This window comes from Heloderma suspectum, chromosome 8 (assembly GCF_057233095.1).
Source record: "Heloderma suspectum isolate Gila_16-S chromosome 8, 16-S_ref, whole genome shotgun sequence".
NCBI lineage: Eukaryota > Metazoa > Chordata > Lepidosauria > Squamata > Helodermatidae > Heloderma > Heloderma suspectum.
Genome location: NC_139465.1, coordinates 573,431 through 628,600, shown reverse-complemented (window position 1 = coordinate 628,600; position 55,170 = coordinate 573,431). Strand labels below are relative to the sequence as shown.

Here is a 55,170-nt window from a genome sequence, read left to right as displayed (position 1 = left end):
CGGCCAGAGGTAGGAGAGGCGGGAGGAGGGGGCGGGGGCGGGGGCGGGGCGGCGGGGGCGCTGTGGGAGCCCCGCCCCCGGGCGCGAGCCAAGGGGATCCAGCTGCGGGGCTTCGCTTCGTGGTCGCCCGCCGCAGCCCCAGCCCGCCTCTCCCTCTCTCCTCCGCCCGCGGGCCGAGCCAGGGGGTCGCCGCCTCGAGTGCCAGCTGCACTGGGGCTGGAAAGGGAACCCGGCCGGGGCGGCCCGGCTGAGGGCGCGCCGGGGCCGGCCTACGTACGTCGAGAGCGCCGGGCCGGGCCGGGCCGGGCCGGGCGCTCGGTCGCAGCCGGGCCGGGCCTGGCGTCCCGCAGCGGCTCCAGAGGCGGCGCTTCCTCCCGGTCGCCGGGGCTGCGGCCGGCCTGCCCCGGGGCAGCCGCGGAAGGGCCGCCCAGGCGCAGCAGCCGAGGCTGGGCTGGGCTGGCCGGGCGAACGCCGAGCCCGCGGGGGCGGCCCCGGCCCGTCAGCAGCACCGCAGAGGGCGCTCGCAAGTGCCCCCTCCCTTTCCCTGGCTGCGTGGCGCCACCGCGGGGCGTTGGGCCTCGGTCCGGAGCGCCCCGGGCTTCTGCCGCCCCGGCTGGACCAGGGAGGCGCCTCGCAGAGCCGGCCCCCCGAAGCGGCCCTCCTGGCGGGTCGTCCCCAGGGAGCAGCGCCCTCCCCCAAGCCCTCTGCCCAAGGTGAGGAGCTGGGGACGAGCTCGAGGCAGCCCCTGGAGAAGGAGAAGCCCAAGCCCCTGCCTGGGGTCAGAATTGGGCCGGCTCGGGCCTGTTCCCCAGCCCCAGGCGGCCCTCCAGTGGGCCTGGGGGCGACTGTGCCACGGACCTGAACTGGCTGGGTGGGCTTGGAGAAGTCGGCCTGCCTCGCCCTCCCTGGAGGGTGGCGCAGCTGTGGCGGCTGCCGACGGCCCCGGGGCCTCTTCCTCTTGCTCCCTAGCCTGCTGCCAGCTGGTCCAGGCCCTTCTCTGCATGCTGATCGTCATCTGCAGCTCGGTCTCCTACAACTCTGTGGGCGGCTACACAGGTCTCTTCAGCCTGGGGAGCATTTACTACTACCAGTACGGAGGTGCCTACAGCGGCTTTGCCGGGGCGGACGGGGAGAAGGCCCAGCGCCTGGACGCCCAGTTCCAGCGGCTGAAGCTGCCGTCGGCTCGGGCTGCCATGGCGGCGGGGGGCGCGCTGCTGGCCTTCGCATGCCTGCAGCTTGCAGCCGGGCTCCTGCGACTTCCCTGGCGCTGCCCCGCCTGGCTGATCGCTGAGGCCGCTCTGGGCACGGCCAGCGCCCTTGGCCTCATGCCGGCCCTGTACTTCTACTACCGCCACCTCCACGCTGCCTACGCATCCTCCTTGTGCAAGGAGCGGGAAAGCCTCTACCACAGTAAGGGCTACAGTGGCTTTGGCTGCAGCATGCACGGGGCCGAGATGGCTGTGGGGCTCTTCGCTGCGGCGGCCATCGTGGCCTTCTTTCTCGCGGTTTTCCTGGCTGCCCGGGGCTTCAGGACTGTCCGGAATTGCCAGGCCAAGCCAGCAGAGACATGCAACATCTAGCTTGGCTCCTCTGCTATCCAGGAGCCTTGCTGTTACCAGAGTTGGGACCCAGGTAGCCTGTGCTGCTCCTGGGGGCATGTTGCACAGCATATGGAGTTATCCAAGAAGTGCCTTCAAACCACATGCCAGGGAGGAGGCCGCTCTCCAAACAAGAAGGCATTGACAAGGCCCACCTCACCCCACAACTCTGCTCCTGTTTCTCCCCACCCTCACACATCACTGAGTGGACTTCTCCCCCCCACCCCCCTTAGCATTTCGTGTTCACCTCCTAAATAAATGCAGTAAGTCCTTCTGGCCCCAGTTGCAGCCAAACTCTGCCCCTTTATTTCAGCAAAGGAGTCCTGACAGGTCTCAAAGCTGATCATTGCTGTGGAGCCCAGGGGCGATCTCTGTTCTCTCTGGGGCAAATTGCTGGGCAGCCATCTGGCCCCATCACAGAAGAGCTTCAGGCAAAAGTCCCCACCCCACCCTCCTCTCAGTTTCTAAACTGCCAGAGAAAGCAGCCTCACCCCCTCTTCACCTCACTGAGCATTCTTGGAAGTGGGTCTGCATGTTTGCCTTCAAGGGGCTTCTGCAGGCTGTTTTAAGTGATGACTGTAGAAGCAGTGTTGTTGTACAATAAAATCTCCACCTGAGTCATCGGTTTGCCAGTGTGCAGAAGTCATGATATTAAGATGCCCCTGGAGAGCCAGCCTTACTGCATGAGAACAGCTGTGCTGCATCCTCTACCCTGCTACCTATACCCAAGGCACACCTGGAGAGTCACTGGGGAGGGGGGAGATAATCCTTGGAGAGGAAGCCAGCCACGTTCTAGCCGCCTTTCCAGTTACACACCTAGTATGTGTGTGAATGCCTCCGCATGCAGCATTACCAACATCCCAGCTGCCAGCCACATAGCACCAAACTTCCCTCAGCACAATTTCCCCCTTCGGTGCATTGGCGATGTGCCGCCTGGTTCAGCCAGTGCTGAACAAGAGTGATTTTAAAAGATTCCAGACTCCACGATGCAAAATGTCCATATTAACTACTAGCCTGCTATCAAAGTCTTTGTGAACGGCCCCAAGAGCATAGGCTGTTGGGCAGTATAGAAATGGAATGAATGAATGAAAGGAAAATGGAGTCCCCTGCCTTGGAGACATCTGTAGAGGAAGCAAAGCACAAGGATTTCCCTGGGACAGAGGTGACAGCTTGCTGGATGAGGCAACTGTGACTGCAGGGAGGAACACCCACAGGAACTGGGCCTCCAGGCGCTGGGCCTTCTCCCCCATCCACCCCTTATCAACAAGAGATTAATATGGGGGGGGGGGAGTCCAGCAAGAATTTACAGGCCTTGCATTAGCAAAGACCCCTGAATGGTTGAAAAAAACCTCAGCTGCATACTTTAAACAAACCCGAAGCGTAGAAAGGGAGAACAAGAGTCCGCTTAAAGCAGGAAGAGGGGTAAGCTAGCTTCAGTTTCGGCTCAGGCCTTAGGCCTTAAAGAGCAGTTCATTAAATAGAGCAAGTTTAAGAGTTCAGCATATCATTTAAGTTTCAAAAATCAGAGAAGAAGGATTCAGATCTTGCAAGCCACAGCCTTCTCAAACCACTTACCCTTTATCTGCTGTCCCCTCCAATGACCCATTGAATCTCCCCTCAATAGGTCTCCCATTCATTATTGTTAATAGTCCTCCTTCCTAAATAGGAATCACTGTTTCCTGGGGGGGCAAGTAACCTATATTCCCAGACACTGAAAGCCAGTGCTGATCAGGAGTTCACACACTTCCTCCCTTGCTTTTCAAGCAGTTGGTACTAGCTATGTAAGGAGGAACGCTTGGGAGGGAGCCAGCTCTCTGAGCTTGAGGAGCCCCAGTGTTGAAACGTCTCAGCCCCAGTGACAAAGCATCAGAAAACAAGCTAGTTAAGCAACTGTGCGAGTTTAGCAACAGGGTGAGGAAGCCAGGGCAGTTTTATTTATTTATATATGTCCCACCTTTCCCCCCAATTCCTGGGATTCATGGCGGCTTTACAACATTAAAAACTTGTATAGTTAAAACATAATAAATAGAAATATACAAAAGTTTAAAATATAATTGAATCATCAATAATATTAAAATTGTATAAAATATCACAATTTTAAAAGACAGCAACAACATAAACAATAGTACCTCTCCATCATATTCTCACAGGTCCAGACTATCCCCAAAGGCCTGCTGGAACAAAAAAGTTTTTACATGCCTGCGAAAGCATATCAAGGAGGGTCCCACTCTCACCTCTCTAGAAAGGGTTCCAGAGCCTTGGGGCAGCCACTGAGAAGGCCCTCTCCCGCATTCCCACCAGACGTGCCTGTGATGGTGGCGGGACCGCAAGAAAGGCCTCCCGTGAAGATCTCAGGGCACAAGCAGGCTCATAGGGGAGAATACGGTCTTTCAGATAACCTGGACCCGAGTCGTATATTGCTTTATAGGACACGACCAGCACTTTGAATTGTGCCCGGAAACAGACTGGGAGCCAGTGAAGCTGTTTTAGCAGGGGAGTGGTATGCTCCCTGTAGCCAGCCCCAGTCAACAGTCTGGCAGCAGCTCTTTGAACCAGCTGAAGTTTCCGAGCACTCTTCAGAGGCAGCCCCGTGTAGAGCGCATTACAGTAATCCCAATGGGATGTAACTAAGGCATGTCTCACTGTGGCCAAGTCAGACATCTCAAGGAACGGGCGCAGCTGGCGCACTAGCTTTAACTGTGCAAATGCACTCCTGGGCACCGCTGAAACCTGGGCATCCAGGCTCCGGGCTGAATCCAGAAGTGCACCCAAGCTGCAAACCTGTGTCTTCAGGGGGAGTGTAACCCCATCCAGCACAAGCTGAATCCCTATTCCCTGATCTACCTTTCGACTGACCAGGAGCACCTCTGTCTTGTCTGGGTTAAGCTTCAGTTTGCTTGCCCTCATCCAGTCCATTACTGCCGACAGACACCGGTTTAGCACCACAACAGCTTCCTTGGAATTAGGTGGAAAGGAAAAGTAGAGTTGGGTGTCATCAGCATACTGGTGACACTGAACCCCAGAACTCCAGACAACCTCCCCCAGTGGTTTCATGTATATGTTAAGTAGCATGGGGGACAAAACAGAAGCCTGAGTTACTCCACAAGCTAATGGCCAGGGAGCTGAACAGAAGTCCCCCTAGCACCACCTTCTGGGTCCACCCCTCCAAGAAGAAATGGAGCCACTGTAAAACTGCCTCCAAGTCCCATCCCAGTGAGGCAGCCCAGAAGGATACCATGGTCAATGGTACCGAAAGCCACTGAGAGGTCCAGCAGAACCAACAAGGACACACTCCCCCTGTCTAGTTCCTGGCGTAGGTCATCCACCAAGGCAACCAAAACTGTTTCTGTCCCATAACCGGGTCTGAAGACTGATTGCAATGGATCTAGATAATCTGTCTCATCCAGGAATCCCTGGAGTTGGGAGGCCACCATGCGCTCCAATATCTTGCCCAGAAATGGAATACTGGAGACTGGCTGATAATTATACAATATGGTGGGGTTCAGGGAGGGCTTTTTTTAAACAAAGGTCTCACCACCGCCTCCTTCAGGAGACTCCTTGCTGTGTGGGACCGAGACCCAAGTATGTCGCGAAGACCCGTGGACTCGCCAGGTATGTTGTCGCCCGGGAGGACGGATTAGAGATGTGACTGAAAGGTTGCCTGCACTCATAAAGCCCACTGACAGGTATCCTTTTCTTCTCATCCATGTGGGAACAAATGATACCGCCAAGTGGAGCTACGAAGAAATCACATCAGACTTTGAAGGAAACTCAAGAACTTTGGGGTCCAGACAGTTTTCTCATCCATCCTTCCAGTAGTTAGAAGTGGGATAGAAAGGGAAACAAAAATACTCTGGGTGAAAGACTGGCTACGAAGGTGGTGCCGATGAGAGAGATTTGGATTCTGGGATCATGGGCTATACTTCCTGGAAGATGGACTGCTGGCAAGGGACGGGTTGCACCTCACAAAGGCTGGGAAGAATGTGTTTGGCCACAGCATGAAGAACTTCATCAGGAGGGCTTTTGTATGGCTGTGAGAGCTGGACTATAAGAAAGGCTGAGCGCTGAATAATTGATGCTTTCGAACTGTGGTGCTGGAGAAGACTCTTACGAGTCCCCTGGACTACAAGGAGGTCAAATAAGTCAGTCCTAAAGGCCGCGGTGGCTTAGTGGTTAAGACGCTGAACTGCAGACTGGAAGGTCGGCAGGTCAGCAGTTCGAGACCCGAGTGCTGCGTGATGGAGTGAGCTCCCGTCTTCAGTCCCAGCTCCTGCCAACCTAGCAGTTCGAAAGCAAGAAATTGCAAGTAGATAAATAGGTACCGCCTCGGCGGGAAAGGTAACAGCGTTCCGTGCACCTCGGTGTTCAGTCATGCCGGCCACATGACCACGGAAGCGTCTTCGGACAGCGCTGGCTCTTCGGCTTAGAAACGGGGATGAGCACCGCACCCTAGAGTCGGACACGACTGGTTGGGGACACCTTTACCTTTACCTTTAAAGGAAATCAACCCTGACTGCTCATTGGAAGGACAGATACTGAAGCTGAAGCTCCAATATTTTGGCCACCTAATGCGAAGAGAAAACTCCCTGGAAAAGACCCTGATGCTGGGAAAGTCTGAAGGCAAAAGGAGAAGGGGACGGCAGAGGATGAGATGGCTAGATAGCATCACCGATGCAATGAATATGAACTTGAGCACACTTCAGGATAGAGCGGAGGACAGGAAGGCCTGGCGTGCTATGGTCCATGGGGTCACGAAGAGTCGGACACGACTTAATGACTGAACAACAACAACGGGGAAGGGAGACGTAAAGTTGGGGGTAAAAATGGATGAAAGCCCATGCACCGCAACAGAGAGAACAGCTCTAATAGCGCCCAATAATAGTCTTCACAAATATGTAGGAAGAAAGCCGGACTATAAAGCACATGGTCTTCGATGTCTATATACTAATGCCCAGAGTATGGGAAACAAACAGAACGAATTTGAACTCTTAATACAGGAGGGAAATTACGACTTGATAGGTGTACCTGAAACTTGGTGGGATGACTCTCATGACTGGAATTCAGCAATTGAAGGATATAACTTGTTCAAAAAGAACAGGAGGAACAGAAAGGGAGGTGGGGTTGCACTGTATGTGAAAAATACATATCTCTGCACAGAAATACAGGAGGATGATCTTGGTAGCCCCATCCAGAGCATCTGGGTTAAAATAAATGCAGCAAAGAATAAAAGCCCCTGCCAAAGGAAGTGAGGCGGGTGGCTACTAGGAGGAGGGCTTTTTCTGCTGTGGCACCCCGGCTCTGGAATGAGCTCCCTAGTGAGGTTCGCCTGGCGCGTACATTGTACTCCTTTCGGCGCCAGGTGAAGACCGTTTTATTTTCCCAGGCATTTTAGCTTTCTAAATTTTTATCTTTGCTATTTTAAATATGTATTTTAAACTCCTGCACTGCTGCTAGATTTTATTGTGGTTGTATTGTTATATTGTGGTTTTAATGTTCTATATATTTTAAATTGTTTTATTGTGTGTTTGGTTTTAATTTTTGTGAACCGCCCAGAGAGCTTCAGCTATTGGGCAGTATAGAAATGAAATAAATAAAAAAATAAAAAAAGGAACCTGGTGGTCGGAGTCTACTACCAGCCACCCAGTCAAGGAGAAGACGAGGATGAAACTTTTGAAAAGCAAATAGCCAATGTTTCAAGGAAGCATGATGTAGTAGTAATGGGGGACTTCAATTTCCCTGGTATTTGTTGGGAGACAAATTCTACAAAATGTAGCCCCTCCAGGAAATTCCTGATTTGTGTGGTGGATAACTTCCTCCTACAGAAAGTAGAGGAAGGAACTAGAGGATTGGCTATCCTTGACTTGCTCCTGACCAACAGAGATGACTTAGTGGGTCAAGTAGCAGTTATGGGAACTCTGGGGGAAAGTGACCATGTTATACTTGAGCTCTTGGTTCTAAAGGAAGCAAAAGCTGAGTGTAGCCAAACGCGTACCCTGGATTGTAGGAAACCTGATTTTAATACTCAGAACAATGATAAGAAAGGTCCCATGGCAAGCGACTCCAACGAGAAAAGGAGTCCAAGATGGGTGGGAGTTTTTAAAAAAGGAAATTCTCAAGGCAGAATTACAAACAATTCCAACAAGAAAAAAATGTGGAAGACAACAGAAGAAGCCAATGTGGCTTCACAAAAAGCTTAGAGATGACCTGAAAACAAAAAAGGACACATATAGGAAGTGAAAGGAAGGACAACCAACAAAGGAAGAGTACAGGCAGGTAGCACAGAATTGCAGGGATGGCGTCAGGAAGGCTAAAGCTGAGAACGAGCTGAGGTTAGCGAAGGATGCTAAAAGCAACAAAAAGGCTTTCTTCAGATATGTGCATAGTAAAAGACAGAGGAAAGAAATGGTTTTTCAACTATTAAATAAGGATGGCAAAATGATAACAGATGACAAAGAAAAGGCAGAAGTGCTCAATTCCTACTTTGGTTCAGTCTTCTCCCAAAAGAGGGTCTATGACCCCCCGGCAAATGCGAAGTACAGGCTGAAGGGGCAGGATTGCAGCTTGAGATTGATAGGCATATGGTCAAGGAACACCTAATGACTTTGAATGAGTTCAAATCTCGAGGGCCAGATGAACTGCACCCTAGAGCAATAAAGGAACTGGCAGAAGAACTCTCAGAGCCACTGTCTATTCTTTTCTATTCATAGAAAATTCAAATTCATTTGAATTCTATTCTAGTCTATGAATTCTATTCATAGAAAATTCAAATTCAAGAATAGAATAGAATTCTATTCTATTCTAGTCTAGTCTATTCTAGTCTATTCACTGTCTATTCTGTCTATTCAATGACCTAGGGAGGTGGTGGGCTCTCCCACACTGGAGGCCTTCAAGACAAGGCTGGACAGACATCTGTCAGGGATGCTCTGACTTGTATTCCTGCATTGAGCAGGGGGTTGGCCTTGTAGGCCCCTTCCAACCCTACTATTCTATGATCCTATATGATTCTCTTTGAGAAATCATGGAGGACGGGTGAAGTGCCAGATGACTGGAGGAGGGCTAATGTTGTCCCTGTCTTCAAAAAGGGTAAAAAGGAGGAACCTGGGAACTACAGACCAGTCAGTCTGACATCAATCCCTGGGAAAATTCTGGAGCAGATGATAAAGCAATCCATCTGTAAGCACCTTGAAAACAATGCCGTGATTACTTGAAGCCAACATGGATTTGTCAAGAACAAATCCTGCCAGACAAATCTGATCTCCTGTTTTGATCAGGTCACCTCCCTTGTGGACTGTGGGAATGCTGTGGACATAATATACCTCGACTTCAGCAAAGCTTTTGACAAAGTGCCCCATGATCTCCCGATGAGCAAACTAGCTCAAAGTGGGCTACATGGAACAACGATCAGGTGGATCTACAGTTTGTTTGTTTGTTTATTTATTTATTGCATTTATACCCCGCCTTTTTTCCTCTTGCAAGGAACCCAAGGCGGCTTACATTATCCTCCTCCTCTCCATTTTATCCTCACAACAACAACCCTGTGAGGTGGGTTGGGCTGAGAGTCTGTGACTGGCCCGAAGTCACCCAGTGAGCTTCCATGGCCGAGTGGGGACTAGAACCCGGATCTCCTGGCTCCCAGTCCAACACTCTTGCCACTACACCACACTGGCACCCAGTTAGCATACGACAATGGAACCAATTCCCTAGGGAGGCGGTGGGCTCTCCCACACTGCAGGCATTCAAGACGAGGCTGGACAGCCATCTGTCAGGGATGCTCTGACTTGGATTCCTGCATTGAGCAGGGGGTTGGACTCGATGGCCTTGTAGGCCCCTTCCAACCCTACTATTCTATGATTCTATAACTTAGCCAGGCTATCTCTGTCCAGATAAGGGCATAGATGGTATACCAGCCTAAGCTGATAAGAAGTGCTCGGTGCCACCTTGGTGAGTTCACCTAGGATCATAGAATCACAGAATAGCAGTGTTGGAAGGGGCCTACAAGACCATCGAGTCCAACCCCCTGCTCAGTGCAGGAATCTAAGTCAAAGCATCCCTGACAGATGGCTGTTCAGCCTCGTCTTGAATGCCTCCAGTGTGGGAGAGCCCACCACCTCCCTAGGTAATTGGTTCCATTGTCGTATTGCTCTAACAGTCAGGACGTTTTTCCTAACATTCAGCCAGAATCTGGCGTCCTGTAACTTGAGCCCATTATTCCATGTCCTGCACTCTGGGATGATGGAGAAAAGATCCTGGCCTTCCTCTCTGTGACAACCTCTCAAATCCTTGAATAGTGCTATCATATCTCCCCTCAGTCTTCTCTTCTCAAGGCTAAACATGCCTCAGTTCTTTCTATCTCTCTTCATAGGGCTTTGTTTCCAGTCCCCTGATCATCTTTGTTGCCCTCCTCTGAACCCTCTCCAGTTTGTCTGCATCCTTCTTAAAGTGCAGAACTGCCCAGAACTGGACACAGTACTCCAGATGAGGCCTAACCAGTGCTGAGTAGAGGGGAACTAGTACTTCACGTGATTTGGAAGCTATACTTCTATTAATGCAGCCCAAATAGTATTTGCCTTTTTTGCATCCACATCACATTGTTGCCTCATATTCAGCTTGTGATCTACAACAATTCCATGATCCTTGTCGCTTGTAGTGTTGTTGAGCTGAGTATCGCCCATCTTGTAACTGCATTTGGTTTCTTTTTCCTAGGTGCAGGACTTGGCATTTATCCCTGTTAAATGTCATTCTGTTGTTTTCTGCCCAGCGCTCCAGTCTATCAAGATCACTTTGAATTATGTTTCTGTCTTCCAAGGTATTAGCTATCCTGCCCAATTTTGTGTCATCTGCAAATTTGATGATCATCCCCTCTACATTCTCATTCAAGTCCTTTATAAAAATGTTGAGCAGCACAGAGCTTAGGACAGAGCCCCACGGCACTCTGCTTGAGCCTCCCTCTAGGAAGGTGCCTGGCCATTAATGAACAACCATACTCATTGGAGGATGGTGGCTCTGACTTTGGTGGGGGTGTGATTCCATTCTGGGTTTCAGTCAGAACCAGCCAGAACTCTACAGGACCTATCCAAGGTGTTGACCCCTATCCCCAAAATAGGTCCATCACCTTGGATAGCTCCTTTAGAGTTTTGGCTGGTTCTGACTGAAACCCAGAATGGATTCACAACCCCACCGAAATTGGAGCCACCAGCCTTAGCGAGTACTTGTATTTGCAGAGCACCCCGACCTTGGCTATACTTTGCATAAGTCATGAAGTTAGGAGGGACAGGCAACACCACAGAACACAGGATCATGATTCAAAAGGATCTAGACAGGCTGCAGCACTGGGCAGAATCGAACAAGATGAGATTCAACAGAGATCAATGTAAAGTCTTGCATGTAGCTACTAAAAAAAAAAATCAACAATACACGTATAGGGTGGAGAGACTTGGCTTGGCAGCAGGACACATGAAAAGGACCCAGGTGCCTTAGTGGATCATGAGCTGAGGATGAGCCAGCGGCGAGTGCATTCTGCATGAACAGAGGCAGAATGTCCAGATCACAGGAAGTTATAGTTCCACTCTATACTATGCTAGTCAGGCCACATTTGGAGTGCTGTGTCCAGTTCTGGGTGTCACATTTTAACAAGGACATTGACAAGTTGGAGTGTGTGCAGAGGAGGGCAACCAGGATGGAGCGGGGTCTGGAACCAAGTCCTACAAGGAATGATTGAAAGAGCTGCATGTTTAGCCTGGAAAATAAAGATTAAGGGTAGACGTGATAGTGGTCTTCAAAAATCTGAAAGGCTGCCATGCAGAAATGGAGCAGACTCCTTCTCTGTTGCCCCCAAGGGGAGAACTAGAACCAGTGGATGGAAATTGCAGAGCAGATTTTGGCTAAACATTAAGAGAAACTTCCTGACAGTGAGAGCTGTTCAGCAGCGGAACAGACTGCCTCAGGAGGTGGTGGGTGTTCCTTCACTGGAGGTATTTAAACAAGGGCTGGACAGTCAGGGATGCTGTAGCTGGACGCTGCAGTGCAGAGCCTGCATTGAGCAGGAGGTTGGACTAGATGATCTCCAAGGACCCTTCCAACTCTGTAATTCAAATCACAAGACACAGAGTTTGGCCCCTAGCCCAAGGAGGTTGGAGAGAAGCTCTAGATCATGGGCTGCCCAAGGCCAGGAGATGAACGATACGAGTCAGGAATCCAGACAGTTCAGAAAAACAGGCTCGTCAGGCAAAGCCAGGGTCAAATGTGTGGAGTGGTTCAGGGCAGGCATCGCTGCAGAAGCAGGGTCTTTGCCCACTGCAGCTGTCTGCCGCACAGAAAATCCATCAGAGAAGGACGCAAGGTCAAAGCTGTGTTGTACCAGCAACCCTCCGCTGCAGGCTGGTATCACCTGCTGCCCAAGACCCCACTCAGGCTCCACTGCAAGCGGTTAGTCCATCATCCCTACTCATGAGGAGCTCTTCACTCCTGAGGAGCCCCTTATCCTGGAGGTTTGTGTGAGGCATCTGCTCTGGGGCTGGGTGTCCACACCCGCGCCTTCTGGTGTTGGTGTTCTCTTGGGCTGGGAGGCAGCTCCATCTCCCCTTCAGACTCTGCCAGTGTGGAGGCATCCGCTGCAGGTGAGTCAGGGACCCCTTCTGTGGGTACTTCCAGATCCTCCTGTGCAGGTGATCCTGGTGCGGCCTCTCCCGGCATGCTTCAGACCCTGCACCATCGCAGTCCCTAGCCAAGGAGGAGCCCACCAGGGCCAGGGCTGGGCCAGGCGTGACACAGTGGGACATATGAGGAGGCTTCCTGGAACTGGGTGTTGGCACATGTCCTTTGAGTTCTTGTGGGAAAAGCTAAAGGGGCTGAGGCATTTGGTGATCTTTTCAAGTGATGCTCCTTTTACAGCAACATGGCTTCTTGGGTCCGATCGTAAGGCTGGCCCTCTTTGTGTGTGAGTGCTGTCAGGGGCAGGCAGGCCTTGCCAAGAGCCTGCTGTGATGTGACATTGAGCCGTCTCCTCCCTCTTCCAGGCAGCCTCATGCCTGAGCAGGCTGCTCTGGGGAACGCATGTCCCAAACAAAGCTTCTCTCTTGGGGGCACAGCTCAGATGTGCTCCCTTGGCTTAGACCCTGCTTGGGGCCAGAGCAACATTTCTCTTGGCACAGCCCTCTGGGGCTGTCTTCGTGCCCAGCAGCCTCTCTGCCACCTAGAGCCCTCTGAGGAGGGAGTAGCCTGTGTCACCCACTGCTGGTTTCAGGGGTGACTGCCTGGTGCCTATTAGGGATGTTTACATGACACAAGGCTCTGGTGCTCAAATGCGGAGGGGCCACAGCAGGCCATCCCCATGTGTTTTTGTTAGCAGCCCTATTGGCTACTGATTTAGAAGGCTCCAGGGGAAATCCCGGGGTGTCAAGTGGTATAGAAGCATAAGAAAGAAAGAAAGAAAGAAAGAAAGAAAGAAAGAAAGAAAGAAAGAAAGAAAGATTTGGCTGAAATTGTGGGGTGTTGGTGGGGTTGCAGATTTTGTGAAAGTCTGTGTGAGTCTATGGGATGCAGTCAGCTGCCTTGAAACATTTCCAGGCTGGTCAAGGAAAAGGGCCTGGTTGTTGGCCCAGCCCAGAATAGCTGGCCGAGGTCTTGGCCTTGTCTCTCTTCCCTGCATGCCTCAGAAGAGGATGGCTCTTTGCAACAAGGTACATTTCCATTCCTCATAACATGCTAAGCTCTCCCAGTCCACCCGGGAACTTGGCAAGAGGTGCTCTGAATCACCGCCAAACCATCCCTCTTAATCCCTCTCATAGGGAGTACTGATTAATCACATGCCTAGGACAAAGACTTGCATCCACCCCCATCATGCCACACCACTTTGGGCTGGGGCAGAAGATGTTGGGAAAGGCGTGTCTCTGTGATTTTCCCAGAGATCGCAAGAGGGAACAAGGAAGCCAAAAGCAACAAAGGGCAAGAGATTTTGTAATTCTCTGAATCTGAAAAAACAAAGAGTGCCTATTTGGAGGATAGTGGGGTCAAAGGCTCCTTGGATGTTGCACAGATACTGAAATGACACTACTGATCCTATGATTCTCTTACTCCTTCTGCTGTTCCAAAAATCCCTTTACAATTTTCTGCCATTCCTGAAACTGTCAGAGGAATTGCTATTGGTAGCATTTGAAAAAGAATGGAGACTTTTGGCAGAATCATCACTTTTGTAGCTGCCATTCTACCTAGAAAGTTTGTGGGAGCAACCCTACAGAACCTAGGCAGCATCTGGGGCTGGGGGGATAGAGTAGTTCAGTTTCCCAGATCTAAGGTTGGAGACAGCTCCCCAACCTCAGAGGGGGGAATCCACGCTCTGCCCCCCTCCCCCTCGCAGCGGCTGCCTCTCCAAGGTCAGGAACACGACCTCAGCGCGTGGGAAAAGGGGGCGCTCTGGTGGGCAAGGAGGGGAGGGGACTGGAGAGGCCAGGTATAGCCTCTTCCCTCCCCCTCCGAAAAGCCCCAGCTAGATGGGCAAAACACCAAAATGCAGAGCGGGAGGATGGGAAGGCAAAGACCGCCTCTGCCACGCTTCCTAGTCTGCATTGCATGATCATAAGCCTCTGAGTTTGGAGGCTGATGATCATCAAGGGCAGAAATAAAAGGATTGCGCCCTTAATTAACTTCTTCCAGGAGAGCAAGTCATGCTTAACCTATTTACCAAGCTATCTGGTTCCCTCAGTGGAGTTACATAGTTTGTTTTTGTAGAATTGCACCCAAGTAGTTGAAGCTGCTTGACTTTAAAATTAGATTACCAGGGGTCCCCAACCTTATCGGACCTGTGGGCACATTTAGGAATTAGAGAAACTGCTGTGGGAACCACCACAAAATGTGTCATCAATGGATTGGCGCATTGGCATCTGTCGCATCTATAGATCTTAGGCTGCATCTTATTCAGCAAAAACATTTGTTTCATTTCTATTGGACACCGGAATATCTCTTTAATAAAGGATTGTCTAATTTGGCTAATTGCTGGCAGTGCAATACAGCTTCTTTTAAACATATGTTTTGGAAATGTCCAGTAGTTGCTTCTTTTGGGGAGGAGGTTATTACACAAATTAGTTTTGAACTGGAACAGTGTTTAATATTCACTGACGTACAGGCTCTTCTAGATTATTTACCCACTTCAGTTTCTGAACACTGCCTCTAGTGGTTTGTGGCCTCTTTTCACAGTCACTATTTTCCCCACAGAAAAATTGTTTGAGTCCTGAGCATCCAAACACTATTGCCAACATGTCTTCTTCCCCATTGACCCTACCCACACACTTTGATCATTGGTGGAGGTCCTGCTCTCTGTTTTCCCTCCAGCTGAGGTGCCATGGCCTGGCTGCACATGGACAAGGGCCTACTTGGTGGTAGCACCAGTGAAGGCTGGTGGCTCTGGTTTTGGTGGGGCTGTGCTTCCATTCTGGGTTTCAGTCAGAACCAGCCAAAATTATACAGGAGCTTTCCAGGGTGCTGAACCCTATCCCCAAACTAGGTTCATCACCTTGGATAGCTCCCGTAGAGTTCTGGCTGGTTCTGACTGAAACCCAGAATGGATTCACAGCCCCACTGAAATCAGAGCCACCAGCCTCCACTGGGTAGTACCCAGGTCTGGAATATCCTGCCCTGAGAGATTCAGCTGCCTTCCAATGACCATAGAAAATGCAGCTGTTACAATGGGCATTTGCTTAGCAACTTTTTAAATTTGGTTTCCTCTATGCTGCATTATTACTGGTATGATTTTCATAGTATCATAGACTACTAGGGTTGGAAGGGGCCTACAAGGCCATCAAGTCCAACCCCCTGCTCAATGCAGGAATCCAGGTCAGAGCATCCCCGACAGATGGCTGTCCAGCCTCATCTTGAACGCCTCCAGTGTGGGAGAGCCCACCACCTCCCTGGGTCATTGGTTCCATTGTCGTATTGCTCTAACAGTCAGGACGTTTTTCCTGATGTTCAGCCGGAATCTGGCTTCCTGTCACTTGAGCCCATTATTCCGTGTCCTGCACGGAACAATATAAACAGCAGAAACATTTTCCTGCTGTTTATATTGTTTATTGGTCTTGATAGTGTTTTAGCATTAGATATTGTTATTATGGTTGTTAGCTGCTTTAGAGTTCCAATTTCGGGGGCAGTGGATAAATCTTTTAAATAATAAATACACAAACAGTTGAGCACAATTCTGTGCGGTAACTGCTGGTGCTGAGGAAGCCTATGCAAAGGCGAGACTTTGTGCAACCATACGGAAGAAGTCCTGGAGCCCCGGCGTCTGCTGTTCTGGTTCTTTGTAGCACCAGCAGTTCCGATGACAGCCCCTGAAGTGCTTGAATGCTGCTCTGTGGTCTGGCAGTGCAGCGCCTTGGTCCAACAACTGTTCCAATGCTGTTGCCGTTGCCGTCACTGTTGCCATGTTTGGAACACGCTTTGCTAGATAAGTGGCCATTCCTAGAAATGTTTGTAGATCAGCCTTGTTCTTTGGACTAGGCATTTCAGCCATAGCCTAAAACATAGTTTTAGTTGCATCAGGTATTATTAACACGCCTTTGGTTAGCAATCGTGTGTCCCGGGTGTTTCATTTCTGATGTGGAAATGTGCAGTTACAGGGTTGCTCCCTCACATCTGCCTAGAGAATTTGCTTCAGCTTCTCATGTTGCGTATTTATTTGTGATATGTATATTTTGCCGTGTCCTCCAAGGAGCCCAAGTGGTGTATATGATCTTCCTCCTCTCCATTTTATCCTCACAACAACATCCCTGTAGGGTAGGTAGGCTGAGAGTTGGTGACTGGCTCAAAGTCACCCAGGGAACTTCATGGCCAGATGGGGATTAGAACCCGGATCTCCCCAGCCCCAGTCCAGCATTCTAACCACTGAACCACATAGGCTTTCTGCTCTGGTCTTTCCCACTGAAGTTTCCCCTGTTTAATCCATGGCACCATCAAGACCCTCCAATGGGGGACCCTCCCTGCAGGAGTGTGTATGGGCGCTTCGATAAGTACCTTTAAGTGGACCTTGAGAGCTATTTTGCTTCATTCAGCAGTGTATTGGCTTTTATGCAAGTTGGAACCTCAGCTGCTGAGGTTCTTATGGGTTCAGTCCCAATTAAAAGCCTGAGCATGTGAGAAGAGCCATGCTGGACCAGAGCCAAGGGGGCCTCTCGTCCAGCACCCTGTTCCCACAGTGGCTGACCAGATGTCCCCATGGGACACAGAGGCAAAAGTGCCCCCACTCCTGGCCTCCAGCAACTGGGACAAAGAGGCCTCCAGCCCGATACTGGAGGTTACATGCATCGCCATCAGGACTAGCCACCACTGACCGCCTCCCCCCACCCAAATTTGTCTAATCCCCTTTTAAGGCCATCCAAGTTGGTGGGGACTGTCGGTACATCTTGCTGTAGGGGAGTGAAGCAGCCCCCCCTTTCCCTCTTGTCCTGAATCTTCCACGGTTCAGTCTCGTTGGACAGCCCCATTGGGTGCTGGGTTAATGAAGAGAAGAGGCAAACCCTTCCTGGGGCCTCCTCCTGCACTCCAGTGCTGTCGGGCAAGGGTCTGTGGCTCTGCCTCGTCTGTGCCGGCCCCTCGCCGGCATGCGGAGCAGCACTTCCGGGGCAGGGCACTCTGCACTGCCTCGGGAAGCGCCGCAGGAGACCTCCTCCGCCTGGCCACTTTGGGAGCAGGGCCCTTTGCCCAGCCAGCTCTCCCTGACGATGTCCGTGCCTCGGCTGGGCGCTCGGGAGTCGGGAAGAGCGCGGGGGCAGGGCCCTCACCCTCTGCCCACGGGGGTCGCTTCTGGCACAGGAGCAAAGAGCCTCAGGCCCAGGCTGAACCTGGCCTTCCCTCAGCCCCAGGCCAGCCCCCCAGGTCTCCCCAGCAGGCCATGCCCCCTTCCCCAGGCCACGCCCCATTTCCCCAACTGTTTGGAGGTGTTCCGGGCTTTTGTGCAGATTTTGCCCATTCTAAAAGGCTGAAATCCCCTCCCCCCTAGGCAGAGTGACTGGCAGGAAGAGCGGGACGCTAAAATGGGCGGGTACTTTGGCCCCGCTCCTTTCGCCTTCGGCCCCACCTACCACTGGGATGCGGCCCCCGAGTGCTACTCTGGAGCGGAGTTTGGCCTCCGGCCGAGAGCGGCGCTGCACTCTGGCGCCAACATCCTGGCAGCTGCCTCCCCCACGCCCTGAATCCACCGGTGTCCCCTCCCCCGCAGCTTTCCTCCCCCTCTGAGGTGCCCCCTGGAGCCGCTGCTCCCTTACTAGGAAGCCGCCATCCCCCCGCCCCACCTTCACCAGCTCCCAGCCCCGGCACTGCTGCCCTCTCGCGCACAGCTTCCCCTCCTTCTTCCGCATGCCACACTTGCGGAGGCCACCACGGCGGGCCAGCCGCCTTCTTGCTGAAGCCGGCCAGGTCCAGGCCTGATTGCTCCACCCCCTCGGTGAAGTCTGTTCCATGCAGCCCCCTTTCTACTGGCTTGATTGCTTAAGGCTGTGGCATCACCGCCTGGTCTGGCCGGCTGGCCTCCGCCCTCCCTGCTAAACCTTCCTTCTGTGCTGTGCGGTGGCGACTTCGGCATTCACCTCCATCACATCCCTGCTCCAGCGCCCGCCCTTGCTCCTTCCCTCCTCTGGCCTGGGATGCTGGATGTGAGAAGAGCTGGACTGACACCCCCGCTGCCGCCCACACTCTCTGCCAGGGCCACCCTCCTGGCACCTTGGACTTGCTTGGGAGTGGATTTCTCCAGGGTGGAATCCCCCCCCCCCAATAGCCATCACCTCATCCCTTTCAGTACTGCTCAGCAATGCCTTCCTTCCTGCTGCTTCCTGGGCCTTCCGTGACCTGCAGTCCACTGAAGCCCCCCCCCCTTCTGCCCTTTCACTCCCTAGACGCTGCTCCATACCCTCCTCTCTGGACTTGTTGACCTCTCTGTCCTGCTGAGCTGTCCACCCTGCTAACCTCTGGCTACTCCACCAATTTTATTATCTCCACTCCTATTACCAGGGTACTTTGTAGGAAATCTGGAGGAGGCCAGGCTGATTTGGCACACTTTAAATTCATGCCGCCTTCCTTCTCCTTTGCAATTGGTCTTGCCAAGATCTGTGATGTCTCATTCTACCAACCCCCAGAACCTCTTGATGATTTGTCTCCTCCCATCCAATGCCAAGGTCCGAGGAGCATCATTAAGGCCTTAGAAGGAATATTAACTGGTTTTGTTTTGCAAACAGAATGTGCAAGGTCTGCCCCCCCCCCTTTAAAAAGGGTTATGGTTTTCTGAACAAGGGAAGTCCTGGTGAGTTAAAGCATCTGCTTGGCTGAATAGTAACTCTCACCCTAAAACTGGTTTATCACTGGTTTTTATTAGTGTACTTGCAGAAAGAAGTAAAAATGTGTTGAAATCTTACTCCACCTTAAGAAAATCAACAAAAGTCTTATAACAGCTAAAAGGTCTGCACAATTATAATGGCATCAACTTTCATGGCCTAGAGTTTTTTTCAGAAGCATGAATTGTCCTCATTTGGAAGGTGTGTGTGTGTATGTGTGTGTGTGTGTACACACACACACACACACGGATGCAGAGGAGGGAAACATAGTGTTAAAATGCCAAAGAAATGCAAAAAGTACATTCAATTCATGGTTCATGGAACCATTAAATTAAAGCTTATTATGTATGCAAAATAAGCACAGTAGCTGGTGATAACAATTATCCTAACATTGGTAAATAAATAAACATCCGGAATGGGGCAGAAACCATTGTCTCCGTTCAAGCCCCAATAGCATCAAATTTGGTTTTATTACTTCTAATTCAGCACATTCATGCTGGAGTCTCCCTTTGAAATTCCTCCTTTGGAGAATGGCAGCTTTCAGGTCAGAGTGTCCAGGGGGAGACTGAAATGTTCTCCTTCCCCTTTCTGAAGGTTGCCTTTTTTGGAGACAGTCAGTACAAAAGGATCAGGAAGCTCTCCAGAAATACTCCTAGATATAGAAGGAAAAGGTGCTGCTGACTGCTGTGGCGTCCTTTGAAAGAGGGTCTCTGGTTTAGTGGCCCACATCAAGGCCGATGCTTCTGTACTGAAAGAACTGGGCATGTTTAGCCTTGAGAAGAGAAGACTGAGGGGAGATAAGATAGCGCTCTTCAAGTACTTGAAAGGTTATCACAGAGAGGAAGGCCAGGATGTCTTCTCGATCATCCCAGACTGCAGGACACGGAATAATGGGCTCAAGTTGCAGGAAGCCAGATTCCGGCTGAACATCAAGAGACATTTCTTGACTGTCAGAGCAATACGACAATGGAACCCATTACCTGGGGAGGCGGTGGGCTCTCCCACACTGGAGGTCTTCAAGATGAGGCTGGACAGCCATTTGTCAGGGATGCTCTGACTCGGATTCCTGCACTGAGCAGGGGGCTGGACTCGATGGCCTTGTAGGCCCCTTCCAACCCTGCTATTCCATGATTCATACAGTACAAACCTGGCAGAAGTGCTTGGGCTTCCAGTTCTCTGGTGCGGCTCCCAGAACTCTGTCCCTCAGCTCCTGGAAGCCAGAGCAATGGATCCCTTGCAGGCTTCCTGAGGGCCTTGAGACATTGGTGGGGTCCTTCCTTCCAACGAGGCTCCAGCTTCAGGCTCCAGGGTGGGCCTGTCCTAGAATGGGCCCTGTGATCACAGTGAATGGGCCCCTCTGGAGCCGGGGGGGGCAGGCCAGAGAGGAAGCCCCCCTGCGGGGCGGGGCAGACTCCCAGCCCCCCTGGCTGAAAGGACTTGGCCTCTGCTCTTGGGCTGCAGGGCCCGTTTCCAGCAGGGGAGGGAAGGCTGCGCCTGTCGTCAAAGCAGGTGGCCTTGGCTGGGCCAGCTGGCTGGCCGTCAGCCAAGCCCATGTGTGGGGAGCCTGCAGAGTGATCCTACTGCGGCGGTGGCTGCCAGGAGCAGGGTCTGGAGGGGAGGGCTGGGGTCTTCCTTTGGGCCAGCTGGCCTCCGTTCGCCTCATGCAAATGCCACCATCTCTCTTGCCCCAGTGGCGGTTCCTGACTTCAGGGAGTCTGGCCTAGAAGCAGTGGTGGCTGGTGGCCAATGTGACTGGGGTCGGGGGGCAGAGAGCAGGTCAGCAGAGGCGGGGCCAAGGGGTCTGCAGAGGCGCAGCTAAGTGCTCACAGTTATTAAATATTTAATATTAAATTCATTCAGGCCCCCTCATTCACAGGCAGAGATGCAACACAATATTAAATTCACCAAGCGGCTCTGTGGCTTAAATAAAATAGGCCAGAGAGAGAGACCGACTTCTCCTCTCACATCCATCCATCCATCCTGCTGCTGCTGCTTCTGCCTCCTCTCCTTGGCTGAGAGAGCAGAGCCTGGAGCAGACATAGCGATGAGAGAGGGGAGCGCTGAGCACCTCACCGGCACCCTCCGACCCGTCCCTTTGGGAGGGATCAGGGCTGGATCCGGTTGTATGCCTGCCCTAGAAAGGCTTTGCTTTTGCCATTTTTGTGTGCGTGCACTCGTGCACTTAATGTGCCGACGGGAAGGCTGCCAGACCAGGGGCTCCTTCTGTGGCGGCGGCAGCCACCGCCGCTGCCGCCACGGCCACTGCTGGGACTCACAGTGGTTTTATTTATTAACGGGGGGGGGGGGGCAGAAAACACACAGCCCCCTGATTCCACCAGCCCAGCCTAGGAGGCTGAGGAGGGGTTCCAAGGCTCTGTTCCAGCCCCTTGGCCCACGACTGCATCTTGCACCAAGATTGACTCAGGTCACACAAGGATGGATGGGCCATAGGCAACTCTGGTCTGGTGAGTAATGGAGGAGGTGTGCTTCCTTCTGAGTAACCAAGCATGCTCGTTTCCTATTCCTGGCTTACCCCTGCTGGGTGGGATACCATCTCTCTTGCTGCCCTGGAGGAAGATGCTTATGCTGGCCCAGAGATGCCCTTGAGGGCTCAATGGGCTGTGGCCAGGCCAAGCTGGTGGGGGGGTGGCCCGGAGCAGGGGAAGTGGAGCAGGAGCAAGCTCCACCCCGGCAATGGTGTAAACGCGGCCTGCCCATTGCAGTCAGGAGCACGCCGCCCCTTGTTTGCAGAGCGCCCAGCTGCTTCAAGGCCATAGAGGTGAGGAGGGCAGAGGCTGCAGCACAACAGGCCCTGCAAGTGGAAGAAAATGGGAAGGCAGCAGGCAAATAGCGGTGAGGAAATCGGCCAATATTGACTTTGGCTTCAGAGAGGGGTGCGGGGAGGCGGTCCATGCAGAGACGTTGTTCCCTTCCTTCCCATTACACAACAGCTTGCTGTGGCGAGTCTCAAATCACCGAGTCCTGGTGCCCTCCCAGCCCAGCGGGACCCAGAGTTCAGGGGCCTCGCGCAGGTCTTTGGTGGTGGGCACAAAGAAGCTGTGGATTGGTGCCATGTGGTGGCTGCTGCTGAAGGGAAGAGGAAAAGAATCCAGCTCCAAGGGAGCATAGGCCACCCACCACCTCCCTCCAGGAGGGAGGGGCAAGGGACAGGCGGGTAATGCTGGGTGCAGGGCGGGGGGATGCTTGCTGCCTTGCCCCCGCTTCCCAGCCTGTGTCAAGTCTCCCACTCAGCAAAGGACCCAACTGCTTTGGGGCCCTCAAGCAGAAAGCTGCCTTGGATCTGCCCCCCAGGGTTGGGGAAAGGGGACGGGGCGGAACCAGGCAGCTGCCATTGCAGAAACATTCCTCTTGGTACTGCCAGGTGAGGAGGGCAAGCAGCTCTCCGTGGGCCACAGGGGTCTGAGACAGCCCAAAAGCCCCAAATGGTCTGGTGTCCTCAGGCAGTGTGGAAACAGCGGCAAGGACTGCTGTTCTTCTGACAACTGAAAACATGGCATGGGACGGTTGCCCACGTCAGGGCCACAGAGAAATCAAGGCCCCCTGGGCTAAACTAGCCATGACATTTGTCACATACCTGGCCTGTGCGCAGTCGATACTCCGTTACTAAATGGTCAGTGCAACGGAGGATGCGGGGTTAGATCGAGACCATGGCATGGGGAGAGGGTCCCTGTAACCCATTGTCCCATTGCAGTCAGTTCCAACTGGAAGGTGTCCTCGCTCCCGCCCCTGCCCCCCCCCCCCCGGTTGCAATGGAAGGAAAGCTCTGGCTGGCACCGGGGGCAGTGGAAGCATCTGCTCTGCCTAGAGGAATCACCAAGGACGGGGGGGTGGGGGACTGGAATTGTCCCTCAGATAAAGGGCCCTGCAAAGGAGGGAGGAGGAAGCTGCCTGGAGAAGGCAGGCTGGGGAAGCAGCCCAAGCGGGTCCAGAGGCTGAGCAGAGCAGGGGTGACAGGGTGGGAGGAGAAGCGGGTGGGCCGGAGCCCGGGAGCTGCCTTTGGTGGAGGTGGGGGAGTTTGGAGGGGGTGGTTCGCAGGGTTTGCCCACCTTTCTCCCATGGTGCTAAAAGCCTCATCACCACTCTCTCGGCCCCGCCTGGCTGCAGTTCCACCCCAGGAAGGGGTTTCAGGGGCGGCTCCCCCAGGCACTCCCTCCCATCCCATCTGCTGATCGCCTGCCTTGTGCAGCCAGGCTGTCACCTAGGAGCATCAGAAGCAGCCTCTGCCTCCCACATTGGGGTCTTGGCCCATCTAGCCCACTCTTGTCCCCTGCATGGCAGCATGGTGCCCCCTCCCTCCCTCCAGGCTTTGGGGCAGGAGTTTCCCCAGTCCTGCCTGGAGATGCTTCTGGGGATTGGGGGTCGAACCAAGGACCTTCTGCGTGCAGAGCGGGGGCTCCACCACTGAGCCACGGCCCCTCCTCATCCTTTGTCATCCCCAGGGCGCTGATCCGCAGGTGGACCACTGTTCGTCTCTGGCCTAAGAACACAGGAAGAAGGCTCAGCTCTTCTTCATAGGAAAGTTCAGCTAGAAAGATAAAATGAGATGTCTTGGCACCTAAGAATGAGATCAGAACAAGAATGAAATGGCTTGGCGCTACAAAACTCCCTTTCCGTGAGAAAACGGAAGGAAGAGGAGGCTGCCCAGCTGCACCGGCAGCAATATATTTGGCCCAGCTCAGTTGAGCTCAGTGCCCAATTCACTGTTCCTGGCAGCAGCACAGAAGGTGGAGGGCAGAGGCCATCTGGGTTGCATCAATTTGGCGGTGGTGGCGGGGGCTTTTTGCCAGGCAGGCACCCAAGGTGGGGTGGAGGGAGTGTCTCAAGGCCACCCCTCCCACCCACCCTCTGCGGGGGCTGCAACATCCAGGTCTCCCATGTAGCACAAGGGGGTGAGGCAGGAGTGGGGGAGGTAGATGGTTCTGGCTCCAGCAGGGACTGAGGGCATGGTGGAGAATGGCACTGAGGGCCAGTCAGTAGAGAGAATGGTGCCATGAACTGGCCCTGGGCAGAGGGGGTACTGGCTCGGCTCGGCCAGGGCTGGATGAGGTGGTGCCCGCTGTAGGACCACAGGAGAGAGCCCCCCCCCCAACACAGCTCCTCAACTGCCCCTTTCTCTCCCTGCACAGCCACCTCGGTGCTGGCCTCCTTGCTGTCCAGTGCCCACTGCAGAACTGCATGGACTTCTCAGCACAGAGGTGCTCCGGGGCCCCTCGGGGGCGGGGGGGAGAGGCCTGAAGTGCTGGTGCCGGCAAGGGGACCAGACCTTGCCCTCCACGCCAGTTTGCAGCCACCTTCCGCGCATGGGCGCAGCCTTGCTTTGCTGTCTTGTGCCGGTATATCAGGGTGCCTTGGAAGCACCCGGGTGATGTGCCAGTCGTTGCCTGCTCACCTGCTGCCGTAGGCTGAATTGGCTCCCCCGCCATGAAGGAGGATCAGCCCCCTTCTCCCTGAAGACTCCTGGGGCTCTTGCCAAGGCATCCTTCGGCCTCCAGCTGGGGGGTTGGGGGGCGGGGGCGGACAGGCAGGCTGGCTGTGGTAGGAGGAGGGGGCAAGGCCTCATCAGCTGCTGAGTTCAGCTCCTTCACTTGCTTGGGGGCGGGGGCTGGAGGGGCGCATTCGGGACCCTTGATGAAGCTTTGCAGTGTGGACCTGGAGGTGGTGGGACTGGCCCAGCCAATTGCATCAGGCTCCTTGAGATGCCAGGACTGCCAGATGGAGCCCTGCCCCACTGAGGCACTGACAGAGTCAACTCTCTGGGCTCCTGCTGGGCCCCATGGGCCTCTCTCTCTCTCTGGCACGCAAGGGTGCTGTCTTCCCCCAGCCATGGCTGCAGGCTTCCCCTGGGCTGCCTTGGCCCAACTTGTGGGGAACGCTGCCCCCATTTCTGAGTAGGGCCTTGGGAGCGGAGTCCTGCACTCCCTTCATTGCAACGGGGGGGGGGGGGCTAGAGACAGCCAGGAGGCAGGGTGGGCTCTTCTCTGAAAGTTAATGTGCAGAGAGTGTTTGGAGCCAGGCTATGGCCGGGCTGGGGGTGTCTCTGGGTGGGGAGAGCAGCCCTCCCTATCAGCCAATGGCTAAAGGTCTCCCAGCTGACTCCCAGTTCTTGGCAGGGGACCTGTGCTGGGGCTGCTGCTGGCTGCCTGGCGCACATAAAAGGGCCCCAGGCAGCCAGGCAGGCGCTGGCTTTCCCATTCAGCTGTGCTGGAGCAGGCAGAGTGGGCGGCCAGGCGCATCCAGGCAGCCACCTCTCTAGGCGTCTCAGGTAAGATGCCTGAGGATGGGCTGAGCCCATGGGCCGTTGGGAAGCCAGGAAGGGTGAAGGTGGCATGGCCGATCCCATCTCCCTGGCGGGCTTCCGGGTGGAGGGAGGGCTCCCAGGCCTGGAGCGGTAGCCTGGTTTTTCTTCCTGGACGGATTTTCTGTGGTATGAAAAAAAAACGGGCAAAGCCGTGGGAAAACATGGGAAGGTTATGAGAAGACGTCATCTGCTGGATCTCCCATAAAATACCATGAATGTGGCAGGGCGACCCATGTGCACACCCCACCTGAGACCCGGGGGTGACCTGATCACAGGCACCGGCGATGGTGGGGTGGGGAAAGGGAGACGGGGGCTTGGGCCTGCGGCCGGTGGCGGCGGGGAGGACTCCCGGAGCGAAGAGCAGAGCTGCGGCTACTGCAAGGGAGCGGGGCCGCGGCGTTGCCCATGGCCAGCCGGCCGCATTCGCGCTGGAGACTGCAGCGCGAGCCCCGACGGGAGGGCGCCCCGCTCTGTCGCGGAGGGCAAGCCCGCTGCCCCGGCCCGGGCCACGACAGGGCGGCCGCCGGCCAGCGCGCCGAGGCGCGGCAGCGCAGAGGGGCCGCGGGTGGCCCGCGGGAGCCTCTTGCAGCCGCCGCTGCCCGCTGCCCGCGCCAGCCAGGCGCCCACCGACCTCGCGGCTCCGCGCTCTCCGCCGGGCGCGCGTGGCTCCGTGGCGAGGGGAGGGCGGCCGCGGAACGCGCGGGGGCCTCCGCCCTCCTGGCGGGCGGGGCTCCTCTCGCGCCCAGCGCAGCGGGGGCTGCTAGCGAAGCCCGGCACCGGCAGGGGCCCTCGGCTCTCCGACCGCCGCGCCGCGCCCTCAGCAGTGGCGAGCCCTGGAGCCGGGCGGCTTCCTTTGGGTGTCAGCCTGCTTCCCTGAATGCGCTTGGCTCTCCGGACAAGGAAGCGGCCAAGCAGCGCTTATCTGATCCTTCGCCGTGAAGCGGTGTTCACAGAATCACAGAATGGGAGGGCTGGAAGGGGCCTGCGAGGCCATCGAGTCCGACCCCGGCTCAGCGCGGGAAGGTTGTTTATTTGTAGTAGCCTTTCACCTGGTGAGACCCCAGTCCGGGGGCGGCGGCGGGGCTGCATTCGTAGCTCTGCCTCTTGGCCCCGCTGCGTAGCGCTTTGGAGGCGAACCCGGAGCAGCCTCCGCCCCCCCCCCCCGGCGCTCGGAGGCCCAAGCGCACATCCCCCTGCCCGGGAAGGGCGGATCGGAGGGCAAATCGGGGTTTCCCATCCAGGCCAGCTGCAGGCCTCCTCCCGCACCGTCGCCCTCGTGCTTTCCCGTAGCTGCGCTGGGACGGCCGCATCGGGCCGCTTGGGCAGAGCTCTGCAGGGGCAGGAGCTCGCTTGGCTCCGGGCTGACCTTCGCCTGCGCCTTGTGCCCCCTGTGCAGGCTCTCCTTGCCGGAAATGGACCCCTACCTGATCCAGGTGAACGGCAACAGTGCCCTGCCCTCCCTCCTCGATGTCCATGTCAACCTCACTGGAAGGGGCCCCGCTTCAGGCAAGGGGAAAGGCCGCAAGCCCCACTGGGCTGTCCGGGCCTCCGAAATGTCCAAGAGGACCTTCAACCCCATCCGAGCCATTGTGGACAGCATGAAGGTGGAGCCCAACCCGCAGAAACCGCTCATCTCCCTATCCATAGGTAAACGCAGGGCGGGCAAGCAGGGGCCCTGGGAGCCCTGAGGGTGTCAGCTGCTGCCCAACCCAGCCACAGGGTGCTTCTGCCTCCTCTTCCTCCACAGGAGACCCCACCGTCTTTGGGAACCTGCCTACAGATGAGGAGGTCACAGAGGCGATGAAGGACGCCCTGGACTCGGGCAGATACAATGGCTATGCGCCGTCTGTGGGTCAGTCCCCGCAGACTGTGGAGAGAGTGTGGGAGCCACCCTGGCTAGGGAGGGCAGTGGACGGGAAGGCCGCTTCCCAGGTGGCAGTGGCAGAGCACGGCCTGGGGGGACACTGGAGATCCCACAAAAGCTGCCTTGGGGGGGCACTTCCCTGCGGCTGCTCGGCAGGGCACCCATGGCGAGAGCCGGGCCTCAGGGCAGTGGGTCAGAGGCCCGGCCTCTGTGGGAGCTCCAAGCCCCAGCCAAGCTGGGGGACTTTCAGGGCACCGCTTGGTGGGATGGTCCAGGTGGCTCACATCTGCGAGCCAAACAATGTGGGCAGCACCAAAGTGCTGCTGTCCTCCATGCACGTGTGTGGTGGTGGTGGGGCCTTCCTGCTCCCAGAGTGGAGCTCACGCTCTCTGTTTCGGGGCCTGGCGAGGAACAGGGCATTCACCCCGCTCTCCCTCCAAATGCAATGCAGGGTACTTGTCTTGCCGAGAGGTGGTTGCAGGCTACTACAGCTCCCCAGAGGCCCCTCTGGAAGCACAGGTAACACCGCCTGTCCTGTGGGGGGCAGCAGGGGAGGGGGCCCCTCCCCTCCCCCTCCCCCCCACTCCTTGCCACACCAGGCGTTGGCAAGGCCTGGCCCAAAGGACCCCTGCCCTTGGGGCTCTTGGGCCTGCCTCTGCTGCGGCCAGGGAGGGAGGCATCTGCCGCCCGCTCAGCTCACGGCTGCCTGCGCCCTTCTTTGCAGGATGTGATCCTGACTAGTGGCTGCAGCCAGGCCATTGAGCTGGCCCTGGCCGTGCTGGCCAATCCTGGGCAGAACATCGTGGTGCCGCGCCCTGGATTCTCCCTCTACAAGACCTTAGCTCACTCCCTGGGGATTGAGGTCAAGTTCTACAACCTCTTGGTAAGCTGGGGGCAGAAGGGGCGCAGCGCTGCGCAGCACGCAGGCACTCCCTGGCAGGGGCTCTCTGCCCATCCTGCTCTGCAGGTCTCAGCTGGTGATCCAGGCTCAAGGCCCAGAGAAGAGTGCTGCGCCTTGCCACTTCCTCCTTGGACTGGGCCCCAAATCCTGGCAGGGAGGTCCAGAGCAGCAGGGAATCAATGTGTGGGGGACTGTCCTGGCCAGCCAGTGGTCCCCCCAGCGCCCCTCCCACAGCAGCTGCCTGCTGGTGCCCAGTTGCCTGGCAAGAGAGGTGTTCCTCACTCTCCCCTCTTCCAGCCAGAGAAGTCCTGGGAAATCGACCTGAAGCAAATGGAGTCACTGGTGGACGACAAGACCGCCTGCCTGGTTGTGAACAACCCCTCCAACCCCTGCGGCTCCGTCTTCAGCAAAAGCCACCTCCAGAAGATCCTTGCAGGTGCGTCTCCGGCTTCCCTGGGGATTTCTGGGGTGCGCCCGAAGCTGCTGTGCTGGGGGTGGCTTTGCACGGCCCCCTGCCCTCCTCCTCCTCCTGTGGGCTGGTCCCACAGGACACTCTGGGGCTGCCTTGGGCCCCACAATGGCTGAAGCCACCCCCCCCCCACTGATTGTGACCCTAAGGCTGCTGGCATGGGAGCCGCATGGCGGCGTTCGGCCTGCCCCGCTTCCGGGCCTGGGTGGATGACCAGCCTCCTTTCTCTCACATCTTGCCCAGTGGCCTCCAGGCAATGCGTTCCCATCTTGGCTGATGAGATCTACGCAGAGATGGTGAGTGAGGTGGCGGCTCTTGCCTGTCGGACAGCAAAGCAGCGTGGCCGGCACCCTTGTTCCCTGGGGCCCTCGTGGACACGAGGAGGGCGCCTCCGTGCGCCACGCTGGCAGTGGCTGGGCTCCCTCCTTCTCCTGGAAACTGAGCCTGCTGCACAGGGCCCAGAGCATTCCCTTGGAGAGAGCCCTCCTGGGCAGCCCGTGTCCGGTTTGGACAGGGCTGGATGGTGTGTGCATGTTTGAAAGCACTTCCATCGTGGCTCCCTGTGATCCCTTTGCCTCTTCCCCCAGGTGTTTGAAGACTGCAAATACGAGTCCCTTGCCAAAGTCAGCACCAATGTGCCCATCCTGTCATGTGGAGGTCTCGCCAAGCGCTGGCTGGTGCCCGGCTGGAGAATGGGCTGGATCCTCATTCACGATCGCAGGGACATCTTTGGGAAGGAGGTAGGGAAGCCAGATGCTCTCTACTGCTGCTGCCCTGGCCATCTGTTCCCAGCGCAGTAGCTGCTCTGAGGGAGCCTGAAAGCAGAGTGGGGGATCAGATCCCAGCCCGAGCCCTTCGCAGCAGGTCTCCAAGGCCTGGGCCCACAGCTCCCTCTCAGCCAAGCCTCAGTGTGCATTTATGGTTCCTGCTAAGCTGGGGTATCACGGGAGCGGCATGCCCCCTCCCACACTTCTGGGAGACCTGGGCAGGGAAATCCACTCCAAACCCCCTCCCCAAAGGGCGCCAAGCAGGAGGAGGCTGCCTGGATGCTTCTCGGCTGCCTCCGGAGAGGCCTATGGAGTGCACAGGCATAGGTGGGCAAGAGCAGCCAAGGGGCCCTTCCCAGCCCTGGCACAGCGGGGGCAGCTCTGCCAAGTTTCCCTGGATTGCATGTCGATGCCTTCCTTGCTGGAGTGGACCAGCTGCCCGTTTGATTCAGGCAGGGATACACTGAGCATGGAGGCCGTGTGACCGAGGGGCTCCGTGGGAACAGCCGCTACCGCTCTCCCCTGAGTGCTTCCCTGCACCCTCTCCAGATCAGGGACGGCCTCCTGAGGCTGAGCCAGCGCATCCTGGGGCCCTGCACAGTGGTCCAGGGAGCTCTCGCACGCATCCTCCACCGGACCTCCCCTGAATTCTACCACAACACCCTCAGCTTCTTCAAGGTAAGCCCCACCCCTTTTCCAGAACATGCTGCCATAGGTCTACTTGTACTTAAAAGAACAGAAACAAGTGAAGGCAAAGCTGGAGTAGCAGATTGACAAAAAAACAAGACAAGGGCCAAGGAAAGGCCCCCTCATGTTCACCTCCCTCAGCCCCTTGGAGAGCCTCAGGGATGTGTCATGCCTTGGGTGGGCGGGGTATGGGGCTGCTCTTGGCTCAGCCGCCCCTGTGGAGGAGCTGCCCTGTGGTGCTGAGCACAGCGCAGCCACTTCCACCCCTTTCCTTCTCTCTGGTGCTTTTAATATTTATTTATCTATTACATTATATATATAGTTGTTGTTCAGTCGTGTCCGACTCTTCGTGACCCTATGGACCATAACACAACAGGCCTTCCTGTCCTGCGCTCTCTCCCGGAGCATGCTCAAGTTCATATTCATTGCATCCGTGATGCTATCTAGCCATCTCATCCTCTGCCGTCCCCTTCTCCTTTTGCCTTCAGTCTTTCCCAGCATCAGGGTCTTTTCCAGGGAGTTTTCTCTTCGCATTAGGTGGCCAAAATATTGGAGCTTCAGCTTCATTATCTGTCCTTCCAATGAGCACTCAGGGTTGATTTCCTTTAGGATGGACTGATTTGACCTCCTTGCAGTCCAGGGGACTCGTAAGAGTCTTCTCCAGCACCACAGTTCGAAAGCATCAATTCTTCGGCGCTCAGCCTTCCTTATAGTCCAGCTCTCACAGCCATACATTACTACTGGGTAAACCATAGCTTTGATTAGATGGACCTTTGTCGGCAAGGTGATGTCTCTGCTTCTTACTATGCTGTCTAGGTTGGCCATAGCTTTCCTCCCCAGGAGCAAGCGTCTTTTAATTTCATGGCTACAGTCACCGTCTGCGGTGATCTTGGAGCCCAAGAAAGTAAAATCTGTCACTGCTTCCATTTCTTCCCCTTCTATATGCCAGGAAGTGATGGGGCCAGATGCCATGATCTTAGTTTTTTTAATGTTGAGTTTCAAACCAGCTTTTGCACTCTCCTCTTTCACCCTCAATAAGAGGCTCTTGAGATCCTCTTCGCTTTCTGCCATTAGGGTGGTATCGTCTGCATATCGGAGGTTGTTGATAATTCTCCCAGCAATCTTAATTCCGACCTCTGATTCATCCAACCCGGCATTTCTCATGATGTACTCTGCATATAAGTTAAATAAGCAGGGTGACAATATGCAGCCTTGTCGTACTCCTTTCCCAATTTTGAACCAATCGGTTGTTCCATGTCCGGTTCTTACTGTTGCTTCTTGACCCTCGTACAGGTTTCTCAGGAGACAGGTAAGGTGGTCTGGTACTCCCATCACTTTAAGAATTTGCCACAGTTTGTTGTGATCCACACAATCAAAGGCTTTAGCATAGTCAATGAAGCAGAAATAGAGGTTTTTCTGGAATTCTCTTGCTTTCTCCATGATGCAGCGAATGTTGGCGATTTGATCTCTAGTTCCTCTGCCTCTTCGAAACCCAGCTTGTACTTCCGGTAGTTCTCGGTTCGCATACTGCTGAAGCCTAGCTTGTAGGATTTTGAGCATCACCTTGCTGGCATGTGAAATGAGCGCAATTGTGCAGTAGTTTGAGCACTCTTTGGCGTTGCCCTTCTTTGGAATTGGAATGTAAACTGACCTTTTCCAGTCTTGTGGCCACTGTTGAGTGTTCCAGATTTGTTGGCATATTGAATGCAGCACTTTAACAGCATCATCTTTTAGGATTTTAAATAGCTCGGCTGGAATACTGTCATCTCCGCTAGCTTTGTTGTTACTAATGCTTCCTAAGGCCCACTTGACTTCACTCTCGAGGATGTCCGGCTCAAGTTCAGTGACCGCACTATCATGGCTATCAGGGACATTCAGATCTTTCCTGTATAGTTCTTCTGTGTATTCTTGCCACCTCTTCTTAATCTCATCTGCTTCTGTTAGGTCCCTGCCTTCTTGGTCCTTTATCATGCCCGTCTTTGCACAAAACGTTCCCTTGAGATCTCCAATTTTCTTGAAGAGATCTCTAGTCTTTCCCATTCTGTTGTTTTCCTCGATTTCTCTGCATTGTTCATTTAAGAAGGCCTTCTTGTCTCTCCTTGCTATTCTCTGGAACTCTGCGTTCAGTTGGGTATATCTTCCCCTTTCTCCCTTGCTTTTCGCTTCCCTTCCTTCGTGAGCTACTTGTAAAGCCTCATCAGACAGCCACTTGGCTTTCTTGCATTTCTTTTTCTTTGGGATGGATTTCGTTGCTGCCTCCTGAACAATGTTACGGATCTCCGTCCATAGTTCCTCAGGCACTCTGTCTATCAGGTCTAATCCCTGAAATCTATTCCTCACCTCCACTGTATATTCATCAGGGATATGATTTAGGTCATACCTGAGTGGTTTAGTGGTTTTCCCGACGTTCTTCAATTTAAGCCGAAATTTTGCAAGAAGCAGCTCATGATCTGAGCCACAGTCAGCTCCAGGTCTTGTTTTGACTGACTGTATGGAGCTTCTCCATCTTTGGCTGCAAAGGACATAATCAATCTGATTTCGATATTGACCATCTGGTGACGTCCATGTGTAGAGTCGCCTCTTGTGCTGTTGGAAAAGAGTGTTTGCTATGATCAGCATGTTCTCTTGGCAAAACTCTATTAGCTTTTGTCCTGCTTCATTTTGTACACCAAGGCCATGCCTGCCTGTTATCCCGGTGATTTCTTGACTTCCTACTTTAGCATTCCAATCCCCTATGATGAAGAGGACATCTTTTTTTGGTGTTAGTTCTAGAAGGTGTTGTAGGCCTTCATAGAACCGATCAACCTCAGCTTCTTCGGCCTCAGTGGTTGGGGCATAGACTTGAATTACTGTGATGTTGAATGGTTTGCCTTGGATTCGTACTGAGATCATTCTATCATTTTTAAGATTGTACCCCAGTACTGCTTTTCCCACCCTTTTGTTGACTATGAGTGCTACTCCATTTCTTCTAAGGGATTCTTGCCCACAATAGTAGATATGATGGTCACCTGAATTAAATTCGCCCATGCCTGTCCATTTGAGTTCGCTGATTCCCAAGATGTCGATGTTCAATCTTGCCATCTCATGTTTGACCACCTCCAGCTTACCTTGATTCATTGATCTGACATTCCAGGTTCCTAAACAATATTGTTCTTTACAGCATCGGATTTTCTTTTCACCACCAGATACATCCACAGCTGAGTGTCCTTTCAGGTTTGGCCCAGCCGCTTCACTCTTTCTGGCGCTACTTGGAAATACCCTCTGCTGTTCCCAAGTAGCATATTGGACCCCTTCCGACCTGAGGGGCTCATCTTCCGGCGTCATATCTTTTAGCCTTGTGATACGTTCCATGGGGTTTTCTTGGCAAGAATACTGGAGTGGGTTGCCATTTCCTTCTCCAGTGGACCACATTTTGTCAGAACTCTCTGCCATGACCTGTCCATCTTGGGTGGCCCTGCACGGCATAGCTTATGGCTTCACCGAGTTACGCAAGCCCCTTCGCCACAACAAGGCAGTGATTTAGCTATTGATATATTGATCTAATTTTATTTCTACACTGCCCAATAGCCAAGGCTCTCTGAGCAGTTCACAAAAAATACAAAACATAATATAAAAACGTTTACAAACTTTAAAAACAATTTAACAGCTAAAAACAGTTACATTGAGATAATGGGACCCAATAAAACATCTGACACTAAAAGCCCTATCATGTGCTGTCATATCATCTGCCTGGGAGTAGAGGACAGGCTTAAACTGGTGCCAAAAAGATGGCACTGTGGGTGCCAGGCGGATCTCAGTGGGGAGATGATTCCACAGTCAGGGCCACCACCAAGAAGGCCCTCTCTCTCATTGTCGCCCTCTGAGCCTTCCTCAGAGGAGGTTTGTACCAGGAGAAGCACTCTGTCGGGTATCGTGGTCCAGAGCTGTGTACGGATTTTTAGGTCAAAACCAGTACCTTGTACTGGGCTTGGAAACATACAGGCAGCCAGTGCAAACAGGCCAGAATTGGTGTTATATATTCAGACCTTCTGGTCCCTGTTATCAATCTAGCCACTGCATTTTGCACTTCAGCTTCCAAACTGTCTTCAAAGGCAGCCCCATGCAGAGCACATTGCAGTGATCTAACCCGGAGGTTACCAGAGCATGGACAACTGAAGCCAGGTTATCCCTGTCCAGATAGGGGCGTAGCTGGGCCACCAACCAAAGTTGGTAGAAGGCACTCCGTGCTACTGAGGCTGCCTGAGCCTCAAGTGAGAAAGATGGCTTCAGGAGGACCCTGAAGCCATCAAGCTATGAACCTGCTCTTTCATGGGGAGTGCAATGCCATCCAGAACAGGTTGAGCATTCTTCATCGTGTCAGAAGAACCACCCACCAACAGCATTTCAGTCTCGTCTGAACTGAGCTTCAGTTTATTCGCCCTCACGCAGTCCGTTGTCACAGCCAACTACTGATCTAGCACATTTGCAGCCTCACCTGAAGAAGAGGAATAGGAGAGACAGAACTGTGTGTCATGAGCATACTGATGACAACGCACTCCAAAATTCCGGACGACCCCGCTCAATGGTCTCATGTAGATATTGAACAGTATGGGGGACAAAACTGACCCCTGCGGAACCCCATACTGGAGAATCCATGGGGCTGAGCAATATTCCCCAAGCATCACCTTCTGGAGCCAACCATCCAAGTGGGCACTCCAGGGAGCTAACAACAATAAAATACAGCTCATAAACAAAATCTTAACTAAAACATAAAAAAAGAAATCAGTTAAAAGCATAAAAAAAGAAATAAACAGCACTCAAACAGTTAAAAAACCCTTCATCAGCAGACCCATTTACATGCCAGAGCCCCACTCGAAGGAAGAGGTCCTTTGCCTGCCAGCAGAAAGGGGGCCAACCTACCCTCCCCCAGCCGGGAGTTCCAGAGCCTGGGAGTCTCGAGTCTCATAGAATCATAGAATAGTAGGGTTGGAAGGGGCCTACAAGGCCATCGAGCCCAACCCCCTGCTCAATGCAGGAATCCAAGTCAGATCATCCCTAAGAGATGGCTGTCCAGCCTCGTCTTGAACGCCTCCAGTGTGGGAGAGCCCACCACCTCCCCAGGTAATTGGTTCCATTGTCGTATTGCTCTAACAGTCAGGAAGTTTCTCCTGGTGTTCAGCCGGAATCTGGCTTCCTGTAACTTGAGCCCATTATTCCATGTCCTGCATTCTGGGAAGATGGAGAAGAGATCCTGGCCTTCCTGTCTGTGACAACCTTTCAAGTCCTTGAAGAGCGCTATCCTATCTCCCCTCAGTCTTCTCTTCTCAAGCCTAAACATGCCCAGTTCTTTCCGTCTCTCTTCATATGGCTTTGTTTCCAGTCCCCTGATCATCTCTGTTGCCCTCCTCTGAACCCTCTCCAGTTTGTCTGCATCCTTCTTAAAGTGTGGTGCCCAGAACTGGACACAGTACTCCAGATGAGGCCTCACCAGTGCTGAGTAGAGGGGAACTAGCACTTCCCGGGATTTGGAAGCTATGCTTCTATTAATGCAGCCCCAAATAGCATTTGGCTTTTTTGCAGCCACATCACCTTGCTCGCTCATATTCAGCTTGTGATCGACAACAATTCCAAGATCCTTCTCGCTTGTCGTGTTGTTGAGCCACGTATCCCCCATCTTGTAACTGTGCATTTGGTTTCTTTTTCCTAGGTGCAGAACTTGGCATTTATCCCTGTTAAATGTCATTCTGTTGTTTTCTGCCCAGTGCTCCAGTCTATCCAGATCACTTTGAATTTTGTTTCTGTCTTCCAAAGTATTAGCTATCCCGCCCAATTTTGTGTCATCTGCAAATTGGGTCAGCATTCCCTGCACCTCCTCCTCCAAGTCATTACTAAAAATGTTGAAGAGCACTGGGCCCAGGACTGAGCCCTGCGGTACCCTACTCGTTACCTCTCCCCAGTTTGAGAAGGTCCCACTGATAAGCACTCTTTGAATCCGATTCTGTAGCCAACCGTAGATCCACCAGATCGTTGTTTCATCTAGCCCACTTTGAGCTAGTTTGCTCATCAGGATATCATGGGGCACTTTGTTGAAAGCTTTGCTGAAGTCGAGGTATGTTATGTCTACAGCATTCCCATGGTCCACAAGGGAGATTACTTGATCAAAAAATGAGATCAGATTCGTCTGGCAGGACTTGTTCTTGACAAATCCATGTTGGCTTCGAGTAATCCCTGCATTGTTTTCAAGGTGCTTACAGATGGATTGCTTTACCCTCATAGTAAGAAGCAGAGACATCACCTTGCCGACAAAGGTCCATCTAATCAAAGCTATGGTTTTCCCAGTAGTAATGTATGGCTGTGAGAGCTGGACTATAAGGAAGGCTGAGCGCCGAAGAATTGATGCTTTCGAACTGTGGTGCTGGAGAAGACTCTTACGAGTCCCCTGGACTGCAAGGAGGTCAAATCAGTCAGTCCTAAAGGAAATCAACCCTGAGTGCTCACTGGAAGGACAGATACTGAAGCTGAAATATTTTGGCCACCTAATGTGAAGAGAAAACTCTCTGGACAAGACCCTGATGCTGGGAAAGACTGAAGGCAAAAGGAGAAGGAGAGGATGAGATGGCTAGATAGCATCACCGATGCAATGAATATGAACTTGAGCATGCTCCGGGAGAAAGCGCAGGACAGGAAGGCCTGGCGTGCTATGGTCCATGGGGTCACGAAGAGTCGGACACGGCTGAACGACTGAACAACAACAACAACAAACCAGAATTTTCCCAAGGATTGATGTCAGGCTGACTGGTCTGTAGTTCCCAGGTTCCTCCTTTTTACCCTTTTTGAAGATAGGGATATTAGCCCTCTTCCAGTCATCTGGCACTTCACCCATCCTCCATGATTTCTCAAAGTTAATAGACAGTGGCTCTGAGAGTTCGTCTGCCAGTTCCTTTATTACTCTAGGATGCAGTTCATCTGGCCCTGGAGATTTGAACTCATTCAAAGGAATTAGGTGTTCCTTGACCATATGCCTATCGATCTCAAGCTGCAATCCTGCCCCTTCAGCCTGTACTTCGCCTTTGCCAGAGGGGTCATAGACCCTCTTTTGGGAGAAGACAGAGCCAAAGTAGGAATTGAGCACCTCTGCCTTTTCTTTGTCATCTGTGATCATTTTGCCATCCTTATTTAATAGCTGAACCACCATTACTTTCCTGTCTCTCTTAGTATGCACGTAGCTGAAGAAAGCTTTTTTGTTGCTTTTAGCATCCCTCGCTAACCTCAGCTTGTTCTCAGCTTTAGCCTTCCTGACGCCATCCCTGCAATTCTGTGCTACCTGCCTGTACTCTTCCTTTTTTACTTGGCCTTCTTTCCACTTCCTATATATGTCCTTTTTTGTTTTCAGGTCATCTCTAAGCTTTTTGTGAAGCCACATTGGCTTCTTCTATTGTCTTCCACCTTTTCTTCTTGCTGGAATTGTTTGTAATTGTGCCTTGAGAATTTCCTTTTTTAAAAGCTCCCACCCATCTTGGACTCGCTTGCCATGGGACCTTACTGATCATTGTTTTGAGTTTATGAAAATCAGCTTTCCTAAAATCCAGGGTACGTGTTCGATTACACTCGGCTTTTGCTTCCCTTAGAGCCAAGAACTCGAAGTACAACATGGTCGTTTTCCCCTAGAGTTCCTGTAACTGCTACTTTATCCACTAAGTCATCTCTGTTGGTTAGGAGCAAGTCAAGGATAGCCGATCCTCTAGTTCCTTCCTCTCCTTTCTGTAGGAGGAAGTTATCCGCCACACAAGTCAGGAATTTCCTGGAGGGGCCATGTTTTGCAGAATTTGTCGCCCAACAAATATTGGGGAAATTGAAGTCCCCCATTACTACTACATCATGCTTCCTTAAAACATTGGCTATTTGCTTTTCAAAAGTGTCATCCTCGTCTTCTCCTTGATTGGGTAGCCGGTAGTATGACCACCAGGTTCCCTTTATTCTTTGCTCCATTTATTTTGATCCAGATGCTCTCGATGGGGCTACCAAGCTCCTCCTCCTGTATTTCTGTGCAGAGATACGTATTTTTCACATACAGTGCAACCCCACCTCCCTTTCTGTTCCTCCTGTTCTTTTTGAACAAGTTATATCCTTCAATTGCTGTATTCCAGTCATGAGAGTCATCCCACCAAGTCTCAGTTATACCTATCAGGTCATAATTTCCCTCCTGTATTAAGAGTTCAAGTTTGTTCTGTTTGTTTCCCATACTCTGGGCATTAGTATATAGACATCGAAGACCATGTGCTTCATAGTCTGGCTTTCTTCCTACATGTGTCTGAAAACTATTATTGGGCGCTATCAGAGCTGTTTTCTCCGTTGCAGTATATGCGCCTACGTCCATTGTTACCCCCAACTTTACATCTCCCTTCCCCGTAGGATTCCGTTTAAAGCCCTCCTGATGAAGTTCTTCATGCTGTGGCCAAACACATTCTTCCCATCCTTTGTGAGGTGCAACCCGTCCCTTGCCAACAGCCCATCTTCCAGGAAGTATAGCCCGTGGTCCCAGAATCCAAATCTCCCTCGTCGGCACCACCTTCGTAGCCAGTCCTTCATCCGGAGTATTTTTTGTTCCCTTTCTATCCCTCTTCTACCTACTGGAACTCTCCACGAAGCATGCCTCTGATGGTGGCAGGACCGAGAGAAGCACCTCCCCCAAGGAACTTAAAACCCAGGCAGACTTGCAGGGGAGAAGACGGCCTTTCAGGTGGCCTCGTCCCAAGCCGTACAGGGTTTTATAGGTCATAACCAACACTTTGCATTTTGGCCAGAAACAGACTGGTAGCCAGTGAAGCTGCTGTAACAAGGGAGTCACGTGCTCCCTGTAACTGGCCCGGTCAGCATTCTGGACCAGCTGAAGTTTCCAAATGGTTTCCAACAGCATCCCCACATAGCACACGTTAGAGTAGTCCAAACAGGACATAACTGAGACATGTGTGACTGTGCCCAGATCAGACATTTTCCAGTTTCGCTAGGATGCTCTGTGAACTGATTGCTTCCTTAATAATCCAGGTTGTTGCTGATGGATCAATTAAATCATTGTAAAATTTCATCTTAATTAAACCTCTGCATGAGTTCTTTTCTGTGGATATTGAAGAAAGCACCGTTTCTGTTAAGTGTGGGATTATTTACAAATTTGAGAACAAGACCTACTGCTAGTTGTTGGAAGGAAAGTTGAGTTTCACTATTTGGTTTTATTTATGGAAAGCTGGAATCTAGAATATTCGCCACCAGAACCAAAAATGGTTTCAAAAGTAAGTTTGATTCCTTTCTGTGCTGTGAAGATCCAGTCCTCAGTGGGTAACTTGCATGGCGATTAGCATATCAGCGAAAGGACAGCTGTTCAACTGTCCTGTCGGGGGCCAGGAGACGTTGAGGGAGGGGCGCAGCGCTGCTGTCTTCATACGCTACTGGCGAGGACAAGTTCAATTTGTGTGTGGGGGGGATCATTTCCTGGGCTGGGGCACGCTTTACTCCATAGGCACCCCCTTCGATCCTTGCTGTTCGCAGCCCTTGTGCTGTGGGGCTGGCCGGGCTGGCCCCACGAGGGCGCTGCCCGCCCCAGGCCTGACCAATCCTCTTCCCGCCCTTTGCAGTCCAACGCCGCCCTCTGCTACTCGGCCCTTTCTGCGGTCTGTGGGCTGCGGCCTGTCCGGCCCGCGGGAGCCATGTACCTCATGGTGAGTGGCCTCCTGCCCCAGGGGTGCTTGCAGAGCTGAGGGGGAGCCCCTGAGGCTTGGGGGGCGTCGGGTGCTTCAGCCTCTTCCCCAGCCCAAGGCTGCTCCGTGGATTCAGAGAGATCCCAGCTCCCTGCACGCAGGAGGCCGAGCAAGGCCTTTCCTCCGGAAGGTGCAGCGCGCGGGAGGCAGGGAGGGCACCGGCCACCCAGGCGGCCTTTGACTCCACCGCCTCCTCCTCCGCTGTAGGTGGGGATTCAGATGGAGCACTTCCCGGAGTTTGAGAACGACGTGGAGTTCACGGAGAGGCTCATCGCTGAGCAGTCCGTCTTCTGTCTGCCGGCGACGGTGAGTGTGTGTTCCGTCCCCAGAGCCTGCCTGGGACGTGTGGCGCCCGGGGCGCTTCCCGGCCAGAGAATAGGCCCAGCCCCCCTGCCCATGGGCCTCTGCTGCCCGCTCTTCTGGGTGCCCATGGTTTGCAGCCTAGTCCTGCCTGGCATGGCTTGAGGGCCCAGAGCCCGCCCCTCCCCACGCCTGCTGGCACAGCCCCCGCTGCCCTGGCTGCAGGGCAAGGCACTCCAGCACTTCTTCCCCAGGTCCGCTGCTGCCCATCACGCTCTCTCCTGCCAGTTAGTCTGGGAGAACGGCCCGGCCTTGTGCTCAGCGCCCAGTCGCTTCTCACCCTTCGCCTCTGACATTGCAAAATCAGCCTGGCTGAGGGCAGCGGCAGCAGTTGTGTCCACAGCACAGAAACCTGGGCTCCGTTGTCCTGGGAAGCATGGCGGAGGCCCCCGTGAGCTGAGCAGGGACAGCCCTCTGCTCAAGGGTGGCTGAGAGGCTCCTTCTGCGCTTCAGAGTGCTTCTGTGAACCGCCCAGAGCGCGTCGGCTATTGGGCGGTACAGAAATGATATAAATTCTGGGAGCCCACGTCATACTTTGGCCATGCTGGGCACTTGGTGCACGGTGTCTCATGGGCACGCTCAGTTCTGGCTGTGCTGTCTGGACTATATTGGACTGCAACCAGGGAGGACCACTGGGCCTGGAATTGGAGCGGAGAGCAAGGAGGCACATGGTGCTAAAGGCCAGGGAGGCTATTCTGCACTTGGACATCTCTTCCTACATGTGCGGGGAGGAGAGCGCAAACAGTTGGCCCTTTGAAACCAGCCTCTGAACCTCAGATCTGTCCAGCACAAGGGACTTTTCATTGGCTGTCTACAAGAGTCTGTATTCTAGGCAACATGGGGGGAGATGGCAGCCATTCCAGCGGCTCCCTCATTAGCTTCCCCTCCTCCTGTTCGGCTTGAGTAAAAGGACTGGCAATAACAATGATGGTGAAGGAGGGCTGGCCGGGCTTGCAGGAGCCCCCACCCCCAGGGCCCCACACAGTTGGGGGGCCCTAAAGCATTGCTCCGTCTCGTTCTTTTCCCAATGGGAGCCCAGAGTGGTCTCTGAAGGTGAGGAACACTGGATGCTGCCTTACACAGAGCCAGAATCCCGCCTGGTCCATTTAGCCAGCACTGCCAACACCGCCTGGCAGCCCTGGCTCGCTCTCCCGCTTTTCAGGCTGGGGTCTTTCCCAGCCCTACCTGGAGATGCTGTTGGGGATTGGACCCAGGGCCTTCTGCATGCAAGGTAGGGGCGCTGCCACTAGGCTAAAGCCCCCCTGCCGCTCTTTCTGGCACGATCCTGCCTGCGCTGTTGCTGGCTGGCCGGCCCAGGAATCTAGGACTGGGGTGGTGGGCTTCCAGATGAGGCTGTTGCGGTGCCAACATTGCCCTGCGTCATGTATGGTTTTAGCGGGGTCCACAACGCACGAGGCCTCATGCGTTTGATGGGTGGCACCAGGAGCCATCTACCTGGAACCACTCCTGGACTCTGCACAAATGTGCCATGTTTCAGGAACAATTGATGAAGCTACTTCCACAGTGAGCGTGGGCCAGGGCTGGCCAGCGGTGTGAATGGACGGAGGTGGGCAGCTGCCTTCTCTGAGTCCATCTAGCCCAGGACTGCCTCTTCTAGCTGGCAGAAGCTCTCAGAGCTCAGGCAGTGGGCGCTTCTGCTCCCGGTCCGCTGCCCAAGAGGTGCAGGGGAGCTGGCCCAGGGACTTTCTGCATGAAGCACAGGTGTAATGGAGCCTCCACATACTCCAGCCCAAAGTCCCTGAACTGCAACCCTACTGGGTCTGGCACCAGAGCCTGGCAGGGGCAGAGGGGAGGGTCACCCAGGTGTTTCTGGCCATTGGCTCTTTTCGGGGGTCTTAAAGCGTCTGGCCAGTACAGGACCTGCCTCATGTCACTGGTGCTGTGGGCTCAACCGTCTTCTCTGCTTCTCCTGCCAGTGCTTCGAGTACCCCAACTTCTTCCGGGTAGTGATCACCGTGCCCGAGGAGATGATGGCGGAGGCCTGCCAGCGCATCCAGCAGTTCTGCGAGAGGCACTACCAAGGTGGCGAGGGAACTCAGGACCTGGAATGTGACAAGTAGCCTGGGGCACCCAGCCCCGGCTGCCTCCACTCCATCTGCATTGAGTCATGCTCACAGGGGCTCTGCTGTGCTGCCCTCAGCATGCTGCCTCAGCACCACTGCCATGTTCTGGAGCCTGAGGCCCGTCCCCCTCAACTGGCGGTCCTTGTCCAGAGGCAGCCCCCCCGTCAGCACACAGCTTTGAGGGGAGCACCCAGTGACACTCCTTCCCTACATGCAGTCAGCCCTGGGCACTGGGTGCTCCTGGCAGACTCAGCAGTGGTGTGGGATGGACGCTTGCTGGAGCTGCCAGGAGCCCATGAGAAGGAACCCCCCACACCCATCCCCAAGCCAGGGGGGTCCTGTCCTTCTGCAGAGGCAGAGATGACCCCTGTGCTTGCACAGGCCATGATGGAGGCCCGCCTCTGCCCCTCTCCTCCTAGGCCTCTTTGAAGTTCCTAACTTATTGTAGCTTTTATATGAATAAATGCATGAAAAATGCCTGGCCTCGTGTTGGGATCTGGCTCTCCTACCAGGACATGCAAAACCCTCTTCAGGCAGCAGGGGCATGAAGAGGTGTGGCCTGAGAGAGGTCAGGGGGACTCTGGTCCAAGTGTGTGCGTGTGTTGGTGTGTAGAGTGAGGAAGGAAGGGAACAATGTCCTTGTGCCACCAGAGTTGCCTACCCTTCTCTTCTGAATGTGTACACTCAGACACCTGTTGCTGCCATCAAATTCAGACCAGCAGAAAAGACGGGGGGGTGTGAAGCCCCCCCCATTACCTACTGCCTCAAGCAATTCTCAGTACTGTTGCCTTCTAGGCCTTTTTGTCATGGCTATGGGGGTGCAAGTGTGCTTACCTCTCCCTCCCGGCAGAGCAATCTAAGAATGTTGGCCAGAAATCAACCCTGCCACTAATTCTGCCTTTCTTGTACTATTGTGGTCATGGCACTTATTACTTTCCCTACTCAACTTCCAAAGGGAATAGGCTCTTCTGTCATGAAAGCGGACACAATTCTCAGGACACTAGTCCCCAAGTCTTAATGGGATTCTGTTTGCTTTCTGGTTCTTCCAGTTCCGTCCGTCCGTCCATCCATCTCATTCTTTGTTCCAAAAGGATTCTCAGCAATGAAAAACAAGAATAAAACAGAGAGGTCAATGCCACGATAATGTGATGGGCAGAGCTGCCAAGGATGCTTCCAGACTGGCAGCTCCTTGAGCTAATAATTCGTTACTCTTCCACTGAAAGCAACAGGCAGAGGTGCAACTGACTTTACACATTACCTGGGGATATTGTGCATATTCTGTGTGTGCATCTAACTATGTTCCTTCCACACCAGCATCCTATGTTTGCTGCTGTTCTGTCTTTACTAAGGGGTGTGGTTTTGTTGTGGGTAGTGACATATTGGGCAGCTGAGCGTATCATAGCCCAGAATGCATTCACTGTACCTTTTGCAATGGGTGCCATTTTTATCAACCAATTATTATTTTTAACTGATCTGATAAGTAGTGCTACAGCGCTCTGGCTAATTATTTTTTGGGGAAAATCAATAAAATACTGAAATACCACTGAAAGAGCATTATAGCGCAATGCCCCTATAATACAATATATATGATAAAAATGATAGGAAAATGGCTATTTCAGCATTTATATATAATGGAAAAGTGCTACATAAAATCATGATTTTTTTTTAAAAAAGTGATAAAAATGATGCTTACTGCAAAGGTTATACTGAACAGGTGCTAAACTATGAGAGACCCATGCCCACATCAAAACCACACCTCTTGAAAACAATGGAAAAATAGCACTAAGGACTTCCACACCTGTAGAAATTGCATTATTCTTCTTTGTTGTTCAGTCGTTAAGTCGTGTCCGACTCTTCGTAACCCCATGGACCACAACATGCCAGGCCTTCCTGTCCTGCGCTCTCTCCCGGAGTGTGCTCAAGTTCATATTCATTGCATCGGTGATGCTATCTAGCCATCTCATCCTCTGCCGTCCCCTTCTCCTTTTGCCTTCAGTCTTTCCCAGCATCAGGGTCTTTTCCAGTGAGTTTTCTCTTCGCATTAGGTGGCCGAAATATTTGAGCTTCAGCTTCAGTATCTGTCCTTCCAATGAGCACGCAGGGTTGATTTCCTTTAGGATTGACTGATTTGACCTCCTTATTCTTCTGCCCTTCTCAAAAAAAGTCAGACTTTCACTGGTAAGAAAAAAGATGGATGCAGGGCTAACTTTTTCTTACAGGTGGGGATTTTATCATGCAATGCCTCATGCAACGAATTTCCCAAGGGATCTAGTTGACGGCATCTCACATTTGTAACACGTGTCTTCCCACCACTTTGTCTTTTTTTTTACCACCAAAAAGGAAGTCTGTTTAGGGAAAGATTGAATCACTGCACAATGCCTTTTGATGGGCAACGCTAGGAGTTGTTCATCCAGAACCGCCTGTGGAAACCATGGGAGGATTACAGCAATGCTGAGTGGACCTCTGTAAAATGTGAGCAAATTAGGGCAAGTCCACAATAAATTCTCAGCTGGAAGGAGCCCAAGATATGCCAGCATTAAACAGTGAAAACAAACATGGGGAGGGGTAAAGCGATCTTTAAAAGCCACAAAGTTAAGTCAAAGATCTTTGCTGGGGGACAGGAAGGCCTCGGCCTCTGTGCTAGGCAAGTCTTGGTTCCAGGGTGTGCATTCTGCTGTCAAGGGGCCACCACCGCAAAGTCTTCTCACTGACGCCGAAGTGGGGAGGGCTTCGCAGAAGGGCTCTGACGGTGCTCAGCTGTTGAGCTCTTCACTGGTTAGCTTTGGGCTAGCACTCTAGTGGATGAGCAGGCAAGACTAGCCAGAGGCAGGGGCATGCATATGTTTAAACATTTCTCAGGGGAATGCTCACCCAAACGCTCATGGGCCCTGCACCATCTTCTTCTTGATGAAATGGGTCAACAATGGCACAAAAAGCTCAGGAACCTTTTTGCTTTGGCTCTTCTGGTCTGCCGAGATCAGTGCTGCCTACGCTCCCTGGCAGCAATTCTCCAGGGCTTCGGGGGCGGGCCGGGCCAGGCCGGGCGGCGTCTTTCCTCGCCCTAGCTGGAGACTGAACAGGACGGTGGGACTGCACAGTGTGTGGTCAGCTGCTGAGCGCCAGCCCTTCCTCCTGGCAGAAATGGCCTGCTGGACACAATGGTGATGTTTCACCAAGTCTTGCAAAAGTTAACTGACAGCTCTCAATACCAGATGTCAGCCGCGAAGGCGCCTGGAAGCATGAGTCAAGCAGAGAGGTGCCGGCGAGCACCTGCCTGGGCATGGCCAGTCAGTGTGCTGACTGGTGGGAGCCCTCCTGCAGCCTAGCCCCCCCCGCCCGGCCAAAGCATGCCCCGCCCCAAGGGCGCCCCAACGCCTGGTGCGTGGAATGGCCCTCAGGGCCCTGCAGACCCCAGCGGTCCCTCCAGCCCGGGACTGAGAGGGGCGCTCCTGGGTGCAGGTGCTTGGCTACCGCGGGCAAGGCGCAGAGGTGCGTCCCCGGCCCTGAAGCGACCCCGCCTTCCCTTGTCACCCTGCGGGGCGGCAGCCCGGGCTCCGAGGAGCTAAGGCGGGGGGGGGGAGCCAGCCCCAGCCCACAGGGGCTGCGGGGGACCAAGCCCTTCCCTCCCCGTTCCAGGGCAGCGAGGGCTGCTGCCTGCGAGCTTTTCCAGCCCTGGCCCCGCTCCACCGCCCTCCTTTCCCTTGACCCTCCCACTGATGGCCCGGCACACTCTGGCGGCGGGCAGGCAGGAGAGGGGCACATGGGAAGGGCCTCGCCTGCTGGGGCCCCAGAGCCGTGGACTGCACTGGAGCAGTGCAGCAATGTGCTCCGCCTCGGTGCTGCTTGCCAAACAGGCCCTTGGCCCTGGCCTGCTGAGAGAGGCTGGGCACCACTGTGGGCATCGACGGGGCGTCCGGAAAGGGGCATGGATGGGCCCCCGCCCCGCCATGGGGGCAGGGCCCAGCTCAGAGAGGCCGGGCCTTGCGGGCGCCCCCGCCCTGCATTTGCGCCACTGGCTTTGTGCCCCCCCCCCCCCCCGGCGTCATTCGATCTGAGATGCCCCTCTTGGGTTTCGCACTGTGCTTTGTGCTCACAAAGCTGGTGCGGTCAGGCGGCTAAGTCGTTCTGCAAATGTCAGCGAGGCGAGGCAGGCGCCGGCCACATCCTGCTCAGGAGGGCGGGATGCCCAGCGGGAACCCTTCCGCAAGCAGTGGGCCGCGGACGAGGAGAATGGGAGGGGAGCTGTGCTGGACGGCGGGGGCGCCTCGCTCCTTGGCTCCCTCCTTCTGCTGGAGCGCCGCGCCCCCCCGGCCCCGCAAAGGGACACCGCGGCCCCCCGCCCCCGAGCCCAGCCGCGCTGGGGCGCGGCCTCTCTGCCGATTCCGCCGGCGCCCCGGGCCGCCCGTCCTCCTGGGCTGGGCCGGGCCAGGCCAGGCTGGCTGCGTGCCAGACCAGTCTCCTAGCAGGAGGATGCCGCCGGAGGGAGGCGGATGCTTCGGCAGGCGGGGGCTGGCCGGGCCGGCGGATCCGGAGCTCATGGCCGGATCCTAGGCGGCCGGCCTGGCCGCATCCAGCGCCCTCCCGCGGAAGGCCGCGGCGTGGGCCTTCCCTGCCGCCCCCCTCCCCGCCTCAGCGACCTGCGGCCAAACCTCCTCCCGGCCCGGCCCTTGTACGGCAGGTGCCCGTGCAAGGGCCCGGAGCGCGGGCGTCCGCGGGGCCCTCCGGCGGCGCTCCCCCTGCAGCTGGGCGGGCCAGGAGCCCGCCCCGGCCCGCCGGTGGCGGTTTGGCCAGAGGCGCTTTGGGACCCGGGCGAGGCAGCCAGGCTCCCCCCCCATCTGTGCAGACGGAGGGCCAGGATGGCAACCAGGGACGGGGGACGCCGGGCAGCAGCCGGCCCCCTTCCGTGCCGGGAATCCCGGCGCGGGGCCCGGTGTGCTCTCCGAGGAGTTCATCCGCGCCCCTGGCTCCCCGGCCCAGGCCACGGCCCCTGAGAGGCGGGGGAAGCTCCGGCGCAGGCGGGGGCCAGCTCGACGACGCGGGCGCGGGGCAGCCGTCCCACGCCGCCGCCCGCCTCCCGGGCGCTATCCGGCGGCTCCCCGCGGACCCTCGGCGTGCGGGGCCGCCAGGAAGAGACCCTGCAGCGCGGCGGCCCCCGCTGCGTGGCGCCCGGCCTCTGGCGGCCAGGCAGGGGCCCGCGCTCCGTCGCTTCCGGCGGCTGCTGAGACGTCGCTGCGCCGGAGGCCCGGCCGGAGGAGCGCCCCTGCCATCCCGTGGCCCCGTCTGCCGTTCACGGCTCCGAGGCCTTTGGATGTGGGGCGCGCGCAGACGCCGCCGTCCCTCGCGCCAGCTCTTGCCGGGCCAGCCGCGGAGGCAGACGTGAGCAGGGCGGCCGCTTTGGGGGCGCGGGAGAGCCAGACAGAGCCGGCACCCCGGGGGGCTCAAGGGAGGCCTGGCTGCTGGCCGCACAGCTGGCCCTCATCCTGCCGGCTGCCGGCTGGCAGCTCCTGCCCAGGGCTCCGGGCCGGATGGTGGCTGTGGGCATGGGCGGCATGGAGAGCCTGGCCGGGCCCCCCGTGCGGCCCCAGGCTGCCCTGAGGCTTGGGCTGATGTGGGCAGGAGCAGCACTTGGCTCTGGGCCGCGCCCGCCGGGGGGCCTGTCTGTGTGGCTCTGCCCTGGGACCCCAGCCCCCCCCCCCGCGGCATCTTTTGTTTCTCAAGGTGGGGGCAGGCTGGCTTGGATGCCTCCCCTGGCCTCCTCCCGCATCCGGGTGGTGATCTGGCTGGAGCAAGCAGGTGCCTCTTCTGGGAGTGCCGTCCCGCCCCCGCGCCCCCTCCCTCCTGGCAGCACTCTCCCCAGTGCGGGACAGCCTCATTCTATCAGCTGTGGCCAGTGAAGGAGGCTGTGCTTCCAGCTCCAAGGGTCTTGTGAACCAACAGAAGGTAAGCAGGATGGGGAAGCCTGCAGGGGGGAGTGGGCGCCCCAGGATCAAAGGGGCATGTGGAGACAGCCGCCCACCGCGAAAGGTGGGGGTTAACGACGGATCACCATTTGTGTGGTGCGGCGGTGAGAGCGTTGGGCTGGGACTGAGGAGACACAGGTCCGAGTCCCCTCTCCACCATGGAGCTCCCTGGGTGACTCTGGGCCAGTCTGACTCTCAGCCTAACCTACCTCACAGGGTTGTTGTGAAGTTAAAATGGAGAGGAGGAGGAGGACCATGCAAGCCATCTTGGCTTCCTTGCAGGAGGAAAAAAGGCAGGAGTCAAATGTAATAATCGATTGGAGGACAACTTTGCAGAGGATATATAAGCCATGGCAGAGCTGAGGGCCAGAGAGAGGTGTCTGTGTCCCTGCAAGACCAGGGCGTGTGTTACATATCATCTGTTTAAAAGGCGCAAGCCACTGTCGCCACACCCGGTGGAAAGCATCTGCTGGGGTCTGATTCATGGGTGAACTGCCCCCCCCCCCCCGGGGAGATGGGAGGAAGGGCCATCTCGCTGCTGCTGCCACCACCTCCCTCTCCACCGAGAAGCTGCCTGCCATACTCAGCCAGCGGTGCTGAGCCCTGGCTGTCCTCTCCTTCGGAGCTGGGGAACGGGGGCTGGGGCTCCTGCTGCAGGGGCAGAAAGACGGGTCATGTGGGAGAGGTGCTGAGCACAAGCGTTTGGGTGCACCAAGTAGAACTTGACCATGGGAGAACTGTTGCCAGCTGATGCACAAAAATATGGGGAGTTCTTGTGGGGCCTTCCAAGGAAGGCCACACACCGGAGCCAGCTTGACGGCCTGGCATCAGCACTAGGCCTTGGGGAGCCGAAAGCCCAGGCAGGCCGTGGTCCAACAGTGGGGGCCTGTCCTGTGGCCAGAGATGATCATGGAGTCTTTGGGGATCCACCCAGCAGTGTGAGAAACTGTCTTCTGCGTGGGCAGGGGAGGAGGCACGTTGCATGGGTTGCTGTGGACTTCCGGGGCTTTCTCTCTCTTCAGAGCACACATTTTCAGAAGGGAGGAAGAGGCATTGTAGCCAGCTGGCTTGTCTACCCAGAACTCTTTAGTCATCCATCTGCCCTGGCCACACGTGGCTGGCTTCTGTACTTGGTGGCTGAGGCAGGGATCTGCGACTTCCGCAAAGGCAGCTCTTGCCTCCCTCCTCCCTTTTCTGGTACTCTGTGTTGCAGCACTCACACAAAAGGGACTCTTCAGTCAGCCCTTCGGTTGCCTGTGTCTCCAGCCCACGTGGCCTGGGGAAGGACAGCTTGTGGCCAGGTGGCTTCCTGCCTTGTCTATGGTGTCATCGTGAAAGCTGGTTGGTTGCTGTGAAAAGTCACAGGGGAAAAAACATTGAGGAAAGATCTGAAGTTAATGCCTCCTAAATGACAAAGCCAAAGAGAAGGGAAAGGTTTTCTGGTAACGCCCCCCCAGATAAGAACATCAGAAGAGCCCTGAGGCTGGATCAGACCAGGGGAGCCCATCGGATCCAGCATTCTGATCCCATGGTGCGCAAGTAGGACAGGCCAGTGCCTCCTTTTGTGACCCTTCGCTGGCGGCACAGGTGTATGCAGAGGCAAGACTGCGGTTGGCCATCTGGGAGGGTGGTGCACAGCCATCAGTATGAGCAGCCACTGGTGGCCTTGTCCATCCTCCATGAGCGTGAAAGAGGTGGGGTGGCTGGGCCAGGGACTGACAGCAGCCAGGGGAGCAAGCAAAAAGGACTGGCCGGCAGCTTCCCCACCACACCAGCCCCAGAGTCTACCAAGCTCTGCCCCTCGCCCTCTCCTGGCCCCAGAATGTTTCAGCTGGGAAGCCCCCCAGCATCTGGCCATGGGGAAAGCCAGCCCTCACCTCCTGTCCTCTTTCCTTCCCCTCTTCCAGACTCCTGGCTGCCATGCGGAAGAGACACAAGCTGGCAGTGCTGGAAGTCTTGGCAGTGGTTCAGGCCCTGGCCCTCCTCGGCTTCTTTGCTCAGCTCCACAGCAGGAACAGTCTGCAGGTGGAGAAGCCAGCCCAGGCGCACGTCCTCATCCTGTCGTCTTGGAGGTCGGGGTCTTCCTTCGTGGGGCAGCTCTTCAGCCAGCACCCTGACGTCTTCTACTTGATGGAGCCCGCCTGGCACGTGTGGGCCGCCATGCCGCACAACAGTGCCAAGGTCTTGCACATGGCGGTGCGGGATCTCGTCCGGTCGGTCTTCAGGTGTGACATGTCTGTCTTCGATGCCTACATGCTGGAGCACAGGAATAAGTCTGCCCTCTTCCAGTGGGAGGCCAGCCGGGCCTTGTGTTCCCCGCCAGCCTGCAACTCCTTCCAGCGCAGTGACATCATCTCCACGGACGCTTGCAGGACGCTCTGCGGCAAGTATCCCTTCAGCAAAGTGGCAGAGGCCTGCCAGACCTACAGCCACGTGGTTCTGAAGGAGGTCCGGTTCTTTGACCTCAAGGTTCTCCATCCTCTCCTCACCGACCCCTCCCTGAACCTCAAAATCATCCACTTGGTCCGGGACCCCAGGGCTGTTTTCCACTCCCGCAAGAACACAGCAGCTGATCTGGCCCGTGACAGTAAGATTGTGGTGAGGCACCAGAGCCATGCCAAGGAGACGGAGGGGCCCTACGCCATCATGCAGGAGGTCTGTAAGAGCCACGCCGAGATTTACGCCGAAGGCAGGCGGGGCCTCCGCAGCAGCCTCCGGGGCCGCTACCTGCTGGCTCGCTATGAAGACATCGTGCACAGCCCCGTGGCTGAGGCTGCCCGGCTCTATGGCTTTGCAGGACTCCGCTTCACACCTGGCCTCCAGGCCTGGGTGCACAACATCACCCATGGGCAAGGCCGCGGCAGGCAGGCCTTTGGCACTGGCGCCAGGGACGCGCTCGATGTGTCGCAGGCTTGGAGGAAGACCCTTCCCTATCTCCACGTTGCAAAGCTGCAAGACGTCTGCAAGGATGCAATGGAGCTCCTGGGCTATCAGCCTGTGACGTCCGAGGAAGAGCAGAAGAGCATGGCGCTAGGCCTCTTGCATGCTCAGGTGCCTCTCGGCAAACAGGAAAGCGAGGGGAGAGCGGAAGCGTCGCCGTCCGCTCCAGAGCGCGGGCGCTTTGCATGGATGTGAGTGGTGCATAAGGGCCTGGACTGGAAGACAGAGAGAGAGGGCAAGAGGGCACCGGGCACTGTCCCCAGGCAGCACCGGCCCTGCAGAAAGGGTCGCAAAGGCTGGTGAGCCATGCAGGGCAGCGAGGGCCTCTTGTCCAGCTCCATCCCCAGAACAGTGGCAGTGGGTCATGGCTGAATGACTCCTCATGGACATGGACCAAGAAACAGCAAGGAAATCCCCCTCCCCCTTCTCCTTGACAAGCTCGGAGGACTGACAAGCCAGTCTGGCATCCAGCTCCTGAATCCACCAGGGCCTCCTTAGTTCAGTACTGTGAGGCACAGCCCCCTCCCCATGACTCAGGGTGAATGCAGCTGCCTCTGTCCTGTTCATAATGGCTTGCAGCAGAGGGAGGCAGCTGCGTCACCTAGCAGCAAGGTGGCAATTCAGTGACAAGAGGGGCAGCTGGAAAGGCTTTCTCTTTTAGGGAGAAAAGGACCCTAGCCAGGCTTGTTGCCAGACACCCCAGTATTCTGCTGTTCTTGACATAGAAAAGGTTTCATTCTGGCTTGGGAAAGCTTAGGAGAAAGCAGTGATAATGAGATGAAATGTATTCATCTCATGCTATGTATGATAGCGCTCTTCAAGTACTTGAAAAGTTGTCACAGAGAGGAAGGCCAGGATCACTTCTCCATCATCCCAGAGTGCCGGACATGGAATAATGGGCTCAAGTTACAGGAAGCCAGATTCTGGCTGAACATCAGGAAGAACTTCCTGACTGTTAGAGCAATACGACAACGGAACCAATGACCTAGGGAGGCGGTGGGCTCTCCCACACTGGAGGCTTTCAAGACGGCCTGGACAGCCACCTGTCAGGGATGCTTTGGCCTAGGTTCCTGCATTGAGCAGGGGGTTGGACTCGATGGCCTTGTAGGCCCCTTCCAACCCTACTAGTCTATGATTCTATTCACTTCATGCAAAAGAGCATCCCCTGTCTGAGCTGGTGAACTCCACTGCCATTCAAAGGGCTGCACCCATGTTCACATACCTGTCTACAACTGCCGGGATGGGTGGGGGGGAGCTCTAGCAAAGGCTTGTGGGTAAAACCACCTCATGGTAGCCCAGCTCTAGCAGTCAGCCACAGAACACAACATAGGCAGAACTCGACTATCTTGTCTTTACACACTATGCCATGATGTGACAAAAATTGATCAGACTCAGAGACCACACAAACTGCTTGCCCTTCACTATAGCTATTAAAAAATCACCTCTGCGGCACCCATTTGCCCCTTGGCTTTCACTGGAGGCTCTACCCTTTTATACTGTAGGGACAGGTGCTGGGAGTGCAGAGAGGGAGCAGAGCACTTCCAGCCAGCCACACCTGGGACGTTCCAGATGGAGGCCCCCCGCCACTTGCAATGGCCGAGGCGCACGGAGGACACAGAGCACACCGTGCCTGGTTGCACACCATGCCCACAGTGCTGAATGGCATGTTTGTCCCCAGAGGGGCGAAAGCTCTAGGACCCCACACCAGGTGGGTCAGCAGGGCACCTGTGGTGTGGTGGGGGGCTTCCCTACAGTTCCAGCAGCAAATGGACACTATTCCGCTCCTCACCTTGGCTATGCAACCACAAGTCTGGGATGCCCTATAGAAGAACTTTTTCTAGATTGAAAGGAAGTGCTGGAAGTGGGAGGTGGATGAGCCAGTGTGGTGTAGTGGCTAGAGTGCTGGACTGGGAGCCGGGAGATCTGGGTTCTAGTCCCCACTCGGCCATGGAAGCTCACTGGGTGTCTTCGGGCCTGTCACAGACTCTTAGCCCAGCCTACCTCACAGGGTTGTTGTTGTGAGGATAAAATGGAGAGGAGGAGGAAAATGTAAGCTGCCTTGGGTTCCTTGCAAGAGGGAGAAAGGCAGGATATAAATGCAATAAATGAATGAATGAATGAATGGTGGTCCCTGATTCTCATGCCAGGATTTCCTTATTGGGTTTTAATTTGGGGGCTTCTGTAGCCTGTACAGCAGGGGTGTGACACCTCTTCCAGCTGAAAAGTTTACAGCTCTGTGCAATAAAAACGTGAGAAGAGCCCTGAAGCTGGATCAGAGCAAAAGCCTCTCTTGTCCAGCATTCTGTTCCCACAGAGGCCAAGCAGATGCCCCCATGGGAAGTGCATGAGAAGGACATGAAGGCAATAGCACCCTCCCACCCGTGTGTCCCTTGAAACTGGTATTAAGTAGGCAAACTGCTTCTCATACTGGGGTGGGGGTGGGGTGGGGACAGATAGCCATCAATAACCTTACTCTCCATCAATGTGTCTAATGCCCCTTTAAAGCCATCCACAGCTTGTGGTAGCGAAATCCATTGAAATGTAATCAATAAACCAGTCAATAAAATTAGCAATGCACCATTCGAAGTACTCTTTCCTTCTGTCTTTCCTGAATCTTGGGCTCACCTTTTGTGAACCACCCAGAGAGCCTCAGCTATGGGGTGGTATAGAAATGTAATAAAATAAACAAATCTCCTATGATTCAGGTTCATGGGATGGGCTCATTGGGTTCTAGTATCCTGAGAGAGAGTTTTTCTCCCTATCCACATTCTCCAAATTGTGCACAGTTGTGTACACATCTATCCTGTCCCCCCTTACTTGCCAGTTTTCTAAACTAAAAACCCCCAAACATTGTAAGTTTTCCTCATGGGCGAGTGGCAGTGTTCCAGCCTCTTCATCATTTTTGTTGTCCTTTTCTGCACCTGTTCATAGAATCATAGAATAGTAAGGTTGGAAGGGGCCTACAAGGCCATTGAGTCCAACCCCCTGCTCAATGCAGGAATCCAAGTCAGAGCATCCCTGACAGATGGCTGTCCAGCCTCATCTTGAGCTGTTCCAGCTCTACAATATCCTTTTTGAGGTGCAACAACCAGAACAGTACACTCTTGTTGAAGGATAAGGACGTGTCAGTGGGAGCTGGCAGAGAGTACAAGGCATCTAAAAGGTGTTCCAGGAACAGTTAAAGAATCACAGAGTTGGAAGGGACCTCAAAGGTAATTTAGTCCAACCCCCAGTGATGTAGAAAACCCAGCGACCCTAGCAGACGGCCATCCAGCCTCTACTCAAAAACCTCTAGCAAAGGATTGTCTGCCATCTTCCAAGACAGCTGGTTCAACTGACAAATAGCTCAGCCTGCCAGGAATTTCTACCGCAGGTTTTGTCCCCAAAGCTGCTTCTCTACCTGAGATTAAGAACATAAGAAGAGCCCTGCTGGATCAGACCAGGGTCCATCTAGTCCAACATTCTGTTTACACAGTGGCCAACCAGCTGTTGACCAGGAAACCACAGGCAGGAGATGAGTGCAATAGCACCCTCCCACCATGTTCCCCAGCAACTGGTGTACATAGGCGTACTGCCTCGGGTAGTGGAGGTAGCACATAGCCATCAAGCCTAGTAGCCGTTGATAGCCTTCTCCTCCAGGAATTTGTCTAACCCCCTTTTAAAGCCATCCAAGTTGGTAGCCATCGCTACATCCCGTAGTAGCAAATTCCATAGTTTAACTCTGCGCTGTGTGAAGAGGTCCTTTTATCTGTCCTGAATCTCCCACCAATCAGCTTCATAGGATGACCCCGGGTTCTAGTATTATGGGAGAGGGAGATAAATGTCTCCCTATCCACGTTCTCCACACCATACATAATTTTGTAGACCTTTATCATGCCTCCCCTTACCCTCCTTTCCTCTAAGCAAAACAATCCCAGCTGTTATAACCTTCTCTCATAGGGGAGATGCTCCAGCTCCTTGATCATTTTAGTTGCCCTTTTCCGCACCTTTCCAACACTACAATAACTTTTTTTTTAGGTGCGGTGACTAGAACTGGACACAACTGTGGTCACACCACAGATTTGTATAAGGGCAGGATGATCTTGGCAGTTTTATTCTCAATCCCTTTTCTAATTATGCCTAACATGGAGTTTGCCTTTTTTACAGTGGCTGCACACTGGGTTGACATTTTCATCGAG

At 54.5% G+C, this 55,170-nt stretch overlaps 3 protein-coding genes across 7 annotated transcripts; all 3 read left to right on the top strand.

Moving 5' to 3' along the window:
- Nucleotides 1-55: 55 nt before the first annotated feature.
- Nucleotides 56-2,220, top strand: MARVELD3 (MARVEL domain containing 3; the record flags this gene model as incomplete). The annotated part of the gene is made up of 2 exons (XM_084812393.1): nucleotides 56-713; nucleotides 970-2,220. Coding segments are annotated over 2 exons (1,269 nt in total), but the record flags the coding sequence as incomplete, so codon positions are not given.
- Nucleotides 2,221-21,577: 19,357 nt separating this feature from the next.
- Nucleotides 21,578-42,573, top strand: TAT (tyrosine aminotransferase). 5 transcript variants are annotated; one of them, XM_084812499.1, is made up of 12 exons: nucleotides 21,578-21,763; nucleotides 26,626-26,876; nucleotides 26,977-27,081; nucleotides 27,545-27,612; nucleotides 27,818-27,976; nucleotides 28,292-28,430; nucleotides 28,707-28,759; nucleotides 29,051-29,203; nucleotides 29,780-29,908; nucleotides 39,526-39,609; nucleotides 39,856-39,954; nucleotides 41,946-42,573. In XM_084812499.1, exons 2-12 carry the CDS (start codon nucleotides 26,642-26,644, stop codon nucleotides 42,087-42,089), a joined length of 1,368 nt encoding a protein of 455 aa, XP_084668625.1. In that variant the 5' UTR covers nucleotides 21,578-21,763; nucleotides 26,626-26,641; the 3' UTR covers nucleotides 42,090-42,573. The 5 variants fall into 5 exon arrangements, with proteins under 5 accessions (XP_084668625.1, XP_084668627.1, XP_084668626.1 ...); XM_084812500.1 differs by lacking the exon at nucleotides 21,578-21,763 and adding an exon at nucleotides 25,116-25,193; XM_084812497.1 differs by lacking the exon at nucleotides 21,578-21,763 and adding an exon at nucleotides 26,046-26,252.
- A 5,207-nt stretch (nucleotides 42,574-47,780) lies between these two features.
- LOC146338703 (carbohydrate sulfotransferase 4-like) lies at nucleotides 47,781-53,259 on the top strand. Its single transcript, XM_084812503.1, has 2 exons — nucleotides 47,781-48,032; nucleotides 49,960-53,259. Exon 2 carries the CDS (start codon nucleotides 49,973-49,975, stop codon nucleotides 51,185-51,187), a length of 1,215 nt encoding a protein of 404 aa, XP_084668629.1. The 5' UTR covers nucleotides 47,781-48,032; nucleotides 49,960-49,972; the 3' UTR covers nucleotides 51,188-53,259.
- Nucleotides 53,260-55,170: the final 1,911 nt, after the last annotated feature.

What these genes read in the sequence shown, in the direction of transcription:
- TAT (XM_084812497.1), top strand. Translation starts at nt 26,107, where the DNA reads ATGCGCTTGGCTCTCCGGACAAGGAAGCGGCCAAGCAGCGCTTATCTG. An exon ending in TGGCTATGCGCCGTCTGTGG is followed by an intron (nt 27,082 to 27,544) that starts GTCAGTCCCCGC and finishes AATGCAATGCAG; the next exon opens with GGTACTTGTCTTGCCGAGAG. An exon ending in ATGAGATCTACGCAGAGATG is followed by an intron (nt 28,760 to 29,050) that starts GTGAGTGAGGTG and finishes CTCTTCCCCCAG; the next exon opens with GTGTTTGAAGACTGCAAATA.
- LOC146338703 (XM_084812503.1), top strand. Translation starts at nt 49,973, where the DNA reads ATGCGGAAGAGACACAAGCTGGCAGTGCTGGAAGTCTTGGCAGTGGTT.